Source organism: Apodemus sylvaticus, chromosome X (assembly GCF_947179515.1).
Source record: "Apodemus sylvaticus chromosome X, mApoSyl1.1, whole genome shotgun sequence".
NCBI lineage: Eukaryota > Metazoa > Chordata > Mammalia > Rodentia > Muridae > Apodemus > Apodemus sylvaticus.
In genome coordinates, this window is record NC_067495.1 from 74,551,685 (window position 1) to 74,623,773 (window position 72,089).

Consider the following 72,089-nt stretch of genomic DNA (forward strand, 5'->3'; position numbering starts at 1 on the left):
CTGGCAATTATAAATAGGGCTGCTATGAACATAATAGAGCATGTATCCTTATTACATGGTGGGGAATCCTCTGGGTATATGACCAGGAGTGGTATAGCAGGATCTTCCAGAAGTGAAGTGCCCAGTTTTCGGAGGAACCGCCAGACTGATTTCCAGAGTGGTTGTACCAATTTGCAACCCCACCAGCAGTGGAGGAGTGTTCCTCTTTCTCCACACCCTCTCCAACACTTGCTGTCTCCTGAATTTTTAATCTTAGCCATTCTGACTGGTGTATGGTGAAATCTCAGGGTTGTTTTGATTTGCATTTCCCTAATGACTAATGAAGTTGAGCATTTTTTAAGATGCTTCTCCGCCATCCGAAGTTCTTCAGGTGAGAATTCTTTGTTTAACTCTGTACCCCATTTTTAATAGGATTGTTTGGTTTTCTGGAGTCTAACTTCTTGAGTTCTTTATATATATTGAATATTAGCCCTCTATCTGATGTAGGATTGGTGAAGATCTTTTCCCAATTTGTTGGTTGCCGATTTGTCCTCTTGGTGGTGTCCTTTGCCTTACAGAAACTTTGTAATTTTATGAGGTCCCATTTGTCAATTCTTGATCTTAGAGCAAACACTATTGGTGTTCTGTTCAGAAACTTTCTCCCTGTACCGATGTCCTCAAGGTCTTCCCCAGTTTCTTTTCTATTAGCTTCAGAGTGTCTGGCTTTATGTGGAGGTCCTTGATCCATTTGGATTTGAGCTTAGTACAAGGAGACAAGAATGGATCAATTCGCATTCTTCTGCATGCTGCCCTCCAGTTGAACCAGCACCATTTGTTGAAAAGGCTATCTTTTTTCCATTGGATGTTTTCAGCCTCTTTGTCGAGGATCAAGTGGCCATAGGTGTGTGGGTTCATTTCTGGATCTTCAATCCTGTTCCATTGATCCTCCTGCCTGTCACTGTACCAATACCATACAGTTTTTAACACTATTGCTCTGTAGTATTGCTTGAGGTCAGGGATACTGATTCCCCCAGACTTTCTTTTGTTGCTGAGAATAGTTTTAGCTATCCTGGGTTTTTTGTTATTCCAGATGAATTTGATAATTGCTCTTTCTAACTCTGTGAAGAATTGAGTTGGGATTTTGATGGGTATTGCATTGAATCTGTACATTGCTTTTGGCAAAATGGCCATTTTAACTATATTGATTCTACCGATCCATGAGCATGGGAGGTTTTCCCATTTTGGGGGGTCTTCTTCTATTTCCTTCTTCAGAGTCTTGAAGCTCTTGTCATACAGATCTTTCACATGTTTGGTAAGAGTCACCCCAAGATACTTTATACTGTTTGTGGCAGACCAATTTCCTTTATGAACATCGATGCAAAAATACTCAATAAAATTCTTGCCAACCGAATCCAAGAACACATCAAAACGATCATCCACCATGATCAAGTAGGCTTTATCCCGAGAATGCAGGGTTGGTTCAATATACGGAAATCCATCAATGCAATCCACTACATAAACAAACTCAAAGAAAAAAACCACATGGTCATGTCATTGGATGCTGAAAAAGCATTTGACAAAATTCAGCATCCTTTCATTCTTAAAGTCTTGGAAAGAACAGGAATTCCAGGCCCATACCTAAACATAGTAAAAGCAATATACAGCAAACCGGTAGACAGCATCAAACTAAATGGAGAGAAACTTGAAGCAATCCCACTAAAATCAGGGACTAGACAGGGCTGCCCCCTTTCTCCTTATCTTTTCAATATTGTACTTGAGGTACTAGCTCAGGCAATTCGACAACATAAGGATGTCAAAGGGATACAAATTGGAAAGGAAGAAGTCAAACTATCATTATTTGCAGATGAAATGATAGTCTACCTAAGTGACCCAAAAAACTCCACTAGAGAACTCCTACAGCTGATAAACAACTTCAGCAAAGTGGCAGGTTATAAAATCAACTCAAGCAAATCAGTGGCCTTCCTATACTCAAAGGATAAGCAGGCTGAGAAAGAAATTAGGGAAATGACCCCCTTCACATTTGTCACTTCTTGATCTTATTGCATAGGCTATTGGTGTTCTCTGTACAGACTTGTTAAACAAGAACTTTTCTGATATTATAGCAAAACAATGCATAGACTGCCTTTGCTTAAGTAAGGCACTGAACAGTATTTTAAAAATAAATGAAAAAGGACTGTAGTCTTATGCCAAATATAAAGCAAATATAGAAGAAGGAACGCAAGAATTAAACACGAGTAAAACAGATTAAACTTTTGTAGAAAGCCATGTTTGATATAACAGAAAGTAGGTAGTAAGTTTTGATCTATTAATTTTGTGCCAAACTGAAAGAGAATCAAATTCAAATAGAGTCATTATACCTACTATTTCTGTAAGCTTTACAATACCAATCTTAAGGAAGAAAATATGGAGTTAAAAGAAAATTGATTTTATCATAATATTAACTTTTAGTTCTCATGAAATTGCTGTTTTCTTGCTCTGTTATTTGCAATCAAGGAAGACTCTAGTAATAAATGTCTTTTGAAAAGCTATGGAATCAATGAATAAAGTTCCCAAAGAAATGATATTATGTGAGAGTAAAGATTGTGAGAGACACAGATTGTCAGAGTAGGTCAAGCTATACCAAGATGTGATTCATCTGTCCTGTGTCTCATGAAATTAAACTGAATGAATTTCTGAATCGGATTCTTTTCTCAGTGCTCTTGCATCCACCTGGTCCAAGCCCTGCCCTCAGCTGAGGCAGGTCTCTGGCAGTGAATCTATTTATTTTCAACTATAAATATTATAATCAAATATCTCAGGTAATTTGCATGTAGCATCATTTTTTCTACTACTTCTCTACAATGTAAGTTTATCATTTTTGACTATCAACAGCTCCCAAACTCTTGGAAAGAAATTTGACAACTATCAATTGTTCATATAGATAAAATAAATACAGAAGAACAAGAAAGATAAGAAAGGAAGCCAATTTCATTGCCCATGTGAAATATTAGATTTAATTGATGAATGATATTTTCCATGATGTCATTACACACACAATGAATTTACTTTTTATAGTTCAATGAACTATTTTAAATTTATATGTATTTGTTAATTTAGGAATAGGTGTACATGCACATGAATTCATATGCTCAGAGGACGGAGGAGAGTACTAAATCTCTGGAAGTGAAATGATAGAGGGTTTCTAGTCACCTGGAACAAAACCTAGCAACTAAACTTGGGTCCCTTGGAAAAACAGTGAATCTTTTAACCATTGAGTCATTGATTATATCCTAATTACCTCGTTTTTTGTATTTAGGACATTTGTTTTATCCATGAGTTTATATTTTGTAATAATACAATCATATTTTTTGATTATCAATAGAATCTATCACTTTAAAATGCTTCATGATAAAAAGAAATACAATCAAAACTCTATCATCACTAGTATTTGGAGACTTCTGGTAGTTTTACTGGTAAATGTCTATTATAGTCCACTAAGCTTCCAAATCTTGATTTTTAAAAGTATCCCAATTTTGAAGATGCCAATTAACACTTAATGAAGTACAAGCCCAGAGCTAATACATTTTTTGTTAATGATATTTTAATTTTATAACTGCATGTATTAATATGAAATTCTAAAATATGCCTTCCTACCTATATCTAAATTACTATTAAATTCTATAATATTTGAATTAATTGACCTGCTATCCTTTTTGTTAGCTATGATCACTTACTGAAAATGTGTCATATTACATTATTTGATATGATAATCAGCTAATGAAATGAAGCTTTGATTGGACAGCAGTTCTATTGGGAGAAAATGCAGATTTGCATGTTAGAATAAAACTGCACATCTGGTATTTTCTCTTTCCTATTTGTGTGAGATTGGTTCCAGTAAACACAACAGATTCCACAACCTGTGCATGCTACAACATTTTGATAAACTGTGAAACATTTTCAGATAACCTACTAGATCCTCTCTTTACTTATCTATTCCTAGATTAAACATGAAATGTTGCTTATTATATTGTTGCTTCAAGGATAATAACATAAACAACACAAACATGATCCATATGTAAAATTTATTTTTTTCATATGTGGTTGCCTGAATTCACAAATTAGAATGTATGGATATTAAAGGTTGATGATATGTAGCAATGATCTTAGTATGGTGACAGATGTTATTTAAAGGTGCTATATGAATAAATGAGGTAAAGAATACTAGAAAGATTAACTTTTAGGATTAACAGATTTCTGCAGAGGTGATTACTTTTTGAACTAAATATAAAAAACGAATAAGACACTATATAAAAGTCATTTGAGCAATAACTTTTAGAGAAAAATTCTAAAATAAATATAGAAAATAAGCATAATAGTAGGAAATAACAGACTTCTCATCTTATTTTTTTTTCTGTAAAAGATAACAGCTAAGGTCTGATTGTCATACAGACAACATAACACTATTCTGGAAAATGGCACAAGAGCATCCACTGAATTTTTCTAATCTGTAATCTAAGTGCAATAGTGTTTCTATAATTTCTCTACTAAGAGTCCTACTTCACTAATCCTGTAAGCAAAAATGTGAGAAATGCAGAGGACTCTTAAATAAATGTTTCACAAAACCTAATATATTTTTTCATCACTTCAGACACCAACAGTACAATAGATATCAAGTATGGATTATGTATTCACTGTGGGTAAAATTTGCTTTTCTGCATTTTAAAACAATGGCATGTGCACAATAATGGGCTCGCAAACTGAATAAACATATGGTTGGATAGACAGATAGTCATTTGATTTGTAGAGTCTATACTCCCAACATGATTAGAGTCACACATTTAAATTTCCAGATTGTGTTTGAATGCATTGAGTTTAGATTTTAAATACAAAATTTTCATTTATTTTACATTTAAGATTAAATACTTCTCTCCTTCAGTAATAGCCTCAAATCTCAGTACACTACAAACATTTTATTATTTGGTGCATGATAAAATATATTGTTATATATTTTGCCCCAATAGTTTTCCAGATCTCTTAACTACAGAATAAAGATAAAAACCTGTCTACTTTATCTTCCATTGGTCTATGCTCTGCTTGAGTGCCAATATTGATTGCAGAACCATTCTTGGGTTTCAGAGAATCTTTCAAAAGGGAAAAAGTAAAAGTAAAATAAGAAAGATTAACAGCTGTAGCACACACACACACACACACACACACACACACACACACACACAAAACCTTCGAGTAGTGAACTTTGAACTAGAGCATGTAAGAGTAATATTCTGAAAAGGCAATATTTCTTTCCCGTGCTGAAAAGACATCTGGCTAGCAAAGCTGGAATCATATGGGGTAAATTCTTAAAATAGTCACATTTCATTTCCTTGTCGAACTACAAGTTCAATTTTGTACTATTGACTTAGCACAACAAACTATTTCCTTGAGCTGAAGGGCATTTCATTTTTTTAGAAGCTTTACAGTGCTGCAGAACAAAGGCTTGCATTCAAGAAAACTTCAGGCTTATCATTAGTCAATAGCAAAATATGCCATAAAATTTTTGCTAGTTGTAATTTTGATTAATATTTAACTTATATGTTTTATATTACTAACCACATTTTATTAATAAAAATAATTTCTAAGAGTTTGAAAGGTTTAAAAGATGACTCAGTATTTAAGGGAAATTTATGTTATTTGAAAGATGCTGAAGTTTAGTTCTCAGAACCCACATTAGGTAATTCACATTGACCAACTCCAGTTCCAGGTGACCAAACCTTTCTCCTGGCCTTCTAGGGCATCTTTATTTGCTTGCACATACCTACATAAAATGCAAACACATAAACATAACTGAATTTTTTTTTAAGTTTAAAGGTGACATTTTCCAAATGTTTTTGTCATGGTAGGTAAATTGAAATAAAATTCACTTCAGAATATTTAACAAAGGTCTTTTCATAATGGACTTTAGCAACATTCAGATATTATTGATAATTGTTTGTTAATTAGTAGTTTAATAGACTAAAAAGTTAATGAATAGTAAATATATATAATACATATTGCACTCTCATACTAAATGATGCAAATATTACCATTTCCTATTGATTAGTAGTATTTCTATCTTATTATTACTACTACTACTACTACTACTACTACTACTACTACATTTGTAGGCAAGACAATCCTGTGTTGTGAATCTTTGGATATATTATATTCACATGCTTTTGTTCTATATCCCTAAATACTCTTAAAAGAAAGTTTAAAAATTATTGTCTTCTGGATAGAAAACTATATTAAAATTCCCAGTAGTTAACAGTAACATCAAAAACTGACTGTATAAAAAATAGTAAATATGCATTTTTATTGGAAATAGTTTAATAATAATAGCTCATATTTAACAGACATGTCTATTAAATGACAAGTAACATACTAAGTGCTTAATATGAGTAGTCTAAGTTAATTTTCATAATGAATGTATATTAATTTTATCACTTTACCCTTGAGGAAACTGAGGCAAAAAAGAAAAAGTTAATTTGATATGTGTATGTATATGTGTTCGTGTGCATGTATAAAGGAAAAATATTGTTCTGATTGATTACCAAAATATCAAAAATAACCTCTATTTCATGATAGGAGATTAAGAATGATTGCAAACTGCTACAAACTGGAAATCAGTCTGGCAGTTCCTCAGAAAATTGGAAATAGCTCTATCTGAAAATGTAACTATAGTACATTTTGGCATGTACCCAACCGAGGCTCCAGCATATAACAAGGACAACTACTCCACTATGTTCATAGCAGCATTATTTATAATAGCCAGAAGCTGGAAGAAAACCAGATGTCCCTCAACAGAGGAATGAATACAGAAAATGTGGTCTATTTACACAATGGAGTATTTCTTAGCTATTAAAAATATTGAAATTTGCAGACCAGTGGATGGAGCTAGAAAATATCATCCGTAGTGAGATAACCCAGTCACAAAAGAACACACATGTTATGTACTTGCTGTTAAATGGATATTAGCCCAACAACTTAGACTACTCATGATACAAATCACAGACCATATGAAGCTTAACCAGAAGGAAGACCAAAATGTGGATGCTTTACAGACTGGTCTACAGAGTGAGTTCCAGGACAGCCAGGGCTACACAGAGAAACCCTGTCTTGAAAAACAAAAACAAAAAACCAACCAACCAAACCAAACCAAAACAAAACAAAAAAGAAGGAACAAAATAATCATGGAAGATACAGGGAGGGAGAAACCTGGGAGGGACAGAGGAGGGGGAGGGAATATGTGAGTACATAGGGTTGGCAGGACCAAGCATGAGAAGAAACAAGAGAAAAGTACAGAGGCTCAGTAAATTGAACAGAAATATGTAAATGTGTAGCAGTGGGAGATAGGGAACCGGAGGTAGCCACTAGAAAGTCCCAGATGCTAGGGAAGCAAGATTCTCCCAGGACCCAATCAGGATGACATTAGCTCAAATACCCAACAAAATGCGGATAGAGCCTGTAGAGATCATATCCAGCAGATAGGCACAGCCCCCAGTTGAGGGATGGGGCCACCTGACTATCTCAAAACTTTTCATGCAGAATAGTTCCTATCTAAAGAAAATGCAGAGACAAACAATGGTTGCAGGGACTGAAGGAAAGGCCATCCAGAGACTGCCCCACCTAGGGAACCATCCCATCTGCAGATACCAAACCCAGACACTATTGGTGATGCCAAGAAGTGCTTGATGACAGGAGCATGGTATAGCTGTCTTCTGAGAGGCTCTGCTAGTACCTGATCAATACAGAAGCAGATACAGCCAAACACCAGACTGAGCCTGGGGACCCCAATGGAAGAGTTAGGGGAAGAACTGCAGGAGCTGAGGGGTTTGCAACCCCATAGGAAGAACAACAATATCACCTAACCTAACCATAGAGAACTCCCAGGAACTAAACCACCAACTAAAGAGTACACATGGAGGGACCCATGGCTCCAGGTACTTATGCAGCAGAGAATTGCCCTATCTGGCATCAGTGGAAAGGGAGGCAATTATTCCTGTGGAAGCTTGATACCCCAGTGTAAGAGGATGCTAGAGTGGTGAGTTAGGAATGTGGGGGTCAGTGGGGGAGGACCCTCATAGAGGCAAAGGGAAAGAGGGATCAGAAGGGAGGTTTGAGGAGGGGAAACTGGGAAGGTGGACATTTGAAATGTAAAGAAATAAAAAGAAACGATTAAAAAAGAAAAAATATATGCTTCCAGTTTTATAATTATTACCTTCAAATAAGTGGTATGTTTCCAATGTTTCAATTCCAGAAGATGTACAGTTGATATTTAGATAAGAACTTACATCAAAGATTTCTAGACATTTCCCATAAACATGTAGAAAATCTTGACTTATTCTGGTACTTTTCTTCTGATTAAGACTTTAAGATTATAGCAAATATTTTACTCTGTGTTGTATATCTGCTTCTGTCACTTTGGAAATTCCTGTAGAAGTCTATCAGAAGACATAGAAATAGTCTTACTAGATGGCATAACAATACCACTTCCTGGCATATATACTAAGGAATATGTATCTTACTAAAAACATACCTGTATATCTGTGTTCAAGCAGTTCTATTCATAATAGATAAGGAATCAAATCACCTTAACTATCAGTCAAGTGATGGAAAGATAAAAAATGTGACTGATACATATGTACTTAATAGGCTATTACTCACCTGTAAAGAAAAGTGAAACCTTGAAATTTGCAAGTAAAATGGTGAAAATTAAAAAATAAAATAAAATAAACTGAGTGAAACAACTCAGGCCCAGAAAAATGAATTATGGCATATTGTGCTTTATATATATCTGAGCTGCAATACACGCCCACCAGTGAAGATGCGCCCTTTGTTTCAGTAATAGCACAATGGCTATAGGAAATAACCACTTACTCCTTAGCTGCATTTGAGGCATATTCCATAACAAGAAATCTAGTCCTAATACTGTAAACTTCAAAAAGCATGAGTGAGGAGGTCTTAGTCCTTAGGAGGGAATATAATGCTGTTGCCCTGATGAATTGAGTAAACTTCATTTTCAATGTCTGTCTGTGTTTAGATATTGACAGAGGCCTGTCTCGGCCTTCTTCATAGGAACCACCCCTTGCAGTAAATAGAGATGAATGTAGAAATCCATGCTGTCTTTAGTGATTATGCTGAGAACAAAAGGATGGCTGATGCACAGCTTGAAACAACACTTATACTGTTTCTCAAGGCTGAGGGAATATTTCAAACCATGTGGGCAGGGTGCGAATGCAAGAGATAGAAGACAAATAGAAGTGCTTCAAAATTTTGTCTTCTGAGCATAACACAGTCATTGCAACTCTGCCTCTAGCACTATTCTTACATAAGCTGGCACCTCGTAACAGTTATCTACTAATGGAAAAGAGTTTCACAGGACCTTAACACTTACCACTGATTTATTTTTTGCAGTTAAATGATTCTGGAAATTAAGGGACAAACTATTCCTTTTTGTAGCCAACTGGTCCACCATGCTCTAATTAATAGTTCCAAGTTCAGATTTACAATAATGGTTCTAAATGCTGCAGAACACAAAACAAACAAAAATCATGGGTATAGGAAGAGATTTGCAAGGCAAGAGAGAGATCTGCTGGGATAGGAAGAAAATAGGAGAGGGGGTTATGACTAGAAGAATAATCAGAATTTATCTGTATGATATTGTCAAGCCTCCAGTGAACAAAAAATTATCAGATCCATCTTAGTGATATTTTATACTTTTTGTTTAGATTAAATGGGTATTTTATTACCTAATTGCATTCTTTTGTGATTATCTACATCTAAAACTATTTCAAATTATCATTTCCCACAATATTTTTCCAAGTTTATAAAGGCTTTTAAAAATTCATTGGCAATTTCATGTATTTATGTAATGTATGTTGGTAAGTTTCACTTCTCATTATCTTCTTTAGTCCCTTTCCACTCCTACAAAGATTCACTTTGTAGTGAATCTCTGTCATTCTGATATATCATGTTGTTTTCTTGTTTTCATATTGTCCTTGATTATTATTTTCATTTTATTTTCCTGGGGATTATTTTACTCAATTTAGGTTATGTTAGATAATCTAGATTATTTTATATAACCTTAGTGAGGGTTTCTATTGCTTCAAAGAGACACCAGCTCTTATAAAGGACACCAGGTAATTTAGTTTCTAAAGTTTAGTCCATTATTGTCTTTGTAGGAAGCACGGCAGCATACACAGACAGACATGGTGCTGGAGAGGTAGCTTAGAGGCATGATTCTGGATCTGCAGGCAGCAGGAAGAGAACATGATCCACTGAGCCTGGTTTGAGCATCTGAAACTTCAAAGCCCATCCTGAGTGACACCGTTCTTCCAAGAAGGCAACTCCTACTCTAACAAGTCCACACTTCTAATAGTGCCACTACCTATGAGCCTATGGGGTCATTTTCATTCAAACCATCACAAGGACCCACTGGTTTTATTATGATATCATAAATGAACATAGGTATGGTGTTGTCTACCAGAGTATAGACAACTTAATAGTTGCTTCATCACTAAAAGATTGACTCCAATCCTCCTACAATAATTTTCTAAAAGCTTACATTTTTCCTAAAAATACTCATAAATATCTTCATTTATACCACGAATCATAATTTTACTCAGTTTGTAACAACAAATACCAATTGAGAAGTAATGAAATGTAGAAGAAGGATAGATTAAATATGAAAAGATTACTAGTAATGTAAGTAAAGGACAATTAAGAGAGAAAACCAATCTAGAACACAATTGGACACTTCCTGACACACGGAGAGCAAAGAACTTCTTCCAGTTTATAATCAGCACATTTGAAAACAAAGTACACTACTTCTATTAGGATACAGTAAGTATTTTATTAACATGTCAGACTTTATTAAAAGCTAACATGTCATGCTTTTGTTATATTCTTATATTTACTAGTGGATATTTACAAAATTCCACTAAATAAAAATGTTTGCACAAAAAGGCTAAAGAGATGACTCAGTGGTTAGGACAAAGGGCAGATTTTTCAGAGGCCCTGAATTTAATTCTCAATACCCACATGGAAACTCCACACCATCTATAACTCTTAACGTTACAGAGAATCTGATGTGATCTTCTGGCCTCTACATATCCCAGACACAAATATGGGGCACAGACATACATTCAGGCAAAAAACCTATATGCATATACAACAACAACAAAAACAACAACAACAATAATAGTAGTAGTAGTAAATGCTTTAAATATTAAATAATATAAATGTAACTTGCCAAGGTAAATCTTAAAATACTCTGCAACCTTTTAAAAGATGTTTTATTTTATTTTTTCTTCTTTTTTATTTTATTTTTTATTTAATTATATATTTTTATTTTCTATATTCTTTGTTGATATTCCAAATGATTTCCCCTTTCCCAGTTGCCCCCTCCCCATATGTCCCATAAACCTTCTTCGCTCCACTCATTCTCCAATCACCTCTCTCCTTTTTCTCTGTCCTGATACTCCCCTCCAAAGCTAGATCAGGCCTTTCCAGGATCAGGACCCTCTCCTTACTTCTTCCTGGGAGTCATTTGTTATGCTGTGCCTTGGGTATTCAGGGCTTCTGGGCTAATTAATATCCACTTATCAGAGATTGCATTCCATGTGTATTCTTTTGTGATTTGGTTACTTCACTTAGGACGATATCTTCCAGATCCAACCATTTGCCCCAAAATTTCGTGAATTCATTGCTTTTAATTGCTGAGTAGTATTCCATTGTGTAAATATACCACATTTTCTGTATCCATTCCTCCTTTGAGGGGCATCTGGGTTCTTTCCAGCTTCTGGCTATTATGAATAAGGCTTCTATGAACATAATGGAGCATGTGTCTTTATTGCATGCCGGGGAATCCTTTAGGTATATGCCCAGGAAAGGTATAGCAGGATCCTCTGGAAGTCTCATGTCCAGTTTTCTGAGGAACCGCCAGACTGAGTTCCAGAGTGGTTGTACCATCTTACAGCCCCACCAGCAGTGGAGAAGTGTTCCTCTTTCTCCACATCCTCGCCAACACCTGCTGTCTCCTGAGTTTTTAAACTTAGCTATTCTGACTGGTGTGAGGTGAAATCTCAGGGTTGTTTTGATTTGCATTTCCCTAATGACTGAGCATTTCTTAAGGTACTTCTTGGCCATCCAAATTTCTTCAGGTAAAATATTTTCAAAATATTTACATATAAATACCAAATCTAAAAAATAACAAATAAGCTTATGATTTCAATAAACAACTTTACTATAATTTGTGACTCCTAGACAGTTATCTGAAATACAAAGCATCAATATACTTAGGATATAAAAGCTATATTATCATTCCTGATCAAAATAAGTGACAACATATACTTGTATTATGATCTCAAGATAAGGTCACATAAAAGTTACTGGTTCACGGACTTAGTTTATTTGCGTGCTTATTTCTAATATGCAGATGTATCGTAAAGATGTGTTATATAATCTGAAAGGAAACTTATGAGATAACCTATTGCTTTGCATTATAACTAGGTAGCATTCCATTCAAACCATTCTGGACATGTTTAGTTAAAAATATATACAAGGAAACTATTAATTAAGCAATGACAACGTGTGTGTCAAACTCATTCTATCCTAAATGTTTTCCAAGTTGTTTTATAGTATTTAGTAAAAATCGGAAAGAATTCCATTTTTTATAAATTAGTTTATGTAGATATTTAGCATTCCTCCCTTTGATGAACATTCAAAATTTACTTTTTGATAATGTACTTTAAATTTTTGGATAGTAAGTCTACTCCCCAGAGAGCTTACATGTTTAAAGGTGGTTCCAAACTTGCTGGCATTATTTAGATAAATTATTAAGAATATGGTCTTATCAGTGGATATATTTAAGATATGGCAGGTGTGGTCAACTTGAAGAAAACAATTCATTGGGGAAAATATCTAGTCTCTTGGCCCTTTTCATAATTCTGCTTTCTGTTTCCAATGAGGTAAGAACTCATGAGCTTCTGCTACATGATCCTACAACTGCATTCTGCCTGGCCACAGGCCCATAATAATGACATAAGTTTATAATGGAATGAGGATTCTAGTACTATAAAGCAAAATAACAGCTTTTCAATATGATTTTCTTTCTAGAATTTTCTGTCCTGCAGAATTGTCTAGAGAATACATTTATGTAAATTTTATTTAGTTTTTTATTTTGTCGAGAATTTCATATATATTATATGATTTCCCACTTACCCTTTACCACCTCCAATTCCTTCTATGAATCCCTAATTCTCCAATTCATAACTACTTCTCCTACAGCTAGTAGGCATGCACACACAAACACACACACACACACACACACACACACACACACACACACATGTATATATACACAGCTGATTACTTGAGATTGGAAAATTGTTTGTGGGCATGTCCACAGAGAAAACTGATTCTCTCTCTCCTAGCAGTCATTTTAATTATTTGTTTAAGAGTGGACCCCATGTGATTTTTCCCCACAATGACATGTTGACATGACTTGTTATAATGTATTGCTAGTCAACCATAGGGTTGAGATATCATGAGTGCAGCTTTCTGATGTCTGATAGACAGCATCTAACAGAAGGCATCCTGAACCTTTGGTTTTTAAAATCTTTCTGCATCAGGTTTCATGAACTTCTCTGGGTCGTAGAAGTATTGTAGTTGACATAATTAGAGCAAGATATCACAGAGTCTCTGTCTCTGTCTCTGTCTCTGTCTCTCTCTCTCTCTGTCTCTCTCTCTAAAGATCTATTTGTTTATTATATGTAAGTGCACTGTAGCTGTCTTCAGACACTCCAGAATAGGGTGTCAAATCTTATTACAGATGGTTGTGAGCTACCATGTGGTTGCTGGGATTTGAACTTAGGACCTCTGGAAAGGCAGTCAGTGCTCATAACTGCTGAGCATCTCTGTAGCCCCCTGCCAGAGTTTCTTATTTTCTATAATTTTGAATACTCCGTAGATCACTGTAATAGTTGCCATCTGTGGTAAAAAGTAGCTTCTTCCTTAAGATGTGAGAAATACACTTGCATTTTTAAGGACACATTTATAATATAGTTAGAAATTATACTGATTTAGTAAAATTGCTATAGTAGGTTCTCTTCTAGAGTCTATGAACTCTGCAACCATGGGTAGTTGGCTAGATTTTTAGTACCAGGCATGAAATTCTTCCCAATAAACAAGAGGTGAGTCCAACTAGAAATCTGTTGGTTATACCCAAGGTAAAACTGACACTATTTCACTCCTGGAATATTTTGCAGGGCCAATTATTACTGTGATTTGCTGGCTTTGTTGACTGTTTCTCTCCTTTGGCAGCTAGAATGTCACAATCCAACACCATGAAAGCTAGTTGTCAAGAATGAGGTTTCCAGGTCAGTTCCCCCTTGATTCTACTAATTTCTGTGTCTAAAGTGTGTGGTGTCTTCAGAAATAGGGAATTAACTTCAAGCTCTAGGAAGTAACCAAGGGCAATGTTAATAACCAGTATTGTTTGGGGATGATATTGGGAACCCCTAATCAAAACTCAAAAGAAAGTTTTTCATGTCTTCCATAGAGTAGTTTGTAGATAGTCTATGACTCTTGAGCAGAGCAATACTACCTTGTGTGGTACAAGTTCATCTTTAATTATATATATACATATTTACATATATATGTATATGTATATATATGTAATCACATATATAATGTAATATAATATAATTTATTTAAGTAATCTTATATATAATGAACTACCTATTATATATTACACATGACATATCATATATTAATATATATTATATATTACAACTTAAATATATTTTATCCCCAGTTACCCTCCCTGGCAAATTTTCCCCTTTTCCCTCTCAAAGCACCTGTGTCCTAATATCTACCACTATAGAGCTCCTTCAACTCCTCCTTTCTATGGTTCCTTTCTAGTTTTCTGACCTCTACAATTACTTCAGCTTATATATTTTTAAGATTCAGAGCTAGGAGCCACGAATCTGAGAAAATGTACTTGTCAATTTTACTTAAGTAAAGCTGGAGAGAAATAAACAAAAGAGAGCAGTTCAGCATCACATTTACTCTTTTAAAACTGACCAAATTACATGGCCAATTTTCAGTGGGTGATACTTGAATACGCAATTAAGTGAAATATATCATATGAAATGAGGAAAGATAATTTGCAGATATTTTCGTGATTTTCTCCAAATATTCAGTCAGACAAAAGCCACACCATAACATTTCAAGATTTGATGTGTCTAGTTATAAAGCTACAGTGCTTACGGTCAGGAGACATTGGTTCAAATGTCACATTAATATTGTGTATGATTATCTATGTATGAGATCTCAAGACAATTATTATGACAGATAGTCATCTTCTAAGGGATCTGATTACATCTGACCTTTTAAAATATCCAGAGAGCAAAAATAGCCCAATAGAAGTGTTTGTGCATACATAAAACAGAGCTTGAATTCCACACTCCAACTGTAGCCAAGACCAGATATAATGTCAGCATAGCTCAGTCAAAACTTAAAGAAAATAATTTCTTCTATAGTTTTGCATCATAAAAATATATGGTATATAACTATCAGTGGCATGTGTAATAAACATAAATACATTTTTATTTGATATATTCTTTATTTACATTTCAAGTGAGTTTCCCTTTCCTGGATCCCCCCTTCCCAAAAGTCCCATAAGCCCTCTTCCCTCCCCCTGTTCCCCAATCCACCCTTTCCCACTTCCCTGTCCCGATATTCCCCTACACTGCTGCACTGATCCTTTCCAGGACTAGGGCCAGAAATGATCGCAAGCAATACCTCATTTTGATATTAAGATATATTTTTTAAAACAAATCTTTATCTCCTTAAGCAATTGTCAAAACCTTTCTAATTGAATTAGTTTGCAGTATGTTAAATATATATATATAGACAAACATGTATATGTGTGTATATATATATGCATACATATATAAATATAAAATGATATTGCCAGTTTATACAAAATACAAAAGTAGATTTGTTTTGGCTATCTTTTTTTCAAAACACATTTCATTAAAGGGACAATAGCTGTAATAAATAACCCTAAATATATAATCATAACAATATTCAATATTAGTATAAATTTTGATTAATTAACATATTAATTACAGTACAAGATAACTGGAATTAAATCAGTTGATAGGTACCATTGCATACTAATAACTGTCACTATATCTTCCATTAAAAACTATAAATATACATATAAATGTATTAATAAATGAATCAAATTAACTGTAAGAATATCACATTGGCAATTTTGTCATTATTTATTAGGTATTTCACCACTGATCTACTTATTAACTTAGACAAATATTTTTCAAGCATGATTAGCAATATAAATGAATTCTACAAGATATTGGTCCAGAGGTGTCCTGACCCGCAGGACAGTCAACAGGGTTCCTTAGGCCACCTAGAAGAAAGGCAATGGGGCGTCAAGACAAGAGAGAGGCCTGACAGCCTGTCTAGTTCTGATCAAGCTGTCAAACTTTAATTTTCACACAAGTCAATATAAAGGGAAGCATACAAGGTTTGGGAGGGGTAAAGGGGGGAACAATCTCAGGGGGCTGACATCATTTCTAAGAAACACTTTCTCATAATTTCTGGTAAAACTAGTTATTGCTGTTGGAATTCTGGCATGATAAAAGGGGGGGGGGTCATGAGGCGGTGAAGTGGAAAGGGGTTGCTATAGTAACCTATCTACAGATGAACTTCAAAAGGAGGGGGTTTTAAGATTTACGTAGGAATAGTTCCTGGCATGGAGATCTAAGTGAGAATGACTCCTGGTATCGAGGTCTCCTGGCATTGAGAGCCAAGCGGGGATGGCTCCTAGTATGGAAAGTTCTTGGCATTGAGTTCTAATTGAGGATGGCTCCTGGCACAGAGGTAAATCTAATTGACCAACAAACATGAACAAGACAGTGATAATGGGAATTGAGTCAAGAATATTATGTATAAATAATATAATTTTGGACAAACATAACATTTTCCAGGTCAAGGCAGAGATTTCAGAAGTAAGGAAATACAGGGCTCCACCTAAACTTTCTCATGGTTTCTGCAGGTTTGTTTCCCTAATGTGTATTTTTTTTTTTTGCAAACTTCCCACACATGTGCTACATTTTCTTAGAAATAATTATTTTTCCTTGATATTTTAAAATTGTTCTTCCTCTCAAGCAATATTTTTATACTTTTCTTAGGTCATATATACCTTTGAGAATCAGATAAAGTCAATTGGACCTATCCCAGAAATAAATTTTGTTCTTCCCTTGGAAAGATTACAGATAACTCATGGAGGTATACAGATTCCCAGGAGTCTGCACAAGGTTATGGAATGAAATTTATTGTGCAGAGCATAGTCCTTTGTGTTGCCCAGAAAAATGGTGAGCTAGTATATTAACTTCCTCCCAGATACTGTTGCAGATAGAGTGATCTCTGATTCCATCTTATCTTGAGGTTTTTCCCTTTATAAAATTGAGATTTCAGTTCAATGGGCATACTGCAGAGAGAAAAGCATAGGTCAGTTTTTCAACCCTTAAGTCATGTTTTCTTAGTTCTATAATGAATAATAGCACATATGTGCATGTGGCTTGTATATATATATATACAAGTGTATGTATGTATGTATGTATATAATATATATATATATATATATATATATATATATAATACTTATATACTAGCAGACCACAGATACATATGTATGAAAGTATATGCAACATAATTCACTATATCCTAAACAGTCTACACCTTACATATAATAAAGCAAACTGATTCCAGTCTTTTTGTTAAAATAAAATTGTAGCTAAGGAAAATTTCTTTTCTCTGAGAACTAGAAAAATGGGATAATATGTACATTAATCTATGCAGGTATAATTTTAAGTGATGCTTTTACATTACTATATCTGTGAAGTTAACTATATGTTCAAATCTAATTTGCTAATACATTGTGGAGTTTCAGGCCAATTAAATTAATACCTATTAAAGTATTCATGTATTTTTGTTTATTATCTACATGTTTTTAAATGATATGTACATTGAATGCTTCCTTTGGGAGAATATTCTGGAGAGAAGAATTAATAACTATGAAATAAATGAGAGAAATATAATAGCAAACATTGGACGGTCCCATTTTATTTCAGGGACCAAAAATTCATATTCATTGCACATGTTTCTTTTTAATAAAAGTTTTATTTCCTCCCTGAATAGAGAAGATATAACCAAAGAAATAACATAACAAACACCAGAGTTCTCAATATTTGCTGGGCCAACCAAAGAGAATCATAAAGGAAATACACTTGTGGGAATTGGGGGTGGTATTAATAAAAGATCCAATGATGCCATGATTCAAAATGTGTTTTCCATGTTCACAAAACAAAGATATCACATAAAGCATTTCAATTTGTATTTGTGAGTTACTCTGAGTAATAAAGAACTATTAGTGATGATGTGGGAAAGCTGAGTAAGTAGACCAAAGCTAAATACATCTGCTGAGGAGAAGAAAATACCATGTTTGAAGATATTAGGATTATGAGATACCTTACACTAATTTTTCCACATTTGCTACTTCCATGGAGGAATGTACATTGACAGGAGGAGTTGTTTTAATGAGAGTTTACTGCATAGTTATGTTCATTAAAACACAGATAATTTGAAATAAATATGTATGGAATTTAGGTTATTACTATATGACAAATGGGAATTAACATATATATATCCATTATTTTCTTGGAATTTACTGACACAGAAGCAGTCCATTAAATATTTTGGGCTTCAAATTTCTGTACATAATTTTATTTTAAGAAGAGGTTTCCTTTGATCATTTCACACTTGCCCTCTAATAACTAGATTATAAAAGAGAAATTGTAATACAGAAAGAAAAGAGGGCAGCTCCACCAAAAGGGAGTTGTGTCTTTACAGGTTGATTTAAGTTGAGTAGGACAGTGGTGCGAGAGCATTAAGGGTGAGGGAACTGTTACAAAGAAACAGTCCATAAATGGAAATATATATATATATATATATATATATATATATATATATGTATATATATATATGTATATATATAAATGGATTTTTTTTACTAGGCACCTCTAGTCCTAATAGGAAGCTGTAGAGTTGGGTCAGATTCCCGAATTCCTGAGACATGGAAAATATGCCTTTTTTAAGGAGGTGATTCCCTCTTGGCTAGGGGTTTTAGTCAGTTTGACTAATAAATCATAAGTAGAGGTATACTTTATCTTGATTATTCACAAATGACATTATTGTCGGGGTATTGTGATGGTCTTCTTTTACAGATAAATAGTAGGTTGGGAATTGACTTTTACATCACTCCCTCACATGTGAGTAGAAGATGCTTGATTTGAGGTAATCTATTGGCATGTGAAGATTTTTCTGTTACTCTTGTTTTTGTTTTTTGTTTTTTGTTTTTTTTTTTTGTTTTTTACCATATTCTATTTTCTGAAGCACTGGAGTTTCTAATCTGAAAATAAGAAAAAAAAATGTTTTGAAGATAGATGGTGAATGCTTTCTCTTTGTCCATGCTAGGCAAATGATATTTGAACATCATGATGAGATCAAATCAATGAGGTAGAAAGCACCAAAAGTCATTTAATGTAGTGTATCATCATATAATTCATATATGAAAAATATCTAGTGCAAATTAGTAACAAACTCAAATCTTAGTAATCATGACCCAAACTAGGAAAACAGAAATTGAAGATCTCAGAAGATAGAAAGATTTACAATGCTCTTGAATCAGTAGGATTAACATAGATATAACAGCCATCTTACCCAAAATAATCTACAGATTGCATGCAATTCCCTACAAAATTCCAACATAAATTTTTACAGATATTAAAAAGAGCAATTATCAACTTCATATGGTAAATCAAAAAAAGGATAGTAAAAAACTATACTGAACAATTAAAGAAATTCAGTAGGAATCACCACCCCTGATCTCAAGTTTTACTACAGAGAAATAGTGATTTTTAAAAAAGCTGCTAAGTGCAGATACTTACGTCCTTCTTAGAAGGGGGAACAAAATAACCATGAGGGGCGATACAGAGACAAAGTGTAGAGCAGAGACTGAAGGAAAGGCCATCTAGAGACTTCCCCTCCTGGGGATTCATCCCATATATAGTCACCCAACCTAGACACTATTGTGGATGCAAACAAGTGCTTGCTGACAGGAGCCTGATATAGCTGTCTCCTGAGAGGCAATGCCAGAGCCTGAGAAATACAGAGGTGGATGCTTTCAACCAACCAGTGGACTGAGCACAGGGTCCCCAATGGAGGAGCTAGAGAAAGGATCCAAGAAGCTGAAGGGGTTTGCAGTCCCACAGGAGGAACAACAATATGAACCAACCAGTACTCCCCAGAGGTCCCAGAGACTAAACCACCAACCAAAGAGTACATATGGAGGGACCGACCCATGACTCCCACATCATATGTAACAGAGGATGATATTGCCCAACACCAATGAGAAGAGAGGTCCTTGGTCCTGGGAAGGCTTGGTGACCCAGTGTAGGGGAATGCCCGAAAAGGGAAGTGGGAGTGGGTGGGTTGGTGTGCAAGGGGAAGGAGAATGGTCTAAGGGTTTTCAGAGGGAAAACAAGGAAAAGGGGAAAACATTTGAAATGTAAATAAAGAAAATATCTAATAAAAATGAAAAAAGCTGCATGATATTATTATAGAAATAGACAGGTGGATCAATGGAATATAAATGAAGAGACAAAAATAAATGCACACACCTATGGGCACTTGATTTTTGACAAAGGAGCCAAAATTATACAGTGGGAAAAAAAAAGCATTTTCAATGAATGGTGCTGGTCTAACTGTTGGTCTGCCAGTAAAATAATTCAAATTGATCCATATATATCGTCCTGCACGAAACACAAGTCTAGGTGGATCAAGGAACTTAAAATGAATAAATTCACTCTAATAGAAGACCAAGTGGGAAACAGCCTTAAAAGAGTTGGCACAGGAGAAAATTCCCTGAACAAAACACAATGACTCCAGCTCTGAGATAAACAATTAATAATCACGACCTCCTGAAACTTAAAAACTGCTGTAAGGCAAAAGGAAATGTCAATAGGAGAAAATGGTAGCCTACAGATACCTAGCCCAGAAAAGTAACCTAGGGAAAAGTAACCTAGTCCAGAACCTTGAGGTCCTTGCAGCCAGATCTTAAAATTCATTGATTAGAATTACACCAAGATATTTTATATTATTTGTGGCTCTTGTTATTGGTGTTATTTCCTTCCTTTCTTTCTCAGTCCATTTATCCTTTGTATAAAGAAAGGTTCCAGATTTCATTGAGTTACTTTTATATCTAGCTACTTTTCTGAAGTTGATTATTATCTACAGGAGTTCTCTGGTATAATTTTGGGGTCATTTACATACACTATCATATCATCAGCAATTAGTGATACCTTGATTTCCTCCTTTCCAATTTTTATTGCCTTAATCTTCACTTGTGTTTTTCCTTTACATAGAAATTCATGTACTATATTGAATAGATAAGGAGAGTGGGCATCTGTGTCTTGTCCCCGATTTTAATAAGATTGTTTGAAATTTCTCTCCATTAAATATGTTGGCTATTGGTTGGCTGTATATTGCTTTTATTGTGTTTAGATATGCACCTTGAATTTCTGCTCTCTCCAAGACTATTAACATGAAGGAGTTTGGGATTTTGTCAAAGGATTTTCAACATCTAATGAGATTATCATGTGATTTTTTTTCTTTGAGTTTGTTTATATAGTGGATTATGTTAATGTATTTTTGTATCATGAACCAATCTTGCATCCCTGGGATGAAGCATACTTGACTGTAGTAGATGATGTGTTTGATGTGTTCTTGGATTTGGTTTGGGAGAAATATATTGAGTATTTTTGCATAAATATCTTTAATTGAAATTGGTCTGAGGCTTGAATGATTGTGTGTATTATACTCTGAACCCTGCTGTTGTGTGCTGTGAGGCACAATCAGACAAACTCAGAACTTGGGACATGGATGCAGTGACCTATGGTGATGTGCATGTAAACCTCACTAAATAAGTATGGGCTTTGCTGGATCCTTCACAGAAGAGTCTCTACAAAGATGTGATGTCGGAGACCTACAGAAACCTTATTGCTATAGGCTGCAATTGTGAAGATCATGATTCTGAAGAACACTGTCAAAGTTCTAGAAGACATGCAAGGCATGAAAGAAATCATAGTATAGAGAAACCCTCTGAATATACTAAGCGTGGAATAGCCTTTGCATGTCACAGTTATCCTCAAAGGGATGAAATAATTCCTACTGGAGAAATACCCTAGGAGTGTATTCAATATGGTGAATCCTTTGCACATCACAGTAGTTTTCTAATATGTGAAAGAACACACACTAGACAGAAATCCTACAAATGTAACAATTATGATGAAGCCTTTTGATTATATTCTGCTTCCCTGATGCCTTCAAAACAGTCAGAAGCTCTGGTGATGATTCCAGATGACATGAAGTTTATTCATGGGGAAATCAGGCATTTGTAAAGAGCTGCAGAGTATGGATAAACTGTTAAGGAGCAGAAGCTGTGGAAATGAAAGGAAGAGGATTAAAAGGCCAGATAGCAATGCTTGGAGTGGGATTGTACCTGAGAATAAGCTGCCTTCTACAGTATTCCCTGAATCTGCTCAGCCGCCATGGGTCGGCCCCCTCCAGGTATTCTGCTCTTTCCTTCTCTGGGCAACTGCATGTACCTGTCAGTGACAGCAACCTTCAGGCCCCTGTTGTCTCTAATTGGACCTTAAAGCTCCTCAGTACCCACTGGGTCATCCCTGTAGCTTTCCTATCTGTGAGAAATAAGAATATTCTCAGAGACATTTATATTTCTCTCTGAGGCAAACATCTAGTAAAATAGTGGACTCCATGAAATTCACATTTCCCCTGCAATCTCATTATAGGAAAAGAATGATTACTCTGGAAGAAAATGTCTCTGCTGAACAAACACCTTATTATCTGAATACCTTTCTGGATAGAAAAGAGCTGAGAATAGAGGAGGGATTTACAGAAAGGAAACAATTTGTTACATGGCTTACTTAGATTATTTCATTGTCCCTATCTTTTGCCTTTTATCTAACCCTGTTAGGACCCCAAGGATGAATTCGTTACATTTTGTCTTCATCATTGGTCAAAATTAGTCACACTGAATAAATGTGTTAATGCTTTCAAAAAACAAAGAAAGAAATTGTTCCAGGTTTTCTTTTTTGTTTGTTCTTTGTGTATTTTTGGCATTAGAGTAACTGTGACCTCAAAGAATGAATTGGGTAGTGTCCCTTCTTCTGTTTTATGGAATCGTATGAGGAATATTGGTACTTACTCTTCTTTGAAGGTTGGGTAGAATTGTGCACTAAAACTATCTGGCCCTAAGCTTTTTTGGTTGGGAGCTTTTTAATGATGGATTCTATTTCCTTAGGAGTTATGGGACTGTTTAAATGATTCACCTAAACTTGATTTAATTTTGGTATGTGGTAACTTTCTAGAAAATCATCCATTCATCTAGATTTTCAAATTTTGTTGAGTATAAGCTTTTGTAGTAGGATCTGATGATTTTTAAAATTTACTCAGTTTCTGTTGTTGTGTCAACCTTTCCTGTTTGATTTTGCTAATTTGGATATTGCTACTGTGACTTTTAGTTCCTTTGGCTAAGAGTTTTTCTTTCTTATTGATTATCTCAAAGAGCCAGCCCTTGGTTTTGGTGATTCTTTGTATTGTTCTCTTCATTTCTAATTAGTTGCTTTCAGCCTCGAGTTTGACTATTTCCTGCCTTCAACTCCTATGGGTGTGTTTGCCTTAGTTTTGTTCTAGAACTGTTAAGTTGGTAGCATAGGATTTCTCAAATTTCTTTATTAAGAATGCACTTAGTGCTATGAGGTTTCCTCTTAGCAATGCTTTCATTGTGTCCTATGAGTTTGGGTATGTTGTGCCCTCATTATCACTGAATTCTAAAAACATCCTTAATGTCTTTCTTTATTTCTTCCCTAACCAAGTTATCATTGAGTACACTGTTGCTCTGTTTCCATGACCATGTTGGGTTTCTAGTACTTTTGTTGCTTTTAGCATCCAGCCTTACTCCCTGAAAATCTAATAGAATAAAAGGTATTATTTTAATTTTCTTGTATTTCTTGAGGCATGTTTTATTATTATTATTTTTTATTTTCTATATTCTTTGTTTATATTCCAAATGATTTCCCAGTCCCCCCCCCAGCCTGTATGTCCCATAAACCTTCTTCTCTCCACCCATTCTCCAATCACGTTTCTCCTTTTTCTCTGTCCTGGTACTCCCCTATAATGCTAGATCAAGCCTTTCTAGGATCAGGGCCCTCTCCTTACTTCTTCCTGGGAGTCATTTGTTATGCTAATTGTGCCTTGGTTATTCAGAGCTTCTGGGCTAATTAATATCTACTTATCAGAGATTGTATTCCATGTGTATTCTTTTGTGATTGGGTTACCTCACTTAGGATGATATTTTCCAGTTCCAACTATTTGCCTAATAATTTTGGGAATTCATTGTCTTTAATTGCTGAATAGTATTCCATTGTGTAAATACACCACATTTTCTGTAACCATTCCTCCATTGAGGGACATCTGGGTTCTTTCCAGCTTCTGGCTATTATAAATAAGGCTGCTATGAACATAATGGAGCATGTGTCTTTATTCCATGGTAGGGAAACCTCTGGGTATATTCCCAGGAGAGGTATAGCAGGGTCCTCTGGAAGTGTCATGTCCAGTTTTCTGAAGTACCGCCAGACTGAGTTCCAGAGTGGTTGTCCCATCTTACAACCCCACCAGCAGTGGAGGAGTGTTCCTCTTTCTCCACATCCTTGCTGTCTTCTGAGTTTTTAACCTTAGCCATTCTGACTGGTGTGAGGTGAAATCTCAGGGTTGTTTTGATTTGCATTTCACTAATGACTAATGATGTTGAGCATTTCTTAAGGTGCTTCTCCTCGGCCATCTGAATTTCTTCAGGCGAAATTCTTTTTTAGATCTGTACTCCATTTTTTATTAGGCTTATTTGTTTCCTTGGGGTCTAACTTCTTGATTTCTATGTATATATTTGATATTAGCCCTCTATTAGATGTAGAGTTGGTGAAGAACTTTTCCCAATTTGTTGGTTGCCATTTTGTCCTTTTGACAGTGTCCCTTGCCTTACAGAAACTTTGTAATTTTATGAGATCCCACTTGTCAATTCTTTTTTTTTCTTTTTTTTATTCGATATATTTTTATTTACATTTCAAATGATTTCCCCTTTTCTAGACCCCCACTCCCTGAAAGTCACATCAGCCCCCTTCCCTCCCCCTGTTTTCCCACCCAACCCTTCCCACTTCCCTGTTCTGGTTTTGCCCTATACTGCTTCACTGAGTCTTTCCAGAACAAGGGGCCACTCCTCTGTTCTTCTTGTACCTCATTTGATGTGTGGATTATGGTTTGGGTATTCCAGTTTTCTAGGTTAATATCCACTTATTAGTGAGTGCATACCATGATTCATCTTTTGAGTTTGGGTTACCTCACTTAGTATGATGTTCTCCAGCTCCATCCATTTGCCTAAGAATTTCATGAATTCATTGTTTCTAATGGCTGAATAGTACTCCATTGTGTGTGTGTGTATATATATATATATATATATATATATATATATATATATATATATATATATATCACATTTTTTGCATCCACTCTTCTGTTGAGGGATACCTGGGTTCTTTCCAGCATCTGGCAATTATAAATAGGGATGCTATGAACATAGTGGAGCATATTTCCTTATTACATGCTGGGGAATCTTTTGGATATATGCCCAGGAGTGGTATAACAGGATCTTCTGGAAGTGAGGTGCCCAGTTTTCAGAGGAACTGCCAGACTGATTTCCAGAGTGCTTGTACCAATTTGCAACCCCAACAGCAGTGGAGGAGTGTTCCTCTTTCTCCACATAATATGTTCCTTTAAGCACACAGCAGCTATGGATTTTACACTGTATCCTTTGACTTCCCTAGCCACAGGATTTAAGTCAGATATTTGGTACTAATCATGAATTCTCTTGAGAACTGAGTCCCAAATGGACTCAGAAAACAATTGGTTATTCACAACAATCATACCATTATTAGACCATGGGCATATTTGGTCAATACTGCCCAATAGGTCAATACTGTTGCATGCAGGGTCTGAATCTTGGAGAAACCATTAAATCATTTTCTTTTCCATCAATCTTTTTTTTTAATTAGGTAAATTATTTATTTGCATTTCAAATGATTTTCCCTTTTTTGGCTCCCCACACCCTGAAAGTCCCATAAGCCCATTTCCCTCCCCCTGTTCCCCCATCTACTCCTTCCCACTTTCCTGTTCTGGTATTCCCCTGTACTATTGCACTGAGTCTTTCCAGAACCAGGGGCCTCTCCCCCATTCTTCTTGGATATCATCTAATATGTGGATTATGTCTTGGGTATTCCAAGTTTCTAGGCTAATATCCACTTATCAGTGAGGGCATACCATGATTGATCTTTTGAGACTAAGTTACCTCACTTATTTAGTATGATCTTCTCCAGCTCCATCCATTTGTCTAAGAATTTCATGAATTCATTGTTTCTAATTGCTGAATAGTACTCCATTGTGTAAATATACCACATTTTTTGTATCCATTCCTCCGTTGAAGGACACCTGGGTTCTTTCCAGTTTCTGGCTACTACAAATAGGGCTGCTATAAACATAGTGGAGCATGTGTCCTTATTGCATACTTCTCAGCCCTCTGGAAATTCTTCATGTGAAAATTTTTGTTTAGCTCTGTACCCCAGTTTTTAATGTGGTTATTTGGTTCTACCTTCTTGAGTTCTTTGTATATATTAGATATTAGCCCTCTGTCAGATTTAGGGCTGGTGAATATCCTTTCCCAGTCTGTTGGTTGACGTTTTGTCCTTTTGACAGTGTCCTTTGCCTTACAGAAACTTTGTAGTTTTATAAGGTCCCATTTGTCTATTCTTGATCTTAGAGCATAAGCTATTGGTGTTCTATTCAGGAAATTCCCCCCTATGCCCATGTCCTCAAGGGTCTTCCCCAGTTTCTTTTCTATTAGTTTCAGTGTGCCAGGTTTTATGTGGAGGTCCTTGATCCATTTGGAGTTGAGCTTAGTACAAGGAGACAAGGATGGATCAATTCACATTCTTACGCATGCTGACCTCCAATTGAACCAGCACCATTTGTTGAAAAGTCTATCTTTTTTCCACTGGATGCTTTCAGCCCCTTTGTCGAAGATCAAGTGACAATAGGTGTGTGAGTTCATTTTTGGGTCTTCAATCCTATTCTATTGTTCCGCTTGCCTGACATTGTACCAATACTATGCAGTTTTTATCACTATTGCTCTGTAGACTTGTTGTAATATGAGAACTGGGTTCTTATGGTTCCAAATTGCATTGCCTTCTGTTGGTCATGTTCCTATGTTTGTTTTTCATCTTTGGTTTTCCATGGTAGTAACTGACCTGGGTGTCTTGGATTGGAGAAATCCTCATCAAAGGCATGTGGAGCTGTGTATACAATGTTAGAGCAGCCCTTCTAGGAGACAAGCAGTGCTTCTGTATTTCTGGTTAGAGCAGTCCTCCTGTGTTCCTGGTTAGAGCAGTCCTCCTAGAAGACAGGGAGAGTTGTGTGATGATTGAGTGGACATGGTATTCTGTTAGTCTGCATCTTTTTATTGGGTAGTTGAGTTCATTGATATTGATAGTTATTAAAAACCAGTGATTGCTGTTTCCTATTATTTTGATTTTGGTGGTGTTATGGTATGTCTCTCTCTGTGTCTCTCTCTCTGTCTCTCTGTCTCTCTGTCTCTCTCTCTCTGTGTGTGTGTGTGTGTGTACGCTCTTCCCTTGTTTTTGCAAGCACAAAGTCACTTATTTCTTGTGTTTTCTTCTACACAGTTTGCTTTCTTTGGTTGGAGTTTCCTCTCTAGCATTTTATATAGGGCAAGATTCATGGTTAGACAATAAATTTGGATTTGCCTTGAAATATCTTGTTTTTTTTTTTTTCATCAAAGGTGGTTGAAAATTTTACTGGGTATAGTAGTCTAGTAGTAGTCTATAGTCGTCATAATTGACATCTGTGGGTTTTGCACATTATCTATCCAGGCCCTTCTGGCTTTCAGAGTCTCTTTTTATAAGTCAGGTTTAATTCTGATATGTCTGCATTTGTATATTTCCTGTATTTTCTCCTTGTAGCTTTTAATGTTCATTCTTTGTTCTCTAGATTTTTTCTTTGATTATTTTGAGGTAGGAGGATTTTTTCTGGTCCAGTCTAATTTATGTGGTATATGTGCCTTGTACGTTTATAGGCATCTCTTTCTTTAGGTTGGAAAAGTTTTCACCTGATTTTGTTGAAAACACTTTGTGTCTATGAGCTAGAACTGTTCACCTTATTCTATTTTTATTATTCTTAGGTTAGGTATTTACTTTGTATCTCAGATTTACTGGATGTTTTGTGTCAGGAATTTTCTTTCTATTATATCTTCTATGCCTGCAATTCTCTTCCATTTACTGTATTCTGCTGGTGGTGCTCCTGTCTGTTGTTCCTGTTCTCTTCCCTTAGTTTTCCAACTCCAATATTGCTTCAGTTTGTTTGTTTTTTAATGCTTCGTTTTCTATTTTCAAGTCTTGCCTGGCTTTATTTATTTCCTTCACTTGTTTAATTGTCTTTTACTATATTTCTTTATGGGATTTATTTGTTTCATCTTTAAAGAATTTTACCTGTTCTATTGTATTTTCCTATATTCCTTTTAGGCATTTATATGTATCTTCTTTAAAGGCCTCTATCTTTTTTTTTTTTTTTTTTTTTGGATTTGGTTTTGTCGAGATAGGGTTTCTCTGTGTAGCCCTGGCTGTCCTGGAACTCACTCTGTAGACCAGGCTGGCCTCTAACTCAGAAATCTGCCTGCCTCTGCCTCTGCCTCCCAGAGTGCTGGGACTACAGGTGTGCACCACCACAGCCCTGGCGACTGCTATCATTTTTATAAGATTGGATTAAAGGTCATTTTTTGTACTTCACTTATTTTGGGATATCCAGGGCTTGCTGTAGTTGGGCAGGTGTGCTGTGAAGATATAATATTTCCCTGGCCTTTTTTGATTTTGTTACTTTGAGGGCCTTTAGCCATCTTTATGGCTTCAGTCACTGGATATTCCTGCTATAGTAGGTATTGACAGGGTGTTAACCTTAATAGTTCCAGTGTGTCAACCCTCTGATCAATATCCTTGTTCTGTATGGTTCTGGATTTGCAGGTGTCTATGGCCCAAGAGCCATAGGTCTGATGAAAGTATACAGAGAAGTGGCAGGAGAATGGAGGGCCCTGAGGAATAGCAGGTTGTTTAGAACAGGTTTGTGTGCCCCAACACCCCAAGCAGGGAAGATTTGTAGGGGAAAGGAAGCTAACCATCATGATTCAGGCTTTTCATGTCTAATAAAGGTGGACAGAGAGGTGATAAGACAATGTAGCTTTCTTCTTATTTTTCTAATTCTGATTACCAATATCATTATAAATTTTATAGTTTGAAACACCAATTTGTTAGCTCTCAGTTTGTTTGAAGCTAGATTCTGAGAGTGATATAACAGTTCCTTATGTTTTGTTTGTTTTGTTTTGTTTTTGTTTTTGTTTTGAGACAGGACTTCTCTGTATAGTTCTGGCTTTCCTGGAATTCACTCTGTAGACCAGGCTGGAATTGAACTCAGAAATCTGCCTACCTCTGCCTCCCAGAATGCTGGGAGTAAGGGCGTGCACCACCGTGGCCCGGCAACAGTTCCTTCTGTAAGAAGGATAAAGAGTGGCATCAAGATTAATATATAAAAGAATGCAATAATAGTGATCAAAATTGGCAATTCTTGACCAAGCTACAAAAAGGGTTAGGGGATGCATAAAAATGCACATAATCTACAAATGAAAACTCTCAGTCAGGCCCTGTATAAATGGCCAATGAAAGTTATCAACTTTCTTATTGAGGGTATTTCTCTGCTTTCTAGACTCTAAAAGGTAGCCAGGTCATGGGCCCCAGTTGAATACCTATTGTAGTTTTATTGTTAAAATTACCTAATATTTAACTGACCTTAATGATTTATGTTATAGTTAGAGATTAATACTACTCCCAACCTTTATCAAAGAAGTTTCCATTTGTAGTAGATGTTGACTAATGCAAAGATACATAACTGGCCAAAGTACAGAGCATATATGACTGAAGAATGATTAGCCTTGAACCAAGCATCTGTATGTCCTTCATCCCAAGATTTAGGAATCATTGCCAAGGAAGAGGCAGAAAGACTCTAAGAAATAGTGGAGGTGGATGAAGTCAAGGTAATTGTTTCCTCTGGAGACAAAAGAGCATATATGAATTCACAGAAACTGCAAAGGAATTTGTAAGCCCTCTGAAGGTCAAGCAAAAAAAATTCCTAGCATGGAGAGATACATAGACATAAAATATCATTCTTAGATGGACAATTATTACAGCTCCTGAAGCAGTATAGTCAGTTTTCTTTAGTAGTGTTGTCCATGATTATTAAACTACACCCTTTTAAAAGGCCATCCTGCCCTATTAAAAGGCCATCCAACAAAGAATACATATGGACAGCACAAATTGCACTTGATAGGTAAAATAAATAAATAAATAAATAAGACAATAGTTGGATGGATAGAAAAGGAGGGTGTACAAGGAAGAATTTCTAGGAGGGTAAGAACATGATGAAAACATAGTATATAAAATTGTTAAAGAACAAACTATAAAGCAAGGAAGAAAGTTACTTTAGTACTATATGATCCTTATTTCCCCATGTCCTTTCCTCTCAAGTGTAGGCACAGTCTAATATGAAATATGACTTCAGGGTGTTTTAACTATCAAACCCTTAAAAATCTCTGTGTGTTTACTCTCTCAGAATGCTAAAAAGGATCTTTAAAGTTGCTTCAACAATATCTGCAATTTTTCAGCCAATTGATTTTATGTATGCTCAATTAAAATGCAATTACTCACTGACAGCCAATTTTTCAGACTAATAACTGTAAGGTAAGACATTTATATTTTCTCCTAGTGAAATGTTACTATTTTTCTTTTTATAAAGGGGTATAGAGAAGATTGGTTTCAAACGAAAACCTTTAGCATATCACAGGTTTTTTTTCTAATGCCACATGAAAATATTAGATAGATTACAGCTATAATCAGGAGACAAGCAAGAAGTTCAATTTCCTGTAAACTAACACTTCATATTTCTCATCTAGTTTCTCTTAAAAGAATAAATAACTCATAGAATTATTGAGGTTTTTAAGTTAGCTAATGTATAACAGTGATATGAAGAATGCTTAGCAAACAGTAAAGACTAAAAATAAGTTAATAACTAGTGATGCAAGTTATACTAGAATTTGAAAAAACAATGCATTCATCAATAATATGATAAAATCATCTTTTTATTAGATATATTGTTTGTTTACATTTCAAATTATTTCCCCTTTCCTGGAACCCCCCCCACAGAAAGTCCCAAAAGCCCTCTTCCCTCCCCTTGTTCCACAATCCACTCCTTCCTGCTTTCCTGTCCTGGTATTCCCCTACACTGCTGCACTGAGTCATTCCAGGACCAGGGGCCACTTCTTCCTTCTTCTTGGGCATCATTTGATATGTGAATTGTTTCTTGGGTATTTTGAACTTCTGGGTTAATAATCACTTTGAACAATGGCTCAATGTGTAAGGACTTCACCTGCAGATTCCAAGGACTCTGGTTCTATTCCTGGCCTCTGCTTGATGGTTCACAGCCATCTTTCTGAACTCTACCATGATAAAATCATCCTCACAAAGTTAGGTTTGTTCAGAATAAGTTTTGGTGAAAATTTTACATAAGAAATGTTGGTAAGTATGAAAATGTATTTGAGGTCAATGTATTTGAAATAACTTGGAAATGTTCAGTCAAGCTGAACATAATTATATCAGTTTGAATTGAAACTATAAAAACAATGTTTATACATATGTATCACATGGTATACACACAAATAACCTTTGTTATTAATATTGACAAAATAAAAGTCAACCAAAGTATACATAATATAGTCAAAATAAAATAAACATTCATTTTAATGAACAAATTTAAGTTTCTAGCCTTCTTATATGTAGAAATAATAATGCTGACTAGAAAACAGTTTTGGCTACTTCTGTGCTGATCTGCACCTGTACTGGGGCAGATCTGCTTGTCTGCCCCCGCTCTATTAACACTACAAGTCTGTAGTTCTTCAGGAGATCAGATACCCCAACATACCTGAAAAGCATGTTGGTGAACTAAAATCCCATTTCATGAAAATAACAGAGACTTCTAGGCTGGATATAAGTAACTCACTCAAAGTATTACGGGAAAAACACAGTTAAACAGGTAGAAGCTCTTAAAGAGAAAACAAAACAAATTCTCTCAAAGAAATACAGGAAAACACAAAGAGGTGAAGAAATTGAACAAAGTGGTCCAAGACTTAAAAATGGAAATAGAAACAATAAAGGAAGAAAAGCACAAATGGAGGCCACCTATGGAATGGAAAACCTAGGAAAGAGGTCAGGAACTACAGATGTAAGCATCACTGACAGAATACAAGAGATAGACGAAAGAATCTCAGGTGCAGAAGATACCAGAGAAGATATTGACACAATGGTTAGGAAATCCAGAACACAATGCAAAGACCAACTCTACAAGCTATAAGAGTAGAAGAGAGCAAAGATTCCAAGGTCAAAGGACTCAAAAACATCTTCAACAAAATAGAAGCAGTCATTACAAGTCTCCCAACCAAAAAAAGCACAGGATAAGTTGGTTTCAGTGCACAACTCTATCAGACATTCAAAGAAGAGCTAATACCAATACTCACCAAACTTTTCCACAAAACAGAAACAGAAGGAACACTACCCAACTTGTTCTATGAATCCCCCTATCACCTAAGGAAATAGAAGTCATTAAAAAAAATCTATCAACCAAAAAATGCCCAGGGCCAGATGGCTTTATTGAAGAATTTTACCACACCTTCATAGAAGACCTAAATCGATTCCTCAAACTATTCCATACAATTGAAACAGAAGGCACATCCCTGAATTCATTCTATGAAGCCACAGTTATTCTGACGCCTAAACTATGCAAAGAACCAACAAAAAGAACATCAGACCAATTTCACATATGAATATCAATGTAAAAATACTCAATATAATTCTAACAACCAAATCCAAGAACACATCAAAATGATCATACACCACAATCAAGTAGGCTTCATCCCAGGGATGCAAGGATGGTTTCATATATGAAAATTCATCAACGTAATCTACTAATAAACACACACAAAAAAAATCACACGGTCATCTCATTAGATGCTGAAAAAGCATTTGACAAACTACATGTCCCCTTCATGTTAAAATTATTGGAGAAATCAGGAAGTCACATCCCTTACCTAAGCATAGTAAAAGCAATATACAGCAAACCATTGGCCGGTATCAAACTAAATGGAGATTCTTGAAGCAATCACACTAATATGAGGGACAAGACAAGGCTTCCAACTCTCTCCATATCTATTCAATATTGTACTCAAAGTTCTAGCTGCAGCAATAAGACAAAAGGATATCAAGGGGATACAAATTAGAAAAGAAGTTAAGGTATCACTATTTGCAGGTGATAACATAGTTTACATAAGCGACCCCATAAACTCTACCATAGAACTTTTATTGCTGATAAGTAACTTCAGAAAAGTGTCTGGATATAAAATTAACTCAAACAAATCAATAGTCTTCCTTTATTATCCACATGATAAACTGGATGTGGAAAAAATTAGGAAAACAATGCCATTCACAATAGCCACAAATAGTGTAAAATATTTTCATCTAACTCTTATTAAGCAAACAAAAGTTCTGTAGGACAAGAACTTCAAATTCCCCAAAAAAAAAGAAATTGAAGAAGACATCTGAAGATGGAAAAATCTACCATTCTCATGAATTGTTAGGATTACTGTAGTAAAAATGTGTTTCCTACCAAAAGCAATCTGCAGATTCAACACAATCCCCATCAAAATCCCAATAGAGTTCTTCACAGACATGAAAAGAATAATTAGTATTTTCATATTGAGAAACAAAATCCCCAGAATAGTGAAAACATTTCTTAATAATAAAAGAACTTCTGGGGGAATCACCATCCATGACCTCAAAATATACTACAGGGCAACAGTGATAGATTTCACATGGCATTAGTACTGACAGGTCAATCAATGGAATAGAATTGAAGACCTAGGAATAAAGCCACATACTTATGAACACTTGATATTTTACAAATAAGCCAAAAAATACAATGGACAAAAGAAAGTATCTTCAATAAATGGTGATGATCTAACTGTTAGTTGGTATGTAGAAAAATGAAAATAGATTCTTATTTATCAACTTGCACAAACTCATGTCCAAGTGGATCAAGGACCTTGCTATAAAACCAGATACAGTGAATCTAATAGAAAAGAAGTGGGAAAGAGCCTTGAACTCATTATCACAGGACTTTCGGGGAGTGGGAGGCTAGAAAAGGGGAAATCATTTGAAATGTAAATAAATTATATCGAATAAAAAAAATTAAAAAAAAAAAAAAAGAAGTTTCCTAAACAGAACTTCAATGGCTCAGGCTCTAAGATGAAGAAATGATAAATGAGACCTCGTGAAACTGAAAAGCTTCTGTAAGGCAACAGACACAGTCAATAAGACAAATTAGCAACCTAGAGATTGGAAAAAATATTCACTAACCCCACATCTAATAGTGGGCTAATATTCAAAATATGTGAAGAACTCAAAAAGCTAACCTCCAAAAATCCCTAATAACCCTTTTAAAATCTGGGGTACACAACAGAGAAATCTGTAATGACCAAGAAGCACTCAAATGTTCAAAGTCCTTAATCACTGGGAAAATGCAGATCAAAACCACCCTGAAATTCCACCTTAAACCAATCAGAATGGCTAAAATAAAAAACTCATGTGACAGTACATCCTGGTAAGGACATAAAGAATTGCTAGTGGTATTGCAACCTGGTACAACCATTCTGGAAAACAGTCTGGTTGTTCCTCAGAAAATTGGAAATAGACCCACCTGAACACCGAGCTATACTACTCTTGTGCATATACTCAAAGGATTCCCTATCACACCAGAAGAACATATGCTCCAGGATGTTCATTGTAGCCTTTTTTGTAATAACCAAAAGATTGAATCAACCCAGATGCCCCACAACTGAAGAATAGATACAGAAGATGTGGTACATTTACACAATGGAATACTATTCAGGTATTAAAAATGAGGACATCATAAATTTTGCGGGCAAATAGATGAAACTAGAAAATATCACCCTGATAGATGTAACCCAGACCCCAATTGATATACTTGGTATATAATCATTAATTAGTAGATATTAGTCAAAAGTACAGAATACCTAGGATACAACATACAGAATTTAAGAACATTAACAAGCAGAATGGCCAAGTGAGGATGCTTCAATCCCACTTATTAGTGGGAAGACAATCATCATGGGATGCAGAGGGAATTTGTCAGGTGGGAGGAGGAAGATAGCAAAAGGGGAACATGATTAGTTATAGTCAAGGGCAGGAGAGAAGCCCAGAGGGCCAGCAGAATGAATGGGAATATGCAGCATTAGAAAATTACAGGACAGGAGACCCTCTACAAAATACCAGAGACCTGGGAGGTAAAAGACTCTCAAGATTCAAAGCGAGTGACCTTAGATGAAGTGTCCAATAGTGGGGGGAGGGAACTAATAGGGTCTACCTCCCGTTTATAGACAGGGCCTCAAGAGGAGGGGTGGTGTTACCAAACCACAGTCAAAATTTCTGACCTAGTATTGTTGCTGTCTTTAAAGAACTACAATGACAAAAACTGAGAAGAGATTGAGGGAAAGATGGTCCAGTGATCGGCCCAACTGGGAATGTACCTTATGAGGAGAAACCAAGGTCAGACACTATTACTGATGTTATGATGTGCTTATTGAGAGGAGCCTAGCATGGCTGTCCTCTGAAAGGCCCAACCAGCAGCTTACCGAGACAGATGTAGATAATTACACACAACCATATGACTGAAATCAGTGACCCCTATGGTTGAATTAGGGGAAGGATGAGAGACGAAGAAAGGGAGGGCAACTCCATAAAAACACCAGCACTCTCAACTAATCCAGATCTCTGGGAGCTCCCAGACACTGAGCCACCAACCAGGCAGCACACAGGAGCTGGTCTGAGCGCCCCCCCCCCCCCAACACACATATAGTAGATAACTGTCTGGTTAGCCTTAGTGGGGAAAAATGCAGGTAATACTGGAAAGACTTGAAGTCCTAGGAAACAGGAAGGCCCGGTGATAGGGTAACATCCACTTGGGGACAAGGGAGAGAAGGGATGGGATGAGGATCTCTGGGAGGGTGACAAGGCAAGGGGCAATGCATGAATTGTAAATGAAGAAAAGAAAGTGGAGTCATTGAAGTTATGATATTATTATCCATACATAAAACTACCCCAAAGAGAAGGGTCGCATTAATAAACTAACAGGTCTCATAGAGACCAAACATTTCCTTTTCACAGAAATACTGACTAAAAACCATTGATCTAAAATTTCCTTTGTGAGAAATCAGAAACTAATTTGATGTCTTTACTTGAAATTGGTAAATTATACAACTGAATCCAATACGGCACGGCATCTTATAATCAGGAAAACTCTCCTGGCTCTGACTAGGGCTGCCAATATACTCAGCCTATAGCTATAGCTTTGAAATTGATTAGGCTGCTCACTGAATAAAAGATCATGGTAGGTCAAGGTATTTTCATAGTGCCATTGCACAAATGTCACTTGTGTTTGCATCATGGAGAAGAATTTATGGTAACTGTTTCAAGAAATTGTAATCATACTGTTTACTGGGAAGGAAATTCATTCCTTTTATGTTCAATATATGAAAGTTGGGAGAATAGGCTTGCTTTGTCTTATCAAATATTAATACACTGAATGAAATAATGTGAAGATTCAACCACAATGAAATGGTTCAGCAGATTAAGGCACTTGCTGCCAGCCTAATGACCTGAGTTTATGTCTCATAACACAAAGTGTAAGAAGAGACTCCTTTTTTTGCTGTTCTCTGTTCAATATATGTGATCCACAACAGTTGTGGGTTTACTGAATGAATAGTCAAACAATGAAAGAAACAAATAAATAAAGACAAACCAGCTAAAAAGACTCAATATAGAGGAATAAAATATTCTTTGATGGATTGTTGATTCATATAATCTAAGAACACTTAAGATGAAACAAAATATAACCTCACAGAAACACATTGTAACTTAATTTCAAAAAAGATAAAAAAAGAGAGAATTTTGAAAGCTACAATTGGTTTCCTAGACCTGTAATCACAATAACTATTGAATAATGGTAGGAAAACCAGAGCTCTAAGGTCATCTCATATAATGATTTAAAGTCAGCCTGTGCTACATGAGATCCTGTCTCATCAAACAAACAAACAAACAAACAAACAAACAAATAACTAGTCATATATCAAATGCTATCACAAAAGTTATTGGTAAAATTTTCAGAGAAACAGAAGCAAACAATGTAACACTCTGCAGAGAAAAAGGAATAAATTAATATGTCCAAGGACCTGAAAAGGACACAAAATTAAACTACCACATTAAAAACAATGTACAAAGCAGAACTTTTACAGAATGAATTCTGTAGCTTCACATGAAAACATGGTCAACAGTATCCAACAAATCTACCCTCTAACTGCCATTAGTATTGTTTATGTTATTGTTTTATCAATTTACCTATTTATGTTGCATATTTTTGAAATACTTATTTTGTAGAATGATATATTTTGCTTCTTTCAATAGGATTAAAATGCTACATCTTATTGTACTGGTTGGATACTTAAATTTGGGCTCATAATAGAGTATCATGACAATAAGCTTGGTTGCAAAGGCCTCAGAATTATGACACAATAGTGTTTCTAAAAGGATGGGGATGCAGCTCAAAGGTAGAATGTTTCACTAATATGAATAAAAATAGAGGATCAGTCTGCAGTTCTGAAAAAAAAAATCTTGTAACTAATACACAAGAAAAATTAATCAAGGAAATAAAATGGCAAGACAAAAAAGATAGTGATAACTGAAGATTTAGTAAAAAAACAAAGCTTACATTTATAAGAAAAATGGGAAACAAAGAACACCTTTGCATATCAAAGATTACTTAGGTGTAAATATATTTAAAAAATCTCTCCATTGGGAAAAAAACAATGAATGGATTGTTTTGTTTTGTTTTGTTTTGTTTTGTTTTTTTGGTTCACAACTTTATTTCCCAACAATGATGTGTAATTGAATGGCAGACAAAATGATGAATGAAAGATTGGACAAGAGGAGCAAGATAAAATAAGCCCAGCTCGCAGGAGAATAGCACAGGAGAGAGAAACCATTTAGTAACAATTCATGAAAAGAGAATCAGTCAGATGGGAGTCACTGCATTGAACGCAGTTGAGTTCCTTTGTGAGTTCTGTTCCTACAGAACAGGTCAACAGAAGCACTTGAAGGCAGAGAATATGAAACAGCTAGAAGATTAGAACAAATTGCCAGAGTTAGTTTGAGGCCAAGAGCAGAGCAATACAGTAAGAAGCCATGAGAAGACAGATTGAATAAATCATCTTTGCAAGTAGTTTGAGACAGAATATCTGAGTTGAACCAGCCAACCAGAGGTCAGAAAGAACTTGAAAGGGTACTTTTATGCAGAAGTAAGCCTCCAAGATGACAATTGCAGCTGACAAATAAAAGATACTTTTTCTTCTAAAAAGTGTTTTTGATCATGATATTCTATTACAGAAACAGAAAAACATCTAATACACAGTCGATTTGTATAATTAATTCTAAAAAAAGAAGAACTAGGAACATGTAAATGTTAAATAGAGTAGAAATTTTAACATGAGAAACTACAAACCAATATCAACAGTGATGTCTGTAATGTAAATCTACAAAGTAGTCCCTTTTAAAGAATATTATCAGGTACCATAAAACAGGTAATCTAAATACATACTACAAAGCAACAGACATGGATGTTAGTATACGTTTTTTTTTTTTTGACACTCATTTCCTTTATTTTAAGTTAAATATACAAAAGCACAATGTATATATCTTACAACTAATTTTTGCCTAATAGCTTGTGAGTATTCACACGGAAGAAGTATATTTGAGATAAAGTTTGAGTGCTATTTCCACCTAAATGTGTTCTAACCATCTTTTTATTTTTGAAACAATCACTGCTAGGAGTTAAAATATATCTTTTCCAGTTCATTAAAAATGTTCTAACTATTCATGTATAATGTCATTTGGCTGTTTCTAAACTTTTATATGAGCTACATCACATTTTATTATTTTACAACTTGCTTTTGACATTGTATTTTATTAACTCGTTCATAAACATGCAAGGGTGGCTCTCCATATCCACTAATATAACACACCACCAATCAGAATGTAGTTAGACTTGTGTCGTTTGCATCTGTGTTTAGCATGCACAGGCCTTTTCTTTTTTATTTTTTTTTATTCGATATAATTTATTTACATTTCAAATGATTTCCCCTTTTCTAGCCCCCCCCACTCCCCGAAAGTCCCGTAAGCCCCCTTCTCTTCCCCTGTCCTCCCTCCCACCCCTTCCCAGTTCCCCGTACTGGTTTTGCCAAATACTGTTTCACTGAGTCTTTCCAGAACCAGGGACCACTCCTGCTTTCTTCTTGTATCTCATTTGATGTGTGGATTATGTTTTGGGTATTCCAGTTTTCTAGGTTAATAACCACTTATTAGTGAGTGCATACCATGATTCACCTTTTGAGTCTGGGTTACCTCACTTAGTATGATGTTCTCTAGCTCCATCCATTTGCCTAAGAATTTCATGAATTCATTGTTTCTAATGGCTGAATAGTACTCCATTGTGTAGATATACCACATTTTTTGTATCCACTCTTCTGTTGAGGGATACCTGGGTTCTTTCCAGCGTCTGGCAATTATAAATAGGGCTGCTATGAACATAGTAGAGCATGTATCCTTATTACATGGTGGGGAATCCTCTGGGTATATGCCCAGGAGTGGTATAGCAGGATCTTCTGGAAGTGAGGTGCCCAGTTTTCGGAGGAACCGCCAGACTGCTTTCCAGAGTGGTTGTACCAATTTGCAACCCCACCAGCAGTGGAGGAGTGTTCCTCTTTCTCCACACCCTCTCCAACACCTGCTGTCTCCTGAATTTTTAATCTTAGCCATTCTGACTGGTGTAAGATGAAATCTTAGGGTTGTTTTGATTTGCATTTCCCTAATGACTAATGAAGTTGAGCATTTTTTAAGATGCTTCTCCGCCATCCGAAGTTCTTCAGGTGAGAATTCTTTGTTTAACTCTGTACCCCATTTTTTAATAGGGTTCTTCGGTTTTCTGGAGTCTAACTTCTTGAGTTCTTTATATATATTGGATATTAGCCCTCTATCTGATGTAGGATTGGTGAAGATCTTTTCCCAATTTGTTGGTTGCCGATCTGTCCTCTTGATGGTGTCCTTTGCCTTACAGAAACTCTGTAACCTTATGAGGTCCCATTTGTCAATTCTTGCTCTTAGAGCATACGCTATTGGTGTTCTGTTCAGAAACTTTCTCCCTGTACCGATGTCCTCAAGGGTCTTCCCCAGTTTCTTTTCTATTAGCTTCAGAGTGTCTGGCTTTATGTGGAGGTCCTTGATCCATTTGGATTTGAGCTTAGTACAAGGAGACAAGGATGGATCACTTTGCATTCTTCTGCATGCTGACCTCCAGTTGAACCAGCACCATTTGTTGAAAAGGCTATCTTTTTTCCATTGGATGTTTTCAGCCTCTTTGTCGAGGATCAAGTGGCCATAGGTGTGTGGGTTCATTTCTGGATCTTCAATCCTGTTCCATTGATCCTCCTGCCTGTCACTGTACCAATACCATGCAGTTTTTAACACTATTGCTCTGTAGTATTGCTTGAGGTCAGGGATACTGATTCCCCCAGATTTTCTTTTGTTGCTGAGAATAGTTTTAGCTATCCTGGGTTTTTTGTTGTTCCAGATGAATTTGATAATTGCTCTTTCTAACTCTGTGAAGAATTGAGTTGGGATTTTGATGGGTATTGCATTGAATCTGTATAGTGCTTTAGGCAAAATGGCCATTTTAACTATATTGATTCTACCGATCCATGAGCATGGGAGGTTTTCCCATTTTTTGAGGTCTTCTTCCATTTCCTTCTTCAGAGTCTTGAAGTTCTTGTCATACAGATCTTTCGCATGTTTGGTAAGAGTCACCCCAAGATACTTTATACTGTTTGTGGCTATTGTGAAGGGGGTCATTTCCCTAATTTCTTTCTCAGCCTGCTTATCCTTTGAGTATAGGAAGGCCACTGATTTGCTTGAGTTGATTTTGTAACCTGCCACTTTGCTGAAGTTGTTTATCAGCTGTAGGAGCTCTCTAGTGGAGTTCTTTGGGTCACTTAGGTAGACGATCATGTCGTCTGCAGATAATGATAGTTTGACTTCCTCCTTTCCTTTTTGTATCCCTTTGACCTCCTTATGTTGTCGAATTGCCCGAGCTAGTACCTCAAGTACAATATTGAAAAGATAAGGAGAAAGGGGGCAGCCTTGTCTGGTCCCTGATTTCAGTGGGATTGCTTCAAGTTTCTCTCCGTTTAGTTTGATGCTGGCTACCGGTTTGCTGTATATTGCTTTTACTATGTTTAGGTATGGGCCTTGAATTCCTGTTCTCTCCAAGACTTTAAGCATGAAAGGATGCTGAATTTTGTCAAATGCTTTTTCAGCATCCAATGAAATGACCATGTGGTTTTGTTCTTTGAGTTTGTTTATGTAGTGGATTGTATTGATGGATTTCCGTATATTGAACCAACCCTGCATTCCCGGGATAAAGCCTACTTGATCATGGTGGATGATCGTTTTGATGTGTTCTTGGATTCGGTTGGCAAGAATTTTATTGAGTATTTTTGCATCGATGTTCATAAGGGAAATTGGTCTGAAGTTCTCTTTCTTTGTTGGATCTTTGTGTGGCTTTGGTATCAGCGTAATTGTGGCTTCGTAGAAGGAATTGGGTAGTGTTCCTTCTGTTTCTATTTTGTGGAATAGTTTGAAGAGTATTGGTGTTAACTCTTCTTTGAAGGTCTGGTAGAATTCTGCACTGAAACCATCTGGTCCTGTGCTTTTTTTGGTTGGAAGACTTTCTATGACTCCTTCTATTTCTTTAGGCTTTATGGGACTGTTTAGATGGTCTAGTTGGTCCTGATTTAATTTTGGTATTTGGTATCTGTCAAGGAAATTGTCCATTTCCTCCAGATTCTCCAGTTGTGTTGAGTACAGGCTCTTGTAGTAGGATCTGATGATTTTTTGGATTTCCTCAGTTTCCGTTGTTATGTCTCCCTTTTCATTTCTAAGTTTGTTAATTTGGATACTTTCTCTGTGCCCTTTGGTCAGTCTGGCTAAGGGTTTATCTATCTTGTTGATTTTCTCAAAGAACCAGCTCCTGGTTTTGTTGATTTTTTGTATGGTTCTCTTTGTTTCTACTTGATTGATTTCGGCCCTGAGTTTGATGATTTCCTGCCTTCTACTCCTCCTGGGTGAAATAGCTTCTTTTTGTTCTAGGGCTTTCAGGTGTGTCATTAAGTTGGTAATGTATGCTCTCTCCATTTTCTTTTTGGAGGCACTCAGGGCTATGAGTTTTCCTCTTAGCACTGCTTTCATTGTGTCCCATAGATTTGGGTATGTTGTGTTTTCATTTTCGTTGTGTTCTAAAACGTCTTTAATTTCTTTCTTTATTTCTTCCTTGACCAAGGTGTCATTGAGTAGAGTATTGTTCAATTTCCACGTGTATGTGGGTTTTCTGTTGTTTCTGTTGCTATTGAAGACCACTTTTATTCCATAGTGATCAGATAGGAGGCATGGGATTAGTTCTATCTTCTTATATTTGTTGAGGTCTGTCTTGTGACCAATTATATGGTCGATTTTGGAGAAGGTACCATGAGGTGCTGAAAAAAAGGTATATTCTTTTGTTTTAGGATAGAATGTTCTATATATATCAGTTAAATCTAATTGGTCCAAAGCTTCAATTAGTTTCATTGTGTCCTTGTTTAGTTTCTGTTTTCCTGATCGGTCCATTGAGGAAAGTGCAGTGTTGAAGTCACCCACAATTATTGTGTTAGGTGCAATGTGTGCTTTGAGTTTTAATAAAGTTTCTTTTATGAAAGAGGGTGCCCTTGCATTTGGAGCATAGATGTTCAGGATTGAGAGTTCTTCTTGTTGTATTTTTCCTTTGACCAGCAAGAAGTGTCCCTCAGAGTCTCTTTTGATGACTTTGGGTTGAAAGTCAATTTTATCTGATATTAAAATGGCTACTCCAGCTTGTTTCCTGAGACCATTTGCTTGTAAAATTGTCTTCCAGCCTTTTACTCTAAGGTAGTGTTTGTCTTTGACCCTGAGGTGTGTTTCCTGTAAGCAGCAAAATGTAGGGTCCTGTTTACGTCTCCAGTCAGTTAGTCTGTGTCTTTTTATTGGGGCATTGAGTCCATTGATGTTAAGAGCTATTAAGGGATAGTGATTGTTACTTCCTATCATTTTTGACGTTATTTTTTAAATTTGATTGCTTAACTTCTTTTGGGTTTGATGAAAGGTTACTATCTTGCTTTTTTCAGGGTGAAGTTTCCCTCCTTGTATTGGTGTTGTCCTCCTATTATCCTTTTTAGGGCTGGGTTTGTGGATAGATATTGGGTGAACTTGGTTTTGTCGTGAAATATCTTAGTTTCTCCATCTATGGTGATTGAGAGTTTTGCTGGATATAGTAGTTTTGGATGTCATTTGTGTTCTCTTAGAGTCTGCATGAGATCTGCCCAGGACCTTCTAGCTTTCATAGTCTCAGGTGAAAAGTCTGCTGTGATTCTGATAGGTCTTCCTTTATATGTTACCTGGCCTTTTTCTCTTACTGCCTTTAATATTCTTTCTTTGTTTAGAACATTGGGTGTTTTGATTATTATGTGACGGGAAGTATTTCTGTTCTGGTCCAGTCTGTTTGGAGTTCTGTAGGCTTCTTGTATATTCATGGGCATCTCTCTCTTTAGGTTAGGGAAGTTTTCTTCCATAATTTTATTGAAGATATTTGCTGGCCCTTTAAGTTGTAAATCTTCACTCTCATCTATGCCTATAATCCTTAGGTTTGGTCTTCTCATTGTGTCCTGGATTTCCTGGATATTTTGGGTTACAAGCTTTTTGCATTTTGCATTTTCTTTAACTGTTGAGTCCATGGTTTCTATGGAATCTTCAGCATCTGAGATTCTTTCTTCTATTTCTTGTATTCTGTTGTTGATATTTGCATCTCTGTCCCCTGATTTCTTCCCAAGGCTTTCTATCTCCAAAATTGTCTCCTTTTGAGTTTTCTTAGTTGTTTCTACTTCTGTTTTTAGATCCTGGATGGTTTTGCTTAGCTCCTTCACTTGCTTGTTTGTGTTTTCCTGTAATTCTTTAAGAGATTTTTGTGTTTTTTCTTTCATGACCTCAGCCTGTTGACCAAAGTTCTCCTGTATTTCTTTAAGAGATTTTTGTGTTTCGTCTTTCATGACCTCAGCCTGTTGACCAAAGTTCTCCTGTATTTCTTTAAGTGTTTTTTGCAATTCCTCCTTGTTGGCTTTTGTATTCTCCTGGATTTTTTTTCAATGATTTTTGTGTTTCCCTTGCAAGGGCTTCTAACTTTTGATCCATTTTCTCCTGAATGTCCTTCATGTGTTCCTGTACCAGCATCATGACCAGTGATTTTAAATCCAAATCTTGTTTTACTGGTGTGATGGAGTATCCAGAACTTGCTGGTAGAGGAGAATTTGGTTCAGATGTTGCCATATTGCCTTGATTTCTGTTAGTGACGTTCCTGCGTTTGCCTTTTGCCATCTAGCTCTCACTGGTGTTACTTGGTCTTGTCAGTGCTGGACTCACCAGTGCAAGCTGCCCCTTCCCCGTTGGCCTCTGGTGCACAGCTTACACTCTGCACTGCCTGTAGACAGGGTGCTGTTGTCCAGGCTGTTCAGATCCCGAAGCAGGCACCTGAAGGCTCCCGCTGGGGCCCGCAGGATTTATTGGAGCACACCGACTTCTCCCAGCTGGCCGCCCGGAAGCCCCCACTAGCCTCTTGAGGGACCTGGAGATGTGGCGGCCACCCAGGCTGATCTGAAGCGGAGAGAGTTGAGCTGGGGGCTTCTGCCTGAGGCCTTGCCCCAGATTGTGTCTGTGGACCAGGTGGAACCGTGTGCACCCCTAGGGAGCTCCGAAGGTGAATGTTGCTGTGACCTCCCCTGTGCTCCGCTCACTCCGCTGGGCAGCCAATTTCCCCAACCGGGCTGGCGCACACTAGGTTAGCCTTGTTGCCCGGGCCCTGAGTCCAGGCAAAGGCCTGGGAGGCCAAGGTCCGAGCAAAGTTCCCCTAGGGCTATGTCTGTTATTTGGGTCCGCCTGGTGACCCGGATGGCGGGCGTGCGCGTCCGCGCTCCCGAAAGCACCGGGAGAGTCTGTTGTGCTAATAACCTCCTGGGCGGGTTGACACACAGATGGCCCACCAAGCCGCCCAGTTCTTGGGGTCAGTCCTGTGCCTTTTGGGGCCTAGACCCCCGTTTTGTTAGCCTCAGGCTACGCTTGTTAGCAGTCTCTGCCCTCCCGAGCACTCTGGCTCCTGTAGGCAAAATGGCGGCGCGTGCGCCGGCCGGGGCAAAAAAAAACTCCTGGCTGGGTTGGCGCCCCGATGGCCACTTGAACAGCCCAGGGCCTGGGTGCAGGCCAACGCCCGTCTGGCTCAGACCCCTGCGGTGTTGGGCCTAGGATTATGTTTGTGTACCTCAGTCTGACTGATCTCTGGAGCCCGGGATCAAGATGGCGGTGAGTCTCTCCTGACTGGCGGGCAGCCGAGTTCTGAAGTGGCTTCCGTGCAGCGAAAGGCTCCGCAGAACCGCAGTTGCTTGCCGCCCGGCTGGTCAGCGAAGGTCAGTGGTCGTGGGCGCAGGGCCTAACTGGACCCTGTGTCGCCTTGGTTCCACCGCTGATGGCCCTTCAGCTGGAGCAGCCACTGCTACCGCCGCCGTTAGTATACGTTTTAATGTGAAATTTGCTTGACATTATCAGCACTGACCCTATTAAAAAGCAATTCCTAAAATTGCTTTAGGTAAAATTCCAATAATTAGCAATCTAGTTGTTTTAATATATTTATATTTATAAACTTAAGTAAGCTGTGTCACCTCTCAGAATGTATAACCTCTATTCTCAATCCTCTGTTTCACTCTTATCTAGCATTAAGTCTCTTTTCATAAGTCAGGAATGACATGTGCTAAGTATTAACGAAAGAATTGAACATTAATTAATAAAATGTATACTCAATCACTAAAAAGAGCTTTCTTGAATAATTGGCCTATGAACTTCTTTCTTCTGCTTGTTAAACTCTTCCAACTTTGTCAATAACTTCTCTATTTCAATACTTTTCACTTTGGATTCTCCTCAGTTTGAGGAATTGATCTCTAAAAGGTCAATCCTTGTCCTTCTCAACAAAAGGATTATACCTTTTAGCCCTTAGGCTCTTTGATATGTTGTTTATAACTAGAGAAAGTAAGGTGCTGTTCCTCTTCTGAAATGCAATACTCATTCTGGCTCTAAGGCTTGAGCTCTTTGAAATGTTTGCATGTCTTTAATTCATTCTTCTCTTTACTATTTTCCTACCTTCCTTCCTTCTAACACCTTAGGGTGTTATGTCTGGTGATCATTTTAAAGTTACCTCCCATTTGAAAATAGTCCTTTCCAGAAATTGTTTTCTTTTTCTGATAATCATCTATAAGATGATGTTTCAATGGATATAATCAACATTTAAATATTCAAAAATCAATATGTTCATCTCTTTCATTTATAAGTAAAGTGAACATTATGATTCACTATGCAAAACTTTCTTTTTTTAGAGTCAACAAACTCAAATATCAAGTTAATTTATTTATCTGCATTCTGTTTGCATTTAAAGTCTACTACTGCCACAAAGCAGTATGAAAATCATTCCTGTATCACATTCTAATTTATCTTCTCTCTTGTTTCCTTTATTCTGAGATCCAAATCCACAACTTTCCTCTTTAAGATGCATCTGACTTATATTTTCGGGTGTGTGCCTAGTCTTTAATGGCTGAACCATCTCTCTGGTCCAAAAGGTATAACATTTGAAGTGTAAATGAGGAATGTATTCAGTAAAAATTTTTTAAAAAGATGCATTTAGCTTAGAAACTAGCTTCTCCTACTAATATCATAAGCTACACAATGTGAGCTTATCCAAACTAGAGACAGTTGATCTCTAAATGTAATAACCTAGAAAACTTCATTATTCTCTCCAGGATTGTTAAAAAGCCAAATTCAGGTATATGCTATCTATTAGAATTGAATGGGCATTCTTAGTGAGTCTGCTCCATCTGTTGCCCAGTGAAGTCTTTCCCTAAGTAGTGCTGTTGTCCTTCTGACCCAGTCTCTCCAGTAGTTGATCCAGGACCTCCAGTAGTCAATTTTAATGCTATCATTGTGAATCTACTTGAGCCCATACTTCATGTTACTTTTTACCCAACTAAAGCACAGCAAGAACCATTCCAGCGGAGTTTGCCTTGTGCCTTACCTGCAGAAACACACAGTTTGCTCCTAAGAATTCTAGGATAGAGCACAACAGTAACTTTAGAATTGGAATCAATCTGGCCTGTCTAAACAAGAATCAACACTAAATACATTAAGGAGTAAATGGTAAATTCTTCATACTTGATCTGAAATCAGCCAAGTTTGGGTAATCACAAAAAGAGAACCAAACAGCACTTAGAATAGGTGGACTAAGAAACAATTATCAAACATACAAATAACATACTAATTCCACATGTCCAGATCCCATTACAAAAGCATAAATAATATGAAAAATCAAGACTATTGGTTTGTTTGCCAAGACGAGCCTATAGACCCAGAATTTAAAAGAAAATTATTAAAAAAAAAAAATCAAAGAACCTAAGGAGTATATAAAGTACATGAACAAACACCTGAATAAACTTAAACTAGACAAAAAATAAAATACTGATTTATGTTCAAGAAAATACAAGCAAAAACTGAATAATGCAAACAATTCAGGATTTGATGAATGTAGAGATCAAAATACTGAAGGAAACACGTTGTGGAAAGAAGATGGAAGTGAAAAATTAGTAATCCTATTAGGAAACTTATTAGGAAAACTTACAACACCCCACTGAGGGGACCATAGCAATCACATCACAAAGAGAAAACACCTGTAGTTCTTCTCCATGTAAATAGAGCCTGACTAACATCTCAAACAGAGCCAACAGTAAATACCTGCTGTTAAATACCACTCCTCAATGTTACATAGTCCTTGTCTACAGGCAATAAAGCACACAAGTTATTTCACTGAGGATCATCTGAAAGTGGCTGTTTTACTGAGCTGTAACACTTGGGGAAGAGTTCTCTCTTCCAAAGCATTCATCTCTGGACCTTGGACTCGCCTGGATGCCTATGCTCAGGCAGCTGCCACCCCTGTCAATGGAGATGTGGCTGCTCTAGTAGTAGGACCTTGGCTCCTTGGACAGTGCAGTCTACCCAAACATCCTCACTTCTCTTTACCCCATCTGGCACCCCTGGATGGACCCTAGCCCCATGAAACCTATTTGTCCTGGCTCTACTTTTCTCTCTTAGCGGAGAGAAGATGACAATATTATAGTAAAAACACTAGATATACAAAACAAAAAATGAATATTGGAAGTTACACATGACAGGCAAAAAAAAAACATGTTAGAAAAATACCTACTTTTTCAATAGAAATGTTAAGAGGCAGGAGAAAAAGGAGGCAAGGTACTCAAAATTTTTAAAAGAAAACAGGTACCACTCCAAACTATGTTACCTAGAAAATTTATTTGCCATAGTTGTACAAGAAAGAGACCATTTCTCTGATATTAATGAAATAAGTGCTGAGGCAATGGTTCAGTTTAAGTACATGCGGTGCTTAAAGGTGGCCCAGAATCCACATCATTGACAACTATCTCCAATTGTAGCTGTTAGAAATCCAGTGCCCTCTTTTAGTTTCAGAAGGCACCTGACATATACATGATGCAGACACATTCAGGATGACAATGCATTCATACAGATACCATAAAATAAACAATTCTCCTTAATAAGTCAGGTGTAACAGTGTACACATTTAATCCCACCACAAGGCAGGCAAAATCAGACACAGCTCTGTGGGTTTGAGGACACTTATCTACATAGCAAGTTTCAGATCAGCCAGAGCTGCCTACTGAGTCTCTCTTTCAACAAATAAAATGAATGACAAAGAGACAAGAGAAAGATTGATGGAAAGAAAGAGAGAGAAAGGAGGGGCAGGAGGGGTGAAGGAAGGTAGAAATCAAATGAGGGAGTGAAGGAAGGAGAGAGGGAAGGGAGGAGAAGAAAAGAAAAATGTGGTAAAACATTCATATTCACCAAGTGCAACAAAGGATATTCGAAGCAATGCTACAACTGACAAAAGGAAATACCCAAGAGGCTATGGACACAAAGAAACAAATTAAAATTTGATAGCTGAAAAACAAAGTATGACTAAGTGCACACATAGTAAAGGAACAATAAAATGATAGTAAATAACACATACATTTAAATAATTTTATATGTTAATTGATTCTGTTGCATAATCAAAAGACATAGTTGAATGGATTAAGAATCCGAACTCTATCTTTTTGTTATCTATAAGAAGAACCATCTTACATATATAGCCTTCAAGAATAGGTACCTTCTTAGAATGAAAGGATGGAGAAAAATACCCTAAACAAATAAAAACATTAAAAAAAGAATGTTATCCTAATATCTAACAAAATAGACTTCAAATAAAATTAGTCCTAAGCAATAATGAAAAACATTTCATTTTAATCAAGGGAATACTTAACTGACAAGACATCCTAATATTCAACATATATGCAGTGGAGTGCTCATAAAAAGCATACTTCTAAACTTGAAGCTACAGTTTAACCCCAACCCAGTAACAGAAGGAGATAATACTTCACATTTCTCAATGGACAGGTCATTCAGACAAAAATAATGAAAACACAAATAAAAACAACAACAACAAAACAAAGAAATATCAGAGTGAAATGAAATTATTAACCAAAAGCAATGAACATAGCAGCAGAATACTCCACCCAAGCACCACAAAATATATTCATTCCTAGTAGCAAGTATAAGTTTAATTAAAATAGACTACCTACTGGACCTGGGTTCAAATCTCAACAAATAAAGGAAAAGTGGAGTAATAACCCACATACCTTACCTGGACATAATGACATAAAGATCAATTTGTAAAGGAAAAAAATTTTCTGTAGATCAGAAATGAAACAACACACCAATAAATGGTAAATTACTCAGAAAATTATCTAGAAGGACTTAAGGCCCTAGGGAAGATGGAGGCCTGTTGTGGGGAAGCACCCACTTGCTTCTCACCAACATTTGCTTTATTTTATTTAAGTAATTATAGCCATTTTGACTGAGGTGGCCAAAAGTGTTCTGTCTGTTATTTTAATTTTCATTTCTCCTTTGCCAAAGCACTTGAATAATTTTTCATGTTTATTGTCCATTTGAAGGTTATCTTTTGAGACTATCTGTTAACTTACTTTGCTCATTAACTAACTGAAGTGTTTTGGTTTTAAGTATTTTGCTTTTAAATATTCCTTTTAAGTATTTGTTCAGTGTTTTAAAATTTTCATTGTAAAATTCTATTCTAGGTTTTGCTTTCTATTGTCATAATTAACATCATGACTAAAAGAAACTAGGATAGAGAATAGTCTATTTGGCTTACATGTTCCAATCATTGTCTACCATTGAGGGAATTCTGGGCTGGAACTGAAACAGCAGCAAAGGCAAGAGCTGAAGCATGGAAGAAAGCTGCTTACTTACCATGGTTTGTTCAACTTGCTTTCTTATTCAAGCCACTACCACCTTCCCACTGGTGGAACTGATTATGGTGGTCTGGGTCCTGAACCACAAAATTGACCAGTATGGCAAAATATCTCTAAAGGTGTCCTATATATCTTAACAGTAACCAACAGCTATCTAATTGAACTCAATGCCCACTTAACAGAGTGAAATTATTTTTCATACTATAAATCTGTCCAACTACATGTGGTGAATGATTCCATAGGTTTTAAAAGAGAGTGTTCTACTGACACTCTTCCACACCATTACAATTTTTAATTGCATTTGAAATACTTTCACATGGTTCCTTAAATAAGACATGGACAATTCCGACATTTGTTATCCTGATGTTGGTAGCAGAAACTTCATAGGGCTCCACTCATAATGACAACTGATGAGGAAGAATTAGTCTTCCCCAGAATAGAGACCTTCGATTGGTTATCCATTACCAAATTGCCAGCCCTAGAAACATATATACCTGGGCAACACAGGATATACTCAGCAGGTTGTAATTGGTTATTTATTCATTTGCACATATAGTAAGAACAATAAAAAGAGGAGGCCATGGATTTGGAAAGGAGGAAGTACAAACTTGAGATGGATAGAGGAAATGGAAGAAATTATGTAATTATAAATTTTAAAATGCCTCACACATGCATACAGGACAATCTTAGAGAGAGAGTTCCTCAAATGGGATTCCCCTTTTCAAATATGTTTGAGGCTAGTTGAAAAGATAAAAACAAACAACAAAAATCCTTTTCTGTAGTTTGCTTCTCTACTCAGACCAGATCAGCAGCCTGATATCCTCTAACATCCTACAGCCTGCCTGCCTGTCAGGAGATCCTCAATAACCAAGAACATGTGTGAGACTCTACTCAAATACCTATAACAGCTAGGAAACCCATAGAGCCCAGCTGACATGGGACCTACCCGCCCTGCCAATAACCATCTTCCTTCTGCTCTGGTATGCTTCTTTACCTGGGCCAGATCTGTGAGCTGAAACACTCCTATACCCCACAGCCTGCCCAGGAGGTCTGCAGTAACCAAACACGAAGAAGAGACTGAAGGGAAATTTTATTGAATAGTATTGTACCTGTTAATATCAATGATATCCTTTTGAAATTAAGGTAAAATATTGTTGAATGTTTTCATACGAATTAAACAAAATACAAAACAGTGTGTAATGTTAAACAGTGTGATTATATGCCTAAACATATAAATTTTAAAACACTAAAATTGCCCTCAGATACATAAGGAAAAAATTGTTATATTATTATTTCAGTTTGGGATATAAAAAGGAAAAAAAAACAAAATTTTAGTTATATAACGGAGAACAGGCTCCAGGTTGACAATTACTGTGTTTCTTTTCTAAAAGGCCTTTGTACTAGTATTTGGATTTTGTTTGATGGCTGTCTCCCAAATTGCCATGCATAGGAATTTTGACATTCAATGAAATAATGTAAGGATGTAGTAATACCTTTAAGAAGTAGAACAAAAAGTCACTAAAAGAAAAAAATGAACAAAACTAAATGATCTCAATAGATTGTATACTTATATGAATATACATATAAAAATTCAGAGACTATGTATTTGAGAAAGAGTGGAAGGAAGAGGGATTAGAGAAAGGGCAGAATGAGGCACATACAGTGCCTGCATATGAAAATAAAAATAAAAAATAAAAATATATTTTTTAAAAGATGAAAATTAGTAAAAATTTTTACTTTTCCAAGTTTCACATATTGTCAACATTCTGCCTTTTTTAGTTATATGCAGCTTAATATAAATTGTTGTTCGGTAGGATTTTTCTCCAAAATGAAACATTCCAAAGATTAGGAAGAAAACAGTTTTTGAGTCACAGGAAGCTCCTGAAACTTAAATGATCCACAAGGCTTCATTCCAAGGATATAGTATCAGTAACAATTGCTGTAGAGTAAAAAATTAACTGCCCAAACTGCCTGAATATCATGGAGGGAGCTTCAGTGATGCTACTTAGTGATTTATCATCAATGTCAGAAAAGTTTTTCTGTGATGCAGCTGGTTTTGAGTCATCAATGGTCCTTTAAAACCTCCGTCATCTGTATTTCTATATGTACCCTCAAATAAACTCACTGATTTACAGAGCTAAATTTAGATCGAATTGTTTCTTTAGTCTGCTGGTATCCTATTTGAGGTGAACAAATATTTGTTGATGTCTCCATCAGAAAAATAATTGAAATAAAACATCAACAAATGAATTATATAATATAATTATAGGCTATTGTCTCCATGTTTACAGGTTTGAGGTCAATGAGAGAAAAATATCTTTTCAATATAGCTCCATTATTAATGGTATTTACTTCTTTTGAACTAGACACTACATTTAAAGTGGAGTCAAGCTACTGAATTTGCTTGGATGTTATGTCAATGTTTTAACCTACTATACATAGCAATCATATCCCCCACCATCACATAAACTAGGCATAAATATTTATTCTTAGTAGTTGACAGAATAAGAACACTTTCTGAAAGTTTACAGTATCAAATACCATATGATTGTGGAATATATTATTCAGGAAGGTGGTAGCTATCTTGTTTTTTTTTTTCCACATGAAGTTAATAATTGTTCTTTCAAGATTTGTGAAGACTTGTGTTGGAATTTTGATGGGGATTGCATTGAATCTATAGATTACTTTTGGTAAAATGACCATTTTCTCTTTGTTAATCCTACCAATCCATAAGCAAGGGAGATTTTTCCATCTTCTGACATTTTTGTCAATTTGTTTTTCCGGAGACTTGACTTTATTGTCTTACAGTCATTTCACTTTCTTAGATCGAGTCATACCCAAGGGATTCCACAGGAAGACCAACAGAGTCAACTATACAGGACCCTTTGGAGCTCCCAGAAACTGAATCACCAACCAAAGAATACAGGCTGAACCTAGCCCCACCGCCCTGCTGGCCACGCACATTTGTAGCAGATGAGCAGCTTGGTCTTCATGCGGGTCCCACAACAGCTGGAGTAGTGGCTGTCCCTGAGCTTGTTTTATGCCCGTGTGTGAATCCTGGGCCATAAATGGACATCCTTGTCTGGTTTCAGCGGGAGAAGATGTCCCTAGTCTCACAGTGACTTAGTGTGTGTGTATGTGTAGTTTGATAGCCAGAGGGGGTCTTCCACCTCTCAAAAGAGAAGGTGAAGGAGGAATGAGAGGAGAACTTGCATGGCGAGGTTACTGGGAGGAGAGGAAGGGTTGATATTGGGTTGTAAACAGAATAAATAAATAAATAAGTAAATAAGTAAATATATTTAATAAAAAAGAAAAATTTACTATAAGCAAAACATCTCACTTAAGTTTAAAATGTTCATAACTGAACTTTGCATTTCACAAAAGTCTGAAAAATGTAAAAAGTGAGATAGTTCCATTTTTTTCTATGTTTCTTTGAATTTTGGGCTAGGCATTTCTCTGAAGACAGACCTTCATATATTTTTTGGCTCAATAAACTGACCAGCAGATGGCATTATTGTATTTTCAAAATGTTCTTAAGCTTAAACAATATAAAAGGATAACAAGACAGAAACAAATTTAGTCTTCAAAACTTTTTCACATTGGCAATAAAAATGTGCTTGCTTTTTTTGCATATAACTTGTGTTGCATAGATATGAAAAAGATACACCTCACAAACTTTAAACACTGGATCACATATATCCTTCGGAAACTGTTTCCACACCAATAAAACTCAATGGCCTTTGAACATACCAAGCATTATCAATCATTTCGAGTTTTTAAATTAGTGTGATAATTTTTTCTATATATTATACATTTATTTTTCAAAACGACATTAAACAAATGAAACTTAATATAACTGATGATTTTTGAGTGCTAATATTGAGAAATATTCTGATAATTGATGAGGGTCTACTGAATGGTAATGACTATGGTTCTTCAGTGGAGAAAGATTGTGAAATTTTCAAATGAACAAACTACTTCTCTATTCCTGACTAATGCAAATAATCAGGACATAGACTCTTCTGAAATTTCCAGAGGCATTTGAGATCTAGTTAAATTCCAGATGTACAAAAGCCTCCAGTTGCTTGGTTTGTGACACATAAGCAAACTTGCCTGTGCCACTCTATCATGGAGGTTTTATAAATAACAAAACGTATAGTAAAAATAACAGGCCAAGTTTCATCTTGTTCTCCTTACACCCAATCTCATCAATTCACAACTTTCAACTTCATTCCCACAACTATTTTTGGTAATCCACAGAGAAGAGATGATAGGAGCTAATGAGCATCCCTCATGGTTTCCATCTGGATCTTGCCATTTTCTTATTTGCAGCAGCAGATGCTTCGAGTTGTTTATTTTCATGATCTATATCAAGGTTGGGTTTGAGAGTCAGACATCAGTTAGCAATGTCTCTTCTGCATATGGCTTTTAAAAATGTGCATCAAATGTTGTTTTTATTCTAAATATCAAGTGATATCAAACATTCACAGATCATACATAAAAATACATGCTCTTAAGTCCATGTAATGTGCTGAGAATGTATGTTATGGCAACTGTCATGATGTATGCTTGCAAGACACAAATACTGTTAGTTTTACAGATACTTTGAAGCTGTGTTGTATTTGTGATGAGTGAGAAGAATTTGTCCATTTCTTTTCTTTTTATACTAGTCCCAATGCAACATTATATTTTAATTTTTGATAGTTATGCTGAAAATAGTTATTGCGATTTCTGTTTAGTGTATGTTCCACAGTCCTTTAGTCCTGTATAGAACAGCATGTAAATGACACACAGATGCTTAGTTCAGATTTACCCTATCCTTCATTGCCAGGAAAATGCCATTTAATAAATTTCACATGACTGAAATTTGTCTATTGTAATAACAGTGAAATCACAGCCCTCTCTTACAGCTGTTAGTCATCAAACACCACATAAAATATTTTTCAAGTGTTATCTACTTCTTTTAAAATGTGAAAGAGTTGGATTTTACAAAAGAGGAAATTGGATTAAAAAAATTGATTACTAGGTGACAGTACTGAAGGTGAAACTGGTGCTTATCCTGGTGCCTGATTTATAAAATTAACAGGTTACCAAGAAACTTTCTTTGGCAAATATCAAATACTCACTGATCACATGTAAAACATGTTTTATTGCTCAGTGAAAAAAGCTGATAAATAATAAAGCTAGTTAAACACAAAATATCTATTTTTTCCTCATTTTATTAAGAATATGAGAATCTATAGAAACTTAGTGAACTAAAATGAAAATTATTTTCTCTCCTTTATATCTTTTCAATAGTAATAAGGTTGTAGAAAAAACTAATTTATTTTGTGTATGTATTTATGTGAAAACAAAAATTCATTTTCTGTCTGACAATGTTATTGATATCTATCAAGAGAAAATGTCCCATGTAGGAGAATGTCTCTGTGAAGATAGAAGCAGGAAAATGTTGTTATGACTAAGTATATTTCATCTATTTACAGTTGCATAGATTGTACTCCCAGCTATACAGATACAGGCCTTATTTCTAGGATTGTCCCCCCCTCCTCCAAACTGAGTGAGTGTGTTAGCATGGAATGGCATAGTACTCTTGTGTGAAGCACAGCATCCTAGTAAAACAGCACATATAGTCATTATCTGAAGTTGTCTGCAATATTCTGTTAGGCATAGTACACTAGGAAATAAAAACTACATCAAAGTAAGGAATTAACCGATATTTCCATGACATCTCCAAGGTGTCAATCTTTGCAGAAGCATACTGTCACAGAAATTATTATATCTGCAGATGAGAAGACAGACTCTAGAATTTAAATGATATTCAATATTGGAGCTGAGTTAACTATGGTATATTTCCTGTAAAGAATCATCTACTACCTGACTCTTGGTAAAATGCCGCACACAGAAATGAACAAGAATGCAAATTAAGATAAAAGCCAGGTAGCTGCCATTTCTTTATTGTGTACCATATTTAAGGCCAGGCATGGTGGCGCTTTATTTAGGCAGCTCTACAACCAAACTTTTAATTAAAGGCATGTACTTGCATTTTAAAAGTAAACACCACAGGTGTTTCCCTTCCTTAATTCTTACCAGCCTTACCATTATTCTCAATACAATTATGAAATAATCTTCAATCTAATTTTAATTCTAGTGTTTAAGTGCTGAAGCTATCTAGTGATATTTTTCCTTTTCTTGTTTTTCATTTAGGAATTGCTTCCCTGACAATATATTGAACTTAAGTCCACCCAAAGTTTTAAAAGAAGATTTATTTGTTCTGTGGTTAATCATGAATCAAACTTCTGTTAGACCAATTAAGTAAATCACTTTTGTGTCAGTCTATTGCATTTGTTATAAATGAATATCTTTTTTCTTTGTGTGCTATAAATAATGTCCCATACAAAAATATTCAATTAATAACCTACTAGTCTTTTGAGGGGGTAGAGGCACATGTTTGTGGTAGTCTTCTCATAGACACTGAAGAAAAACCTCAGTATGTGCCTATGACTTTTGTTGTAATTACCTTGAGTATTTTTGTTAAACACATTTTTCCAATAAATTATTAAGAGACTATAATACTAAAAATCTAGATTTAAAAGAGAAAATTACTATTTATGCATGACTGGTTCATACAAGGAAATAATTCATGAGATTTTAGAGTAAGTTATTGTTTTTGAAGACACAAAGCTTAAAGTTCTTTCAGAATATGCAGAAATTTGCTACACTGATATAAGAAATAGATGAAAGGTAGCAAAATTTAGTATGACAGATTTCTGTCATAGAATCTAGAACTAAATTATCTAGCATTTTTGTAGCAAAAACATTTCTTGTTCCTCCTACTTAAAAAATAATCTGTATAAATTAAAGTCTAAAAGATATTGAAAAATGTTAATTTTACATTGAAAATGCATTACTGGCTTCATTGATAATAGTATGATTTTAATATTGTTTCATTTTACCATTTGTCAATAACTTAATCTCTTCAAGTGAAAACTCACCTTCTTTACTATGTTTTATGATTGACAGTGATTTTCAGTTATCTAAAATGTTTTTGAAATGTTTCAATAACAATTTTCAATTTAAAAGTTTTTATTTTGTGTAGAAAGTCAAGCATGAGAGATGGGAACAAAGTTAACTGAAAGAAAAATGTTAGAGTCACAGCGTAAGATACACTGAGGAGTTAGTCTTTGATTGTGTAGCCCCAATTCTATGACAGACCATAAAATCTTATCATCACCTACATCAGGATGAAGTGATAATCATGTTCAGTTATATGCTCCTTAAAATTATTAGGAGCAGTTCTTTTAAAATCTCATATTTGGGCTATTGTAAGTGCTGAGTATTTTCTTCTTTGTCCCTCTTCAGAAACATGAAGAGAATCTAATGACTACAATTGATAAAGCAAAAAAAAAAAAAAGAAGTTGCAAAATATAAATCAACTCTTACAAGTTTCAAATAACATGGTATTATGAAAATGTCTCAGTTAATATTACACTTTAATGATGAAATAAAATGATAGGGAGTTTAAATTTCTCACAAAAAGGTCAAATGAGTGTACTATAAAGTACTGCTTAAGAGCAAAATAAACAGAGGGTCTGATAGCAAATTTAAATATGATACACTTGATGAAGTTTATAATTTGCCTAGTACCAGTTTCTTTTGCCCTTATAAAATAGATATGATTTAGCAAAGGAATTTGTTCTTCAGTAATACTTAGTGTTATTTTCTGAGGGCTATTTGTTTTGTTTTAATGCTTTCTAGTATTTATTTTTCACAATAAAATGAGATTACTCTGTAAATATTCAAAAGACTGAAATATTAATGTCATTCAGTATAAAATTCTGTTTTAAACATAATCAGAATATGGAGCTTGAATGCGAGACATCATTAGAACATCTACTGGAATGAATTTCTTGCTATTTTGCTTGTTGATGAAACTCTTTGCCTATATGATTTGAGTACTTCAAGTCAAAATCTGGCATTCTATATTAATTGCAAATTGTCTTGTGAAATAGTCAGAATCAGGGAAGTCCAAATTTCTGCATGGGACAGAACCCTAGAGTCTCTTTTGATGTTGTTGTTGTTGTTCCTGCTGCTGCTGCTGTTGCTCTTGCTTAGGTGGAGTCTGGCTTGGAACTCATTATATAGACCAGGCCAGACTGGAACCCACAGATAACCTTATGCCTCTGTTGCACAAGAGTTAGAATTAAAGGCATCCATTGCCTTCTGTCCCATCTGAACCCAGACACTATTGCTGATGCCAAGAAGCATTTACTGACAGGAGCCTGGTATGGCTGTCCCCTGAGAGGCTCTGTCAGTACATGACAAATACAGATGCAGGTACTCACAGCCAACCATCAGACTGAGCCCAGAGACCCCACTGAAAGAGCTGGGGGAAGGACTGAAGTAGCTAAATGGGATTGCAATGCCATAGAAATAAGAACATGGGCAGGCTGGGCCACCCAGTGCTCCCAGTGATTAGACCACTAACCAAGGAGTGTACAGGGAGGGATCCATGGTTCCATATACATGTGTAGCAGAGGATGGCCTTGTCTGACATCAGTGGAAGGGAAGACACTTGGTCCTATGGAGGCTTGATGCCCCAGTGTAGGGGAATTCTAGGGTGGTGAGGCAGGAGTGGGTGAGTGAGTAGAGGAGCACTCTCATATAGGCAAAGAGGAGGGGAGATGGGATGACAGGTTTGTGGAGGGGAAACTGGGAAGGAGAGTATCCGTTAAAATGTAAACGGATAAAATAATTAAAAAAGAAATAAGTCACAGTTAAGTTTACAGAATATTGCCTTGTCCTATCTTTTATTTCAAGATTAACTAAGTTAAATTTTATATGAGGGCACAAAGGAGTCAGGAGCAGAATGAAGAAAAAAATAACTGCACAATTTTATAATTATACAATAATCTATTGTGTCCTTTGTATAACAAAATTAATAAATTTAAAAATTTTATTCAATATACTAAAAAAGTGCAAGAACTCAGAAATTTTATTGATTTGATAATAAGTTTTGAAGCATTTGCCAAGTATTAATTTAGATTGAAGGTCAAAGAGATAGCAATATTCAATGGTGCTTAAATTTAATCAGCTAATATTTATTAAGAATCTACCAGATGTTACTAATGATTTAGATTCTCGGATATATCAGTATATAAAACAGAAAAGGTCTTGCCTTTATGGATATTATTACAGTGAGGAAATAATATAAGTAAAATCTCATTAAAATTTATTGGAGGTAACAGAGTGATAGAAAGTATACGAATAGGAATTGAACAGCCCTGCAAATGTACATACCTATGTACATACATATTGACATTTTACAGACAGAATAGGTTTTATTTACGAACATGCATGTATTTACATATACATATATGCATGTAAGAACAATTTCTGAACATGAGGCTATGTATTTGAAATAAAGCAAGGAGCTGTATTTGGGAGGGATTGGTGGAGGGTGTAGAAATGACATAATTACAGTATAATTTCAAAAGTAAAATGAAAATATGAAAAAGCAATAATTGATCACAATAATCAAACACTTGCTATTTCAAATAGGGCTATTATTATTTAACACTTAATTAAAATACATCACCTCACACAATTCCATACCAAGAGGACAACCAGATGTTGGAAAGAAGAGCTTTGTTGAAAAAGAATAACTATTCCAAAATCTCTGAGGCAGAAGCATTCTGTCTTTGAACAACATGGCAGATAACAAACTACTGAATGAACAGTGTCTTAAAGAGGGTTTCTATTCCTGCATAAACATTGTGGCCAAGAAACAAGTTGAGAAGGAAAAGGTTTATTCAGCTAACACTTCCACACCAAAGGAAGTCAGGACTGGAACTCAAGCAGGTCAGGAAGCAGGAGTTGATGCAGAGGCCATGGAGGGATATTTCTTACTGTCTTGCTTCCACTGACTTGTTCAGCCTGCTCTCTTATAGAACCCAAGACTACCAGCACAGGGATGGCACTACCCGTAAGGGGCACACCCCCCTTGATCACTAATTGAGAAAATGCCCCACAGATGGATCTCATGGATGCACTTCCCCAACTGAAGCTCCTTTCTCTGTGATAACTCCAGCCTGTGTCAAGTTGACACACAAAACTAGCCAGTACAAACAGTCTGAGTTGGAAAAAAAATAAAAAAAAACCGAGTTGGTAGAATAAGAATCTTATAGCTTTCAGATAATCCAGGAACATGAAAAGCACTGAGTAAACTGTGTAGCAAATCAAGAGGTAACAAAGTTACTTAAAGAAGTAAGGGATCTATTGCATCTGGAGACACCAACCCCTCCCTGCCCCCACTATTGCTGATGCCATGAAGCTCTTGCTCGCAGAAGCCTGCTATAGCTGTTCCTTGAGAGATTCTGTAAGCACTTGACCAATACAGATGTAGATACTTACAGCCAACCATCTGACTGAGCTCAGGAACCCCAGTGTAGGAGCTAGGAGAAGGACTGAAGAAGCTGAAGGGGATTGCACCATGAGAAGAACAATATAAACTAATTGGACCACCCAGGGATTCCAGGGACTAAATCACTAACCAAAGAGTACACATGGAGGGAGCCAGGGCTCCAGATACACATGAAACAGAATGTGGTCTTATCTGACATTAATAGTAGGGGAGGGAGGCTTGATGCTCCAGCTTAGGAGAATGCTACAGGGGTGAGGTGGCAGTGGGTGATTGGGTGGAGGAATAGCCACTTAAAGGTAAAGGAGATGGGTATGAAGGGTGATGGGATCGAGGTTGTAGGAAGGGTAACCAGGAATGGGGATATCATTTGAAATGTAAACAAATAAAAGGTTTAATAAATAAAAAAGAAGTATTTATACATCATTTTATTACTCTATCAACCAATGTAAGTAGAAATTAGGAAAATTGATTATATATTTTATGTAGAAAGGGAATATATGTATTTAAATTACTATGCTTTTAAATTAATTTTTTGAAAATTTAATATATATGCTATGTGAAATTCACCTCTTCCGTTAACGCTCCATATCCTCCTGTATATTTCCAAATCCATTCCAAATTCATGACCTCACCTAATATAATTATTGCTGTGATATACACAATGAGTTTCATTTAATCTACTAAATTAATTTGCTTGTATGTATGTGAGCTTTGTGCTGACCACTTGGGTTTTCATAATGCATTAGGGAGATTAGACTTTTAGAAAAGTAATTTGCAATGGTCAAAATATTTATCCAATTAAACAACCATAAATAATTAATAAAAAAGAAAACTGAGTCTCATGTTCTTATCAGTCACTGTTTGCCATTAATTCTTCATGAAATAGTGAACTTTCTGAAATTTCACTCATCTATGTTGGCATGTCATTTGGTGATGCCATTATGCACGTTTTTTTTAGGTAACCATATATTACTGTGATAAATTTTATAAGTACAGCTTCCATGTCATGTCCAGAAGATAATTATTTGTAGCCAACATTCTTTTTCTTTCTGCATATAATAATTTTACATTGATATAGAACTTCTTGAGAGATTATTGTACAAAGGAAATACAAAAATTTTGGCTTTCAACTAGCGTTTCATATTTAAAATCACTAAAGAGGCTGGATATCCAAACGTTGAGAATACATGAAGATATAGGGGAATGGAATGTTCTGGGTCTTCAGTGTTCAAAGGTAGAGAACACTGAAGGTTGGAATAAATCATATGAAAGGTATCAATGATGTAGGAGAGAAATAAGGAAAGTAATATCCTTGATGTTAAATAGAGTACTTCAATACAATTAGTCATCATATCCTGTAGGATTCATTAAGGCAGAAAGCTCAGAATTTCCTATTAGGTGCAGTAGAATGTAGGTCATTGATGCTTTTTACAAAAGGTTTCTTTTCTTGTACAATATTGAGAATAAAATGTAAATGAAGACTGTTCAAAAGATAATAGGATAACAAAATGTGAAAAGATCAGACTCTTCTTTATGTAATATTTTAAAGGAAACCAGATAAATGGTGTAGCAGTGACAGAGAAAAGTGAGATTCATGAAGAGTTTTAATTTTTTATTTTATTTTAGGATGTGGACATGACAAAAATCAATGTCATATATATATATATGGACATGGACAAAGCAGAGGAGAAATGGCAGTGAGACTAGCATTGAGAAAAAATAATATCAATATTACATAGCATACAAACTTACTTTTTTTTATTTATGATGCAGGTATACAGTTCAGCACTACTTCAGCAAAATATAACCCTAAAGAGATAAACCAATTTTTCTACTGTACTAAGAAATCTATATTTTCCCCCTATTTTCTTCTTTGTTCCTTTTATCTCTCTTTGAAAATGTTTGCTTTTTGGTGTGTATGCTGGAGTAAAATCATTCATGTCATTCATGGTCTAGATTAAGTTCTCCTTCATTGAAATCCCTTTCATCCCTACTTTATCTAACCATAAATCAGTTACAATCTTTAACCTCATAATTTAGTCTTTAAGGATACATTCTCTAAGACCATCTAACTTTGACATTTTCTGTACAGTAAGAATAATAACTTCTTAAGGAATGATCCATATTACATTTGTAAGTGTGTTTTTGAATTCTGAAATTTCTGTTCTTAAGATTGAAGTATCACAAATATCTAAACAGAGTATTTGTTAAAGTAATAGTATCATAGTAGCATATTTCAGGCATGTAAACTTTTAAAAGCTTTATAAATGGCTCTACTGGATTAGTAATTGTCATATGCTGATCTTTATCCACTGGTTCTGTATTGTTCCTAATCACAACACTGAATACTGCTCTACAAAGAATAGTGCCTCTGTTTTCAGAAAATTAGAAAATTTATAATGTGGAGTCTCAAGCCAATCATAGCTGTTTTATTTATTTTGAATTCTGACACCATATATATACAAATAATTCTGCTATTTAAAGACAAAAAATTATTATTTATTTTACTCTAAAATGGAGAAGAATATAATAGAATTAAATTGCACTATTCCCCAAATGTGTGCTTTGGAATTTTGCCTAGTAGTTACATTATTAAATAATGTCCATCAAGTACATTATATGGTGGCATAAAAAGAGATGCTCAGAATATTCTAAAAGTTCACTGAATATTTTATAATATGAGCTAAGTATCAAGTCAAAGATAGCTCTCAAATAATGAATCATGTACAGGATTAAGTTCATTTATCAAAATATTATTATTATTACTATTATTATTATGTCATCAAAATTTCTGTATTTCCTTTCTTTTCTTTGTTCTGGCCATTTTCTAAGTATAAAGACTCTTTAAGGTCTTAAGAGTTTTCTAAATTTTCATGGTAACAAGTAAGTTTACAGCAATTATAATAAGTAAATCTTGAGTCAGAGATGGTAGATTACTACTCCTTCATATATGAAGTTAAAATTCACAAATTCTATTAAAAGGTCTGTTGGTGCACACCTGTGTGGTGATCTGGATTAGCAGAAAAAATTCTAAATATTTTACAACAAACATGATTTTCCTGGTTATGATAAGGAAGGATGTATTATCTTTGTTGCACTTGATTCTGAAGGAAGTCTCTATAGCACTCATATTTGTTACTTATAAAAGTATACTTTAAAAGGAAGACCAAGCTAAAAGCAGCAAGTATCTCATTCAACAGGAATGTAGAATATTGTGAATTGTGTCCTTAAGTGCAGCATTTACATATTTTCTCTCCCTCATCATCTTTCCAACTCCACTTTTGTTCCCATGCTCCCTTCAAACTAACAGATTTCTCCTTAACTATTATTTCTATGCATGGATGTATGAGCAAATATGGATAAATACAGCCTTCTGAGTTCATTTATTGTTGTATCTGTTGTTTTTGTTGTTGTTGTTGTTGTGTGTGTATGTGTGCGTCTGTAGGATTGACCACTTGTGATAGAAAACTTATCAGTGGGTTTGTCAGAAAAGCCTGGTTCTCCATGTCTTGGCAGCAATTAAATACATGTAGCTCTTCATGTGAGATTAATTGTCTGTAGTTCTTCATTTAGAGTCATTTCTCCCATTAGTATTAACATGTTAACTGGTGTGGCTCTTGTTTAGCCACCCATATTTTTGAGATTTCATAGAGACAACATCCATGCCATCTATTGAAAACACTGCATTTCAATTGACATCCCTGTCTTTTGGATCTTGCACTCTGTTTGCACCTCTCCTATGTTGTTTCTTGAACATTAGGTATAGAGATTTTATTGCATATGTATCATTTAGAGTTGTGTTCTTCGTGATCAGTTCTCTGAATTTTGACTAGATATGAATTTTTGCAATGTCCTCCATCTTCTGAAAAGAAAGAAGAATACTTTAAATAAGGGTGTGAGCTACATTTCTGTGGGAATAAGAATAGATATTTGACCAGTGAGTGGTGGCACATGTTTATATTTGTATTTAGAATAGATATTTGATAGATATTTGGAATGCAGTTAGAAATTCTACTGGTCGAGGACACTGGCAGTTACAGGGACCATAACTTCGGTAACCATGGATAATTAGTGATTATATTTACAGCACTAAGCATTACTTCACTCCTAATAGGCAGACCTAAAGTACATTTAGATGGCAATAACAGTGCCCAGTATAAAAGTGCCAATAATTATTGCACACTTGAACTAATGTGGATATCTTGCTGGGCTGCTAAGTTTTGTGGTCAGTGGTTTGTGTGTGTGTGTGTGTGTGTGTGTGTGTGTGTGTGTGTGTGTGTACTTATGTGAGTTTGAGGCATAAGCATGCCAAAGAGCACTGTATGTATTAGACAACTTCAAGTATTAATCCATTTCTTCCACCTTGTCTGAGACACACTCACTTTCTTAAATTATAACTGCATGCACAAGCTTAGCTGACTTTAATAATTTTCCTTTCTATGCTTCCTATTTTATCATAAAAACACTGGGATTAAAGATGCATATTACTGCATTCAGTTTTTATATGAATTGTGGAGACTCAAATTCAGGTTTTACCACCTGTAAAGCAAGCACCTAACAACTGAGGAATCTCTTTCCACCACAATGGTGTTTTATTCATTAAATCGTCATAGAAATTCTATATGATTTTTAAAATTATTATTCTACCGTTTTCATGTGATAAAATTAGACTTATTAAAGATAATCTCTTTACAGTAGGCATGTTCATCTGTTTTCAGTGTTCAAACTACATCCTTTCAAGAATAGGCATATTCATCTGTTTCTAATGTTCAAGCATATACTTTTAAGAAAAGTAGCCATATTTCTGCATACACAAACTAATTATCTTGTGAGATAATTTCAAATAATTTTAGGACCATTGTACACGGTAATAAGCATTCTCTTTTCTCACAGAAGGTGCAAAATGTTGTTTTGATTGAAATAAAACACTTATTATGGACACACATTTTTCATCCCTATGTTCTAGTCTTCAAAAACTACTGTCCATGGATTTATATAATGTCTTATCAATCACCATGATGTTCTACACAAAATTACTTCTGGTCAAGAATCATTTCACATCAAATAAAATGTAAAAATGAAACTACTTTTATAAGTTCACTAAACATGTGTTTTTCAGCATCATCCCCCAGTAACTGTTTTATATAACACTGCAATGACATTTTAAAAATTCAGACACAGATTCAGCTAGGTATTACTAACTTAGATGAAATTGGAAAAGATTGTAGAGAAGTTACAATAAGCAGCATGGAATATCCAGTTCTTTTCTAGCACAGGTAAAATTATTAAAGATGTGGAGTTAGGTGCTTGGTTCGGCAGCACATATACTAAAATTGGAACAATACAGAGAAGATTAGCCTGGCTCCTGCACAAAAATGACATGCAAATTTGTGAAGCGTTCCATATTTTTGTTAAAAGAAGATGACCACACAAGTATAAAATTAACATCAAAATGATAGGAAGTAATAATCACTACTCCTTAATATCTCTTAACATCAATGGACTCAATTCTACAATAAAAGGACATATTAACAGACTGGATATCTAAACAGGATCCTACATTTTGTTGCATACAGGAAACACACATTAGTGTCAAAGACAAAAACTACCTTAGAGTAAAAGGCTGGAAGACAATTCTACAAGCAAATGGTCTCAGCAAACAAGCCAGAGCTGCCATTCTAAAATCAGATAAAATTGACTTTCAACCTAATGTCATCAAAAGAGACATTGAAGGACAATTCTTGCTGGTCAAAGGAAAAATCCACCAAGAAGAACTCTCAATCCTGAACATCTATGTTCCTAATGCAAGGGCACCCTCATTCATAAAAGAAACTTTACTAAAGCTCAAAGAACACATTGCACCTAACAAAATAATTGTGGGTGACTTCAGCACCCCACTCTCCTCAATGAAGGAAAACATAAACTAAACAGAGAGACAGTGAAACTAATTTAAGTGTTGGCCCAGTCAGATTTAACAGATATATATATATATATAACTTTTCATCCAAAAGCAAAAGAACATACCTTTTTCTCAGCACCTCATGGTACCTTCTTATAGCTGTCACAAGACAGACCTCAACAAATATAAGAAGATCAAACTAATCCCATGCCTACCATCAAATCACTATGGAGTAAAAGTGGTCTTCAATAACAAAAAACAACAGAAAGCCCACATACACATGGAAACTGAACAATACTTTACTCAATGATACCTTGGTCAAGGAAGAAATAAAGGAAGAAATCAAAGACTTTTTAGAATTTAACAAAAATGAAGGCACAACATAACCAAATTTATGGGACAATGAAAACAGTGCTAAGAGGAAAACTCATAGCTTTGAGTGCTTCCAAAAAGAAATTGGAGAGAGCATACACTTGGAGCTTAAGGGCACAACTGAAAGCCCTGGAACAAAAAGAAGCTAATTCAGTCAGAAGGAGAAGAAGACAGGAAATCATCAAACTCAGGGCCGAAATCAACCAACTAGAAACTAAGAGAACCATACAAAGAATCAACAAAACCAGGAGCTGGTTCTTTGAGAAAATCAACAAGATAGATAAACCCTTAGCCAGACTGAACAAAGGGCACAGAGAAAGTATCCAAATTAACAAAATTAGAAATGAAAAGGGAGATATAACAACAGAAAATGAGGAAATTCAAAAAATTATCAGATCCTGCTACAAAAGCCTGTACTCAACACAACGGGAGAATATGGAGGAAATGGACAATTTCTTAGATACCAAATACAAAAATTAAATCAGGATCAAATAGATAATCTAAACAGACCAATAACCCCTAAAGAAATAGAAGGGGTCATAGAAAGCCTTCCAACCAAAAAAAAAAAAAAAAAAAAAAAGCACAGGACCAGATGGTTTTAGTGAGGAATTCTATCAGAGAAGACTTAACACCAATATTCTTCAAGCTTTTCCACAAAATAGAAACAGAAGCAACTATTCCCAATTCCTTCTAGGAAGCCACAATTACGCTGATACCAAAACCACACAAAGATCCAACAAAGAACCACTCTGGAAATCAGTCTGGCGGTTCCTCTGAAAACTGGGCACCTCACTTCCAGAAGATCCTGCTATACCACTCCTGGGCATATATCCAGAGGATTCCCCACCATGTAATAAGGATACATGCTCTACTATGTTCATAGCAGCCCTATATATAATTGCCAGATGCTGGAAAGAACCCAGGTATCCCTCAACAGAAGAGTGGATGCAAAAAATGTGGAATATCTACACAATGGAGTACTATTCAGCCATTAGAAACAATGAATTCATGAAATTCTTAGGCAAATGGATGGAGCTAGAGAACATCATACTAAGTGAGGTAACCCAGACTCAAAAGGTGAATCATGGTATGCACTCACTAATAAGTGGTTATTAACCTAGAAAACTGGAATACCCAAAACATAATCCACACATCAAATGAGATACAAGAAGAAAGGAGGAGTGGCCCCTGGTTCTGGAAAGACTCAGTGAAACATTATTCGGCAAAAACAGAACGGGGATGTGGGAAGGGGTGGGAGGGAGGACAGGGGAAGAGAAGGAACTATCGGGGAGTGGGGGGGCTAGAAAAGGGGAAATCATTTGAAATGTAAATAAATTATATCGAATAAAAATATATTTATATTAAAAAAAAAAGAAAGAGAACTTCAGTCAAATTTCTCTTGTGAACATTGATGGAAAAATACTTAATAAAATTCTTGCCAACTGAATCCAAGAACATATAAAAACGATCATCCACCATGATCAAGTAGGCTTTATCCCAGCGATGCAGGGATTGTTCAATATATGGAAATCCATCAATGCAATCCACTACATAAACAAACTCAAAGAAAAAAACCACATGGCCATTTCATTGGATGCTGTAAAAGCATTTGACAAAATTCAGCATCTTTTCAGGCTTAAAGTCTTGGAAAGAACAGGAATTCAAGGCCCATACCTAAACATAGTAAAAGCAATATACAGCAAACTGGTAGCTAACATCAAACTAGAGAGAAAATCTCATGCTCTAGTAGATATTCTCATACCAGTGAACATCTTGACAACATTAATTGAACTTTCAGGGCTATAACAAAGTCTCAAATTTGAGAGGTTGAAATATTGGAAAGATTAAAAGTATGGATATTTGGATTAGGTACAATTATATGTTTCATTGTATATGTATATGAAATACTCCTGAATGAATAAAAATCAAATATATATCCAAACTCTCTAATATTTGTACTTACTTGACAATGAAATGCAGTGTCAATATTTGAATGTAAAAAACAGTGTATTTACCTGTCTGTCTTAATGAATCATGTCTGCATGTTTAAAAGGAGCCAAAAACTAATGCTTCATATTAAATTAGTTCATTCAAAATTAAGAATACTCATCTTTATTATTTTAAAAATTTGCATTCTAGTCACATCAATAGTCTTATCTTCTTGTACAGTTTCAAATATTCTCAAAAAATGCATGCAATGATGAGACATAATGTGTGGTGATTATATAATACATGTAATTTCTTGGGAAAAAAGGAAATGAGTCACAGAAATGAAAAAAGTTATAGTACAGAATGAATCTTTCATCTTGATAATGTAAAGCAAATAGCTGCCAATGTCCTAGGAAATTATTTCATTTTATTGTTGAGACTTATACTTTTAAAAATAATAGAAAGTATAAGAATTCAGGGCTTCTAGAACAGCAGCAGAAGAGGCTTGCTGAGCCAAATGTTATATATCCTCTGTCTTGACGTACTAAGGAAAGCTTCTGAAGAAGCAGAAATCATACATAGAATATGCCATCTTCAAATTTCTGTCCAACATAAATTGTTAGCCCCTTGTTACCTATTCAGATTAAAACAACAGAAAGATTTTATATTCCATGGTAACAGTGAACCCATTATAACAGGATATTTCTCTTTTTTTCTGGGCATTTACTTCACTTTGAGAGAAAGGTACAGTATTTTGTGATGCTATTCTCTCTCTGGTTTGACAGAGTAAAGCTTTGTGTAAGAGTTCATATGAGGAAAATATTTCTGATAAAATTGTAGACAAATGTAGAAAAACATGTGAGAATTGAAGATTATCATGGAAAATTTTTTTTCTATACCAAAATGAATGAGTTTATAAAGCATGGAACGAGCCAAAATAAAGGCACAAATAGTAAGAGGCTTATATATGTAAACAGTAGATAGACTGAATAAAAACCAGTCATGTGTAACTGGACAGCACAGATCACTGGAGTAGCTATCATTAATTTTTTAAAAATTAAACCAATTTTTAATAAAGAACTTGCAAATTAAAAAAAAATCACCTAGACAGATTAATGTAGCCATTCAAGAAAACTCCTGGCCACATCTTCTGCACTCATTACTTCAATTCACAAGCTGCGGAGCTTTACTTTAGATTTTATACTTTCACTATCAACTAAGTTTTATGCTTTTGTCTATGACACACATAAAAAGCCATGGCAGTTAAAACTAGAAAAAAATCTAAGTAGAATGCATGCATATGTAAGTATGCAAGAAATGTACATGGGTTAATATTATGGAATGGTTCCACATAAATCTTCAATTCTATCATAAAATGTTTCTATCCCATATTTCAATTAATTTAGCAATGTTTTACACTTCTACCACTTTACTCCTTAATTTTTCATGAAATTGTCAATTTTAACGTGTCTATCTGAAATATTTTCCATGTAAATCTTTAATTTTTTCATAAAGTATTTTTACTTCCCTTTTCAAAAAATAAAAATTAAAATAAAACAAAAAAGAGTTCACATGAATGGACACAGGATCTGTTTCCTCATGATGATGGTAGAGTATACATTCGAATCATTAGAATTTATTAATAAACAATATTGTGTTTACTGAAAGAGATCTCCTTTTTGTCTTGTCAGATAGCTGGGGCATCATAAAATAGACAAAGAAGGACATGGACTCACAATAGCCCTTCAAAATTATAAAAGAAATACAATTTATCCTACAGAATCTTAAACATCTTTAATAGTTGAAAATGCATACAGTTATTAATGGAAAAGTAAAACTTTGAGTAACAATTTATTTTATTCAACCTTATTCCATCTACTTCTTACTGTTGGATAAGTTACTCAACAGATTCAGTGGAATAATCATTGCAATTAGAAATGCAGTGATAATATCTATTAAAGAATAAACTGATGCTTTATGTGAGTCTAATATAATTTTACAACTGTTTAAATAACCATAATATCATTGCAATAAATGGCCTATCAAAAATGAATACCTTATTTAGATGAATGGCAAGTAGGAATTTGTTACAGTTGTAATATAATTTTCATTGCTGACAATGAAGCATGTTCTACAGAAAACTCTACACTTTTTTTCCAACATTAAAAAGTTGAAAACTGATTCTCTTTATCTACACTGAAAAAAAATATTGACCCTATTAGAACATGGGTTTTCACATTTTGATGCCTAAGGATAGAATGTCATGCCCAGTGTTTCTCAGTGTAGCCTTAGAACCACCTGAGGTGTTTTTACAAAGTAGATATCCGAGACCAGTGCAGACAAGTTAAGATGTGCAGACCACATTTTGAGAATAACTGGAGGTCATGATTCTTTGCCTCCCCTCC

General features: G+C 35.5%; 1 non-coding gene and 1 pseudogene across 1 annotated transcript; both read left to right on the top strand.

Moving 5' to 3' along the window:
* Nucleotides 1-22,040: 22,040 nt before the first annotated feature.
* On the top strand, nt 22,041-22,349 carry LOC127674556 (zinc finger protein 431-like; annotated as a pseudogene).
* Nucleotides 22,350-66,787: 44,438 nt separating this feature from the next.
* Nucleotides 66,788-66,894, top strand: LOC127675842 (U6 spliceosomal RNA). Its single transcript, XR_007975533.1, has one exon. It is a non-coding gene; the product is annotated as a U6 spliceosomal RNA (small nuclear RNA).
* Nucleotides 66,895-72,089: the final 5,195 nt, after the last annotated feature.